This window comes from Haliotis asinina, chromosome 5, assembly GCF_037392515.1.
Source record: "Haliotis asinina isolate JCU_RB_2024 chromosome 5, JCU_Hal_asi_v2, whole genome shotgun sequence".
NCBI lineage: Eukaryota > Metazoa > Mollusca > Gastropoda > Lepetellida > Haliotidae > Haliotis > Haliotis asinina.
The window spans coordinates 67,410,867-67,482,955 of record NC_090284.1 but is presented as its reverse complement, the minus strand read 5'-3'; the positions used below and the strand labels follow the sequence as shown (position 1 = coordinate 67,482,955).

General features: G+C 39.6%; 1 protein-coding gene across 1 annotated transcript; it reads left to right on the top strand.

Moving 5' to 3' along the window:
- Positions 1–15,387: 15,387 nt before the first annotated feature.
- LOC137284085 (solute carrier organic anion transporter family member 3A1-like) lies at positions 15,388–31,445 on the top strand. Its single transcript, XM_067815765.1, has 9 exons — positions 15,388–15,998; positions 16,368–16,454; positions 16,762–16,941; positions 17,656–17,820; positions 18,130–18,319; positions 19,208–19,331; positions 19,876–20,030; positions 20,468–20,532; positions 29,835–31,445. Exons 1-9 carry the CDS (start codon positions 15,404–15,406, stop codon positions 30,116–30,118), a joined length of 1,845 nt encoding a protein of 614 aa, XP_067671866.1. The 5' UTR covers positions 15,388–15,403; the 3' UTR covers positions 30,119–31,445.
- Positions 31,446–72,089: the final 40,644 nt, after the last annotated feature.

Genomic DNA, 72,089 nt, shown 5'->3' with positions numbered 1-72,089 from the left:
GGAGGTACCGCATCGGCGGTAAGTCTGGAACGCAGTGTAGAGTGTCATCCGTATGCAGTGATCGAGATAGCTGTGTCAGTTGACCTTCACCTGAAATTGGACCATTAAAACCGAGATCGAAAAGCCCAGAGTAATAAAGATCACCTGGGTGAATCAAAATCGCATGCTTTGCTAGTTGCTTGGAATGAAAGAATAGCCGAGAGGAACATGTTTACAGGTCCTGCTGTCTCGAGCAGGAGCATGTCAATGATGAATATGAATGCCCGGATGTACGTTTCCTGTGCAGAACATGACAGCTGAAGTAACGGGTTCAGGAATCTAGGGTAAGTGTTTTGAATTGTTTTTAGCGCATGCACGTTAGCTTTAATGACTAATACATATACCAGAGAGTTTGTAATCTGCAATGTTATTGCCCTGTCATGTACGAGCACCTGTGACATGTTTTGTGCGTTTCAAGCGATATGTTCCGTACATCATAGAGGGCAGCAGTATGGGCGAAACCTTGCTACGATTATAATTGTTTCGATACTGAATTTTGTACCGTTGTCAAGCATTAAAAATGAAAGAAGTTGTTGTGCTTAAAGTTAGTTCAATATTCTACGCCCCAACTTCTGAATCAAAACATAAGACCAACTCTGTGAGGTTTTTTTTAATAAGAATGTGTGTCCTAAAAGTACAAAACGTTGTTCAAGATACTCTCATAAAATATTGACACAGTTCACTGTTTGAACTACGAGGGAGAAGTTACTAAGAGAGAAACCGATAGTTTTTTAAGAAAGGGTGGAGACCGTCGGAATCGTTTGGGAAGTTTGGCTGGAACAAGCTGTTTTTTGTTGCCATTCTAAGAATGACTCACCATTCATCTCGGTACCGGTGTGATAGTCACATTCTCCATGTAACACATCAACCGCTCACCTTTGCCAAGTGGAAGTTTTCGTGTGCATATTTAGGCAACTCAGTAGGTAACTACGCTATGACTGGCATTCCCTCACGTTTCATCCAGAAAAAAACAAGTTCGAACCCTTCATTACGAACCTAAGTGCTCGCAAATAGCTATTTGTAAGCGAATAATGTCGTATATTTCTCAGTGAACACATCTATTCTCCCCACGAATCTTCTCATAAAAAACTGAAGCCAAGTTTGTGTAGCAATAGCCATTGTCTTATTAGCTTCCCAATAGCTCTCTGTCATTCCTCCAAAGGACTTCTGCCAATGACGACAAATGATGCTATCGCCATATAGATGAAGAGATACGTTGCTGCTAGTGTGCTACCCGTGAAAATCCAGAGTAAAATAGGTCTTCAGCAAGGGTCTTCCCTTGCTTGTCGTAAGAGGCGATTAACGGAGGCCAGGTTCGCCGACTTGGATGACACGTCATTGGTTCCCAGTTGCGCAGATCGATGCCCTTGCTGTTGATCACTGGATTGTCTAGTGCAAACTCGATTATTTACAGATAGCCGTAATATTGCTGAATTGGGCGTAAAACTAAACTCGCTCGCTCAAATACTGTGTGTTTAAATGTAACTGATTGTTGTTACTGAAAACTATTTTTCAAATACGCCTAAGACCTGCAGAATAATGTAACATAAGCTTCTGCTTTGCAATCTTGAAAAACACATTTTCTTAGTGCTTTCATCTGCAATAGTAACGCATCAAACCAAGATGAGGTTCTCGTCACTGGAGCTTTGGTGGAAAAAGAAAAGTAAATGAGAATCTTTCAGCTTATAGAACCATCACTAGATGTTCTCAATTCCAAGACCACCTGTAAAGTCATTCATTACTGCAGTGCGTGATCACTGGTAGTTCGCTGAAGAATGAGTTCTAGAAGTTTTCTTCTGAAGGCTGAAACTAAATTTAAGTTAAATTGTTAATTCTAAAATTGTCATGCTTGCTCCTTGTAGCAATTTTAGTTAATCATGGTTTGCCATTCATGACAGAAACCTTGACTGTTTTCGGAACAGGCACAATGCTGCTCATATGTCCTGAGCGAAATGATTCACAGGATAATTGATTTGTGACAATAAAAAAACATTATTCGTTCAGTTACTTGTCATCACCATTTAGTGTTTCAGTGGTTGCTTTTCTGTCAAAGAAGCAAACTAGCAACATATACATATCACTGTAAGCTGAATTTATTAAGCGAAAATATCCCTCCATTTGTCTGAAAACATTGATTGCAATGTTAAGAGAAGACCCATTGCCATATTAACTGAGAACATTTCTTGACACATTGTGGAAAATACAACGTTTCTGTTCCTAAGTGCGTTGATACTCAAATTTTGAAGTGAGTACATTCAAGATTGCAGGAAAAATGTAATTCCTATAAAATCTTGATCCCAAACTGGCATTCCCGAGCTGACGTATCTCTCACGTGACAAATCTTTGGTCTATCTTTGAGTGTCTGTAACAAGGTATATACGACAGCTGAGGCAAGCCGTTTAAGCATATCTAGGCACTAATCAATTTTAATTTAATACATAGTATGAAAGGAAAATATTAACTTCTTTTTTAAAGATAACAAATGTGGTGTAAGTATTACAGTTGGCTGAAAAGCCCTTTCTTCTGCTCACTACGTGTTTTGATTTCCGCTCAGACAACCCAACAGTACATGCTGTGCGTTCATCATATTTTGAAATTTGATATATTTGATCCAGCCATCTGTGATTCTGATTTCAATGCATCAAAGACTTTGTAAATAACAGACTTAACAACTTGCGAGTATTTTATCGTGTTTATCTCACACCAAAGATAAATGAATCAATAACTTGACACTTGCGCACGTGCTTCGCGTACTTCTGACTATTCCTCGCTTTGGTCTAAAGTTTTGATTATGATCAGCTTTTTATGGCGCATAATATGTTTATTAGTTTTCAAGTTGAGATTATGCTTTTGAGCCAACGGACTGTAATCTCTCCGGCATATTGCCAGCAACACCGCAGCAACATACTGGTCCACAGGAGTCTGGTGTGGTGAAACCGCAACCGAGTATAGAGAAGCTCCTCGTTGATCTGCCCGAAAAGCTCTCGGCTGACTGTGACGCAGAAATCGTTTGAGCCTAGGTGTAATAAGGTATGACTTATCCTCCACGTTTCATAAAAATATCAATCAAGGCAAAGTTTGTGAAGTGATTGGGCCCGCACGTGTAGCACATGACTCAGATAAATGAACAGCATGACTCGCGACGTAGGATATAGAGAATGTGAAAAGACGTATATTCAACTCATTCAAGGAATGAAGTAGTTATCTTTGGAAATAGCCCTGCGAAATCTTCAAAAAAATATTTTACTTATGAAACTAACAGTCATTATCGTAGATACATGCTTGAAATTGAGTCCAAGCAATTAAAGCGCTTACGGAAAGCAAAGCGTTAGCAAAACAATGTATGTGTTTTAAAGAAATCCAGGAACATAAATTTAATTTTAGATTGCTTTTTAGGTGCATTTGATATATGGGCACTTAAAAATAAAGGAAAGAATTCACTTAAAAGTCATGAAATTAGCTTCCGGACTAAGAGATCCAAATTATAAGCTTTACAGTGAATTTGGAGGAGATCCTCTGAGTATCAAAATCTACAAGCGATTTGTTTTACATTGGCATAAATTAGCCTGATTAACATATTAGATCGTTCTGGCAATATCAAGGCGACGCAGGGATAATCAAATTGTGTCTTAATATCCTTAGTAAATAGACATGATGTTGTTACATTACATGGTTACATATCTAGGTAAATACCATAGAAATAAAATCAAATTGGATTCGTCATCATCCCATCTGCAATCTGCAAATCTGCCAAGCTGGACAGTTGTCCAGTCCCCGTATCCGTCACTTGGCACCTGGACATCGTTATTAAGATTGTCGGTGAGAAACAGGAATCGCTCTGGATCTACTCCCTTTTCAAATACCCCACGTCTAGATGACTTATGGCTGTCTGCAGTACTGACACTGAAATCTGGTTAGTTGTTTGCCATCAAACGTGATGGAATAGATGAGTCTAGGTCAAAAGATCCCCGACCAAGAGCCCACCTTAGCAAAAAAAAACCTCGAAAAATGACCAAAAGTCCCTCATTTTATGAATTAATGAGAAAATATGATTGAACATAGGAAATGATAAATGACATAAAACATTTTACTGGTTCATAATATAATGAAAATAAATAATACATGAAAGAAAAGTGTAATAAGTAAATACTTTTCGGATTGGACAGGTGTCTGTTTTGACAGCTTCCACTGTAATTAGTTCTTTACAGTAGAGTTTCGCAACATACATTGCTCCCTGTGAATTAGTTATGGTGTGTTTGCTTTGTAATATACCCATTTCCTCCTCGAGAAATGTTTCGCTGGCATCGGCGCGTCACTTTTGAAAAAACTATGCGAGATGCATTTAATTTTTTATGCAGGCTTAGTAGACCCATTTCACGTAGTGCCCGCAGGCTACTGTTCTCATCCAGCTGCTGTCTGAGTGTCATCTGGCCATGTGGTCAGCTATACCATGTGTTGACGTTACAGGGGAAAAACCGTACATACTGAGCAAAAATTGTTACGCGTAATTAAATAAAGTATAACGTTCATCTGTAGTCGGTCACGTTTCCAACAGCATCTTCTTTCACCAAAACGTATATGCAATTACACCTCTCCTGGAATATGCCGGCCTTCTGCGTTTTGGTACGTAATTCAGTACATGCATATGCCCCCACTTCAACGTTATTTTCATGTCGAAAGGATATCCATATAAAGATAAGAACTAAGATAAATGCATTTCGCAGTTGCGAATTCTTTTTTATTTTTCTATGATATCATCCGCTCATTGTAAGGCATATCTCCTGAAAATTATATTCATCGTAAATCTTGTCACTTTTGACTCGTTACTAAGTCACCATTCACAGCGTTTTGCTTAATTTATAGTGTGTCATATTTTAATATAACACCGGTACTAGTTGTTAATAGGAAAATTGTGATCAGAGCGGTATTTTCGTTGCTGCTTCATCGAATCACCAATGCTCTGTCGAAAACGCAGACTCAACGTCAAGGTGAATTTTTAGCCACGTTGCAGTGATTATAAAATCACGTCCCATGTATGTCGGCTATGTTTAGCCCATAAAATCAATTATATAATTCATCTTCCTTACACGAATCCCTGAATTCCTCATACAGTTCAAAATATTATGACAAATGGTCACCATTACCAAGTGATTCAGTGAAATCTAACGAAATACGTTAAATGACGCGCTGGGAAAGAAACACTTATTTGAAATGTAAACAAAGCCAGTCTCAGATTTCACACTGTGTATCCGTTCGCCTACTTTTGTTGCATGCGCTTGCTCATTAGTTTTAGACCATGCGTGGGAAAAGGTATCATATGTGTATTCTCATGATGTCATCACAACATGTTATGGTTTCTCAAAGCACACCGACGATGGTATTTCTCCTCATTTCTGACTATTTCTCTTGGTCACAATGAAACAAACAGAAAATAACAACACCCAGATTGTCAGAATGTTGCGGACTACGTATATGTCACATTTATGCATATGCGTTGCATGAAACAACGAAAGTTTCCTTACAAACATCCGGTGTATTCGTGTCACTGAACACGCCATATTGAGAATATCTCTTCCCCATAGTAAAGGCATACGTGCGTCAGTATTGTTGTACATATTTGGTATTGTCATTGACATGTGGCTATGAATGAAAATAGAAACGATCTATCTGTCCTGCTGTTTACATCTTCAGTCCTCATGCGTCTTTTCACAGACGTTTTTGCGTGATTACTTTCATTATTATTATCTTTTACCTTGGTCCTACATACTAGATACTACTTGGTACTGGTGACCAATCTAAAATCAAGTGGCACCAATTACATCATAACCTAAGGGCGATAACTCTTGCGTGTTTAGCTCGGTAAACATAGGCGTCATAATGGCATAACATTTCATTACTGCTTTTGAGGGCTATACTTTCATTCTCAGATAAATGAATGTATATTTTCAAACATTGATATTAACAAATTAAAATATTTCACGTTAATGTTTTCGTGTACTCTTCCCCTCTAATGTAATGTCCTTGAGGGAAAGTAGACCTACCTTCTGGGTATAATAAGTGATGAATCCTCTTATAGTGATCGTCCAAACCCATCGGTGATAGGATCTATACGTGATACGACACGCGTTTGTTAAAGGGTATTCATTGTATTTGTTGTTAATAAATTATGTTACTTCGCACATAAATGTCGTTTTCTGACTGGCTGAGCGCTTTTCCGTTATTTTCAATGTACCCCGCTTACAAGTTGGTACATTGCAACCCCGCTGCCAATAGCAACTCAATCGGTACTTCGTGGTAAATACTTTTTTACCTCGAATAACATTAAATGACGCATGATGCATGGAAATTACCGATGTTTTGCGAAGGGAAATCGATGGAAGGGAGAAAACTCTAAATCTGTTTTCTTGTGTCGTCCGCAGAATCTAGCGATGGATTCGAAAACATTTTACTCTTTTTCCACTAAATACATTTTGACAAAACGTTCAAATTTAGTCTCTGTGAATATTAAGAATGGGAATTATGTCGCGGCGACTTAATGGGTACGTCGCGGCGTACCCATTGTTCAAACAGGGGGCCAGTGAAGAACTTATTTATCTTACCGAAATGTTAATTTTGAACTGTTTGAAAAATGGTTTAAATATATACTCGATAAAAATAGCCTGAGCCAAAACTGTATTGACTGTGGACATATGTGGGGCACCACATACACAGTCTCATAGCCTGGTTTAACGATAGGAAGTGAAAGTTCAGCGGGGCAACCTAGTTTAGATAGATGACGGTTTTCAATGCACAGTAGTCCATCTCATGTCGCCAGTGACAGTCAGACACTGCACCATATTACAGAATGCACTGTATCAGTGCCCCGTGTTCATCTTGTTTACTCAAATTGCATGTTTGGTCGCTGCCATGTACAGGAAATTGGAACATGCATATGTCCTACTTTAACAGCAAATTTTACATGTACATATATCTGTGCTTTGAAAGGAATGGCTAATAAACAGGTTCGAAATTGAAATGTTGTTTGATGAAAACAAGATCGTTAGAATCTTATCTTACACCCACAGCATCGTAAAAGTCACATGTTAACTCACTTTGATAATTTCATGTCTTCATTTGAACACAACAGCATTCAGCTATCTGTTTCCTTAGTTAGTCAGTATTTGTGAAACATTTTAAATAAAAGTGTTGCACTTTTACGCAAGACAGAATAAGAAACTATCTTCAGAATCTCTTGAAAGTTCAGCATGGAGGAAGATAACATGCAAGTGAATAATCGTGCAAACCTCAAGGAAACGTAAATCACTCAACAAAAACAATGAATTACACAGACGAAGTAGTTACCATCTTTGAGGATCATTTAGAAACTGTGCGATGAACAGCGGGAAAAGTTCTGTGGATATCCATATAGATGCGCATATTAATAAAGAATCAAAGTTTTATCTGTAGAACTTCCCCAGTGTTAACTAACTATCCGACGTACGAAAACATTGCTGTACGTGTTAGCAGTTGTAACAACGTGATTGGTGTGCCTTCCCCTAGGCAGTAAATACGGTAAGTAACTGAGTTCTAATTTTGACCCTAAACGCTTTTCCTACAATACGAGGAACACCATAGGCTCCCATTTGTATGCAGTAAGTGCAATATAAACGATTCTCTTCTCGCTAATTTATTGCCTTATACTGCAGACTTGGTGTGCATAGATAGAAAGATGTGCGGGGGAGTATTAGAGTGAGGTGTCTAGAACTGACCACGTCAATTTCATCTGCGAACACTATAACACGACCTAATATCATAACTTGTTCTGTAACCAGTTGACGAAACCCCAGATGCTCCGACCAACCTCATTTATCAACGTATAGCTTGCTTGTCCAGAACCATCATTTCGTAAGTTACTTCTACATTACAATAGACCACGTTTCACTGTGACAAAAATAGACACTTATGACCATTTTCGGCGAACACACAACGAGCAAACACTGTATTAAAGGTTCAAATCACAGACGTTTAAATCGCTGTTTGGACAATGATCTTTATAAATGAAAATGTAGACTTTTGCAGACGTATATTGTTTGTTTATATGCTATAATTAACATGGGTTTCAATTTGAACGAAATTGGTGGAAAAATTAATGTCTTAGAAAATTTTACCTGTACACTCATTACTCAAATTACACAATGCGTGACACTCGCCATCCTACAAACCTAATCGGAAACACCCCGCCTATTTATTATGCTGTTTAATCGAAACTTACGTTTTTCACAAATATTGGTCATTGTTATATTTTTCTGCTCATCGTGTTCAATTTGTCTACTGGTTTACGTACTTGGTCATTAAGCACTCTTATCCGCTTTGAACAAAGGTCTGGCCTCCAGTGTTGGCAATAGTTAATTTACCAGCCGGCTGTCAGGGCCTGCTGCTATATGAACACTTAAAATCTACAGGCCCTGAATGAAATATGCAGGCCCATTTGGTTATAGACAAACCAAAAATTCTAAAAACATAACATTGAACGCAGTTTTACGCACGTGTTTGAAACTGCCGGCCCGATACAATAACAACTGGCGCTGGGGCTCGGGCCAGCGGTTATTTCAAACGCTGCTGGCCTCTCTTCGGTAAACATCGACTGTTTCTGAAAATCTTTTTGTGTACGGAAATGTTGTTTAAGCAGGGTAGAGACACGGGCGTAATATTAACAATAACACAGACCGCATTTTCAACACCGACATGTTCGTTGATATTTCGTGTCAGCTTGTTGTCTCGAAATCGTGGAGTGAACCGCCGCATTGACTGAATATAGATAGCATCTTTATTTAGCAAATTTGATGGTTTATAATTCGAAGGTTTGGTCCCATTGTCTCCTGCTGTATGCTGGAAATAAACGACAAGTAATAGTAACTAGAATATTGTTGTTACTATATTATATAATTGATAATATACCTATAGATAAAACATTTGAAGCACATTATCATTTAACTCAACCATGTATTTTTCACAATGTATGTGCATTCAAAAATGGAATAATAATAAGGAAGAATTATGTTATTTCTGTTCATTTTAAATCTGTCATTTCAATATAACATCGATAACTATTCTCCTATTTTGCATGGGACTGATCACGATGATGCAATCGGCATTGATCTTAAATAGTTGAACAATAGTCATGGTATGGCAACATCTGGGTGATGCTACCGAGAAGGTTATTACACATCGGACCACTGGCGTGTTATTTACTGGATGTGGAAAATCAGATGACTATGATATTTATACAACTGAATGTATCCCATTCCCCACCCCACCCCACCCCACCCCACCCCACTCCACCCGAGGTACAGCTGCAGTTGTTTATTTATTAGGAAAACGGATACATTATGAAATATTAATAGAAGGAATCAGATAAAATGCTGACAGAACTGCGTCATGATTGTTGTTGGTTAGCAAATAATTATGGTTTAGGAGTGAGTGAGTGATTGTAGTTTTACGCCGCACTCAGCAATATTCCAGCTACGTGGCGGCGGTCTGTAAATAATCGAGTCTGGACCAGACAATCTAGTGATCAACAACATGAGCATCGATCTGCGCAACTGGGAACCGATGACATGTGTCAACCAAGTCAGCGAGCCTGACCACCCGATCCCGTTAGTCGCCTCTGACGACAAACATAGTCGCCTTTTATGGCAAGCATGGGTTGCCGAAAGCCTATTCTACCCTGGGACCTTCACGGGTCTCATGGTTTAAAAAGGTGAAGAAACGTCTTCACATTTCCCACATTAACCATACATATACAAACTCAGTTGTAAACAGAAGACCTTTAGTTTGAGTAACCCATGTGGTACGACCAGAGTCCTCCGTTTGGTAGCATTGGCGAGGATGTTGGTGGTCATTCAAATACAGAGGCCTGCACCAATACTCAATGACCATTTGTGTATAAACGTTGGAGAGGGGTTCTGCACCACTCTCCCCAAAGCTCTGTTGTTTCACACATTATGAGAAACCATAAACTACGATCTTACGATCTAGTCTTACGATATGAGATCCCTATCACCAAGAGTAGTTAGTGCTTTAGTCCAAATAAGTTCAGGTGTCAACACAACATCCAAACATCTATGAAAAGACACATTTTCGAGAAACACACCATGTAATTTTATTAGTGTTGATTATGTGTTGAACTATGTATGTATTCACTGTTGAAACGTAAAATATAGTAAGGCAAAAAGAGTCCATAGCAGCACTTAATCAAACCTGTTTACTGCTATGTGCCTGATTAATTACTGCCATCAGATAATACGATTATTGACATTATGATATCACTTGGGTTATCATGCGCAACATTATCAGTTTATAGTAAATGGACACTCTGATAGTGGATATAAGCCATAAACTCTACCGTACTCAGGAATGTACATCTTATTATAAGATGTGCGTTTTAGTTCATCTTATAATAAATTTATTTTTATGACAATGAATGTATTCTTGTGATACTTATTAAGTGACCTTCCGTAATAGTCTGACCGTGCCTGAACCAAGGGTTTTTTTTCTCCATCTGCCCAGTCTTTGCTGTAATAACGCTATATATAAGCTTTAACGTTGTCCACATATGTTTTACTAACGCAAAAGTAAACAATAACAGACAATGCCACATCAAATTATATATTCTGTGAGACATGAAATGAAAAATACTTTTTATCGTTTAGCGATAATGGCCGGGTAGCACACGCAGGTGCATTCTCAGAGTATAGCATAGGTATGTGGGTTCTCAGTGCCTTTGTGAAATTCGTCTTGGTTGTCCGTTTTAAATTGACGATCCATAAACTCAGACTGGGAACAAATATCACACAAGTAAATGTGATGTCACACTGAAAATTCTCCTGTCGGAAAAAATCATTGTCACAAGATATATAGTCCCTTCTTAGGTGCAGGCCCATGACTATTACGCCCCAGTGTTGCTAAACTTCCTTTAGCCGGACACAGACGCTGATCTCGCATGTTCAAGTTCAGATCTGACACGTAAGTCAATGAGAAAGGTAGCTGCAAGTTCGCCTCCATCACACAAATATTTGTAGTTGCCCTACCTGACATCGCATTTATTACTCTCTTACATAAGGTGAAATATCACAGCAATGTCATGGTAACTACAATTTGGCACACTAGGTATTGCCTTACTCTTTCATTCTGCAATTAGAATATATATCAGTTTTGACCTGAGCATGTTAAAAGCAAAGAAGCTGTAAAAGAAAATGTATTGTGATCGAACGTGTAGCCTTTGTAAAAGCGAGCTTCAAGCCTCCTGCATGAAAAACTGTTTGTATTCATGACAAATGCCTGCTGATTGCCACCATACCCTGAGCATGTGTTTGTGAATCATAACCAAATAGATATGTTACAGGACGTCCATGCTGTGTCATCAACACATGCAGACGCACAGGGATTGCAGTACTGATTCACCGTGACCTTGAGACACGTGCCTGGGTGTATGTCGGGATGTATAGAAGACAAAATGCATACGCGTGCTGTCATACTTTTAAAATATGCGTAAATATTCGATCTTGTCTCGGGATAAATGTATTTCCACAAGTTTCAACCAAATCTACATTCGGAGGATATCGAAATCTAGGTTAATTTATTTGAATCATATTTAGATTTAATAGACCCAAACAATGGTCCGGTGTTTATATTTTGTCCACCATCTTGTACCAGTCTTTGTCACAGTCACAAAACGATATTACTTTCCCTTCCGCCTAGACCTCACTGTAATGTTTTTGTAGGGATATTTCCAGTTTCTGTGTCCGTTATAATCTGCAGGAAAACTCAGTTATAGAATAAACATATCGAACACCATGGCATTTATATCTGCCAAGTGGAGAGGCAATACGCTAATGAGGCTAAGGGTCGTCTACCATGCTTGTGAAATATCTTTGATGCCTTATATGGTGTCATGATGTAACCAAGCCTTGCAATGTATGCCTTTAAGTCACTGCTTGAAAAAAGGCTTTAGAATTGTAGTTGGTAAATATTAATATTTCACAGATTTAGAAGCATAATGTTTAATATATTATGATTAACATGTACTTCAGTTTGAACGAAGTCGGTAGTTGTTATCTCAAACCCCAAAGGACAGTGTTCAATGTAAAGCAACATACTGAACACATTAGACTCTGCAATGGGCTCTGAATTGAAAAAATGGATGTGCAAGAGTTTGCCAGATGTCTGTACAAACCAAAAAACCATGTCCAGTACCTATGATGGAGACCGACGTTGACACTGGCAGTGGACAAGACAATGATGAGTCAATTAAGAACATCAAAGAATAACTGATGAATGGGGCTGAAGACACGGGTGCTGGGTAGATTCCGTTTGATGAACATACTGTACTTCATCATTAATGTTGAAAACGAACCCAAATCCCAGGTTATACATACCCGAATATATCCATACACTATCACATTGAAGGTGGACACATGGGCATAGACAGATGCATTGAATCCGTCCAAAAAGTACCACTGGTCAACCTATACAAATGTGAGCTGTCTGAATATATTTCCTGTTGTGGAAATTGTCAAAAACAGTGTATGAAAAGTAAATAAAACCCCGCAAGACTGATATAACACACACACACACACACACACACACACACACACACACACACACACACACACACACACACACACACACACACACACACACACACCACACCACACCACACACACACACCACACCACACACACACACACACACACACACACACACACACACACACACACACACACACACCACCCCCATATCCATTTGGTAGGATCAGTATGGATCTATCAGTTCCTTATCGGGTACTCGGGTAACAAGTATATAATTGACTTCACAGATCACTACTCCGGGTGGCCAGAGGCATTTGCTGTTTGGTTAAAGCTTGCGCATTTGATCTTAGAGGAGATTTTTCCCGCTGTTTGGCTGTACCCAGGAAATTGTACCTGATAACGGGACACTGTAAATTACAAAGTAAATGAGCCTGTAGAACAACTGAACATACACCATGCCACGAACTCATTTTATCACCCACAAGTGAATGCTCGAGTAGAACAAAGTCCAGTCACGACAAAGCAGATTACGATATGAGTGACGCTGTATCATGAATTATCATTGAAGACGATCATACACTTCTTGCTGATTTTGCTCAAAGATTGAAACATTTTCACACCGACAGAGGAAGTGTTTGTGACAGTTCGGACAAGAATCCGGGTGCAATTGAAACTGACCATACATAAATGGACATTGATGCTTTATCCCACTTAAATAGGTGTAACGACTCGGTAAGAGCTCTGTAAGAAGTAGTGGTGAAATTACTTAAGGGCTTTGCAGCAGTGCATACACTACTGATATAAAAACGTTTATAGTTTGTTTTCCAGTGTGAACAGTAGTCTAGGTTATTAGAAACGTTTGCTAACTTTATCACTGAATTACCTTTATGTGTGTAATTTATGTTCATATCATTACAGGTATTTAAAAAGTGTCATAATAGCTTTGTTATTTTTGGTATAACCAGTAACACAATAGTTTCTCAAACTGTTGTAACCCAGAAGGTTAATGAGACCTGTACCAAAAGGCAAAATGATATTTGTGAGTCTGTCAACACGCTCTGTTCCATTCATAGACAAGTGTTGACAAGATATCAAGCATGTGACAGGGCAGTCTAGGCATTATGTAGTCATAAGTACCATGTAGGTATTAACAGCATGCTCATACGTTTGTATAAGGAAGTAAAAGACTTAACGCAAACTTTAGAAACAACTCTTCAAAATTGATAAAAATTATAATTTCCCAATACCAAATGCTTCAGACAAAATGCCTCAAAAGATAATAGGAAATATGATGGCCCAGTATCAGTTAGAATCAACCATGATTGACATCAGTGTTGCGAAGTTTGAACATTCGTTAACTGAGACATTTAAAAACGGGCATGTAGCGCACGGATGGCAGGTTATTGTAATATTAAAAGTCCATCAAGATATCTCCCTGGGTTTGAGGACAAACATTTTGTTCTGCTGTTACGACAATGCCATCCTCGATATCTCCAGGACATACGTTCCGACGTCTCCACTATACCCTGGACACATCTACGGCTCAGTCCGATAAATGTAATACCTCCCTTGGCTGGCTTTTTATCCAATCAGGTGTCTTCGCTGGGAAGTTTCGCTTTTTAAATTATCTAACCGATTAAACTTGGCAAAACAAACCATGCAGAGGTGTTCTGAAAGAGGTAGAAGGAGTTTTTGCATACATTTTTTTAAATGTTTCGGACATTTAAATTTGTCTGTATGATTTCCCCCAGATCTGACTCGCACTGCGAGCAACCCTTCTCATTTGCGACCGCTACCTTTGTTGACACTGGCAAGCACGGTTATAACGGCGGCCTAGCTGATTGGCTGCTGTGAGAGTACGGAGCCAGCAAAGTGAGGTTATAAAATTATCAGGTCGACCTGTAGATGCGTCCAGGGTATAGTTGAGACTTATCGAAACGTATACCCTGGAGATATCGAGGATGCGACTGTGCCAGCACGTTGATAAATTTTGGAACAAATTGCTGTGATGATAATGTGGTAAACTCAAGCCAATCGCGAAGCTTCAATACTTCGCTGGAATGCTCACGAATCTGACTGTGTATATACACGGTTGGTTGTTGTGTTGATGACACACACCAACTTACACTCAGAGTCATACAGAGGTTGTCATCATTCGGCCTACCTACATCTGTCTGCCTCTTTGCCAACGTTGACCTACATAATAAGTACATTCAAGACCGCTTGCTGCTCTAGATTTAGTGTAACTATTTCTCGCTGAAAATCAAGACTTTGGTGAGTTGATAATATATTTGTGACCCAATACTTTAAATTTGACTCAGCTGCATTGTACTAGAAACCTGTGTGGTGAATCATTGTATCTTGCTCTTTGGTCAATACATATTGCTGAATATTTCAGACCTCTGAGGGGATTTCTTATATCTTTTGTCACGGTAATTTATTAACCGTAGCAATAGTATACATATAGCCGTATCCTATGTAGTTAATCCCTAGGAGAACCGAGCAGTTTGGTTTTCTGTTGAGAACTGACTGATCACTGGCCACTCTGTTACATGAACGGACGGGTTTCTTATGATAAGCAAATATTTACAGGCCATTATAGCCAAGTGAGGTTAAACTGCTTTCAAAGTGATTTGTTCGTGTATCACAAAACTTGCCAGATAGTCATTCAGTGGCATTGCTGAATGTTTTTTCCAATACGTAACGACATTGTACCGTTGATTTGTCTGTTTACCAGCAAGATCTCGCACAGTCCATATCGTTTCATCTGTTAATCCAGGCAGTAGATAATCAAGATGGTGTGCAGCACCATGGCTGAGGCTGGAGGATGTCGACGATGGTGTTTCAACAACATCCTCTGGTTCACTGCTGTCTTCAGCATTTCGTCACTGTTGCTGGAGTCAGTCAAGTCTTACACAACGTCACAGATCACAGCACTAGAGAAACAGTTTGGACTCAGCAGTACAAAAAGTGGCCTCCTTCTGAGTTGCAACGAAATTGGTTATCTTTCAGCTATTTTCTTCTTCAGCCATTTCGGGGGAAAACGCTTTATACCTCGGGTCCTGTCCGGAGCAATGACTCTGTATAGTATTGCTAGTTTAATGTGCGGAATGTTACACTTCATGGATCCAGTATCGCTCCCTACTTTAGAAGATCTTGCTTCAAATTATTCCTCTTCACAAACAGCTAGGCTGTGTAAGGATTCTGTGCAGGAGCATGATCGATGCCCGTCCATGGAGGGCCAAGAGACCGACAACGGACGTTGGGTGTACAGTGTGCTTGCAGTGCTTATGGTGTTACTAGGAGTGGGTAAATCACCACGATTTTCCCTGGGTTTTCCGTATCTTGACAATAACTCCCGTGACAAACAACAGTCAAGTTTACTGGCAGGTATGTTTTTCATGTTGCAGACAATACCAAGAATGAAGGACAATCTCACTCACTTTCATTTTTTTATCAACCACGATCTTATTCATAGTGAAGAATGTCAACGAAACAGAATACTCCATCCTCCCACTGGCACTTTCACTTTCCACTACTCTACCGTTAACCGTTATCTACTAGTTATACAATGAATATAATGGCCGCAACACCCATCCCAAACACGGTGGCGATGGGTATAGTAATGACCAATGGCCAGATACAGTAATGGTCAAGGTGGTGTGATTTCTGAAACTGTAAACGTCATGACAAACACGTAGGCAAAGCACTGCGGTTTGAAACTTCAGACAACATGTTTTGTCGTTTATGGTCTTGCAGGAATCATAATGACAGTGACGTTCTTCGGCCCAGCTATTGCACTTAACTTAGGAGCGGTTTTCAGCGCCATGCCTGTTGATCTTAGTGGTGAGTACTTTGTGTAGTCCTGCACTTCCGTCACAAGCATCAGCAATTGATGTTTGTTGTTGTTTACCGAAGCACTCAATATTCCAGCTGCATGACGGCCATACATAATCGAGTCTGCACAATACATCCCTAGACAACTCGGTTTTGATATCATAAGCATGTGGGATGTAATGGAATGTGTCCCAAATGTCACCATCCGATCACATTAGTCGCCTCTAGCGTAAAGCATGGGGCACTAAAGACCAAATCTAACCCGTATCTTCACGGGTATCAGCGGTCAATATATATTATACTGTTTGTTTTGAAGACACCCGGATGGATCCTCTTCACCCACAGTGGATCGGGGCATGGTGGATTGGATATCTGGTCTTTGGATGCGTATCTCTCCTTTTCGCTGTCCTCTTAGGTTCCTTTCCAAAGCACATTAAGAAACGCACCAAAAGACCCATGAAGACAGAAAGTCACACCCTTAAGGAGGAGCTGTCGGGTACGCAAAACATCATATTACTTGTTTTACATCTAAACCATAATCAATTTAGCCTTATGGAACTAACTATTGATGATTCAAAATATTGCAGGTCGATTACAGAAAGTTCATGATTGAAATGCATCTGAAGCTAACTGTGTGAGGGTCTGATGTTTTGTGTTTCTATAATGCGGTTTTCCAATTTTTATACCATTATTGTCACTAAGGATAAAACCAAACGTGATTCATGTCTACATGCGTCAGACACGGGCTTCACATAGTCCACCCATGTGGGACGTAGAACCGGATCTTCAGCAAAAGCTTTAACCACTATATACCCTTCGGCCCCATATCAACACGAAATGTTTGAATTTTCAAAAAAGTATTTTTTTACTTTAATCTACGAATGTTGATGTAGAGGATGTCAGAAGACACGAGGATGATATTTTATTCATCATCCAAAATCATCAGTTATTAATCAAAGACTGAAATTATCTGAACATTTAACTGCCATTAGGTTTCTTGACTCTACTTTGAGAGTCAGTTTAGGATGATAAATGTAGGGCATAAGGGCCCTGTGTAGAGTTCCCAGATGAAATCACCTTCGAGGTCTTGATCCTATCTGAAGACGTGGTGAGGATGAGGTAACAATGGCTGACACAAAGCTATACATATCGATCACAGGATGGTCAAAGAAGGTTGTACAACCAAGAGAATCGTCTTCTATACTTGTAGATTTACCCATATCGATGGTGCGAATATGTCGGAACCCAGTGGTAGCTTGTCTGTTGCTGGCAAACTGCAGCGTGATCTTCTTCGTGGGGGGAAACATGGCATTCGCCCCCAAATACTTTGAGAACCAATTTATGGTACAGGCTTCGCAAGCCAACTTTATAGCCGGTAAGAAAAAGTTGAAATTTCAAACCATTCTGGTTCATTAAGACTAAAAAAGAGCCAAAAGGATCCAAAATCACTTCCATGTCCTAATCAAAATATAGTATATCCACACGTTCTTAATGTTCTTTATATTTTTTGGAGGTGGATGCAATTATAACATTACATTGTTTTTTGGTATAAAGACATGAGATGACCGAATACAGTGACCAAGTCAAGGGGGTTTGAATGTTATCGAGTGTGTTTCATGATGTGCTGCCAAAATTGTTTGTCATTCATTTCGACTGTTTCAGTATGTGTACACCAATGTTGCAGGTTTGGAAGAATTTCTCTGGGCAACTGTTGGCATTTTACTCGGTGGTATTCTTACCAGTAAACTCAAGCTGACCAACAGAGGTTGTATGAAACTGACCATGATGGTAGCACTGTTCACGTCTTCCTTCTTTTCTCTCACTCTGATATTTGGATGTCCTAATGCCAGCATCAAGGGAATGGGTGACAGCAGGTGAGTCAACCATTGTGTCTCCTAGGCACCATGGACATCGGAAGACTTTTTTTAGATGAGGCATTCAGTGGGTCTGTGTTTGGTAAGGGGTGACATGTCCATAATGTACGAGACTGATAAGAGTAGGTCAGTTGTACAAAAAGTCTATACATCAAAAGACTGATGAGTGAAGGTGAGTTGTTTGTGTCTACATCAAGCGGCTGATGGCTGATGGGTTACACGGTGCACCCGTGCACCGATGGGCAGGTGCTTGTAGGTGAGTTGTGCAACACATCTATGCATCCGTGCATTTGCAGGTGTGAAGGTGAGCTGTGCAATACATCTATGCATCAGTGGGCAGGTGAGTGTAGGTAAGTTGTGCACTGCATCTAGGTATGGGAAGGTGAGTGTAGGTGAATTGTACAATGCATGTATGCATCAATGGGCAGGTGTTTGTAGGTGAATTGTACAATGCATCTGTGCATGGGCAGGTGAGTGAAGGTGAGTTGTGCAACACATCTATGCATCAACTGACAGGTGTGTGTAGGTGAGTTGTACAATGCATCTATGAGTCCAGGGGCAGGTGATTGTAGGTGAATTGTACAATGCATCTGTGCATAGGCAGGTGAGTTGCAGGTGAGTTGTGCAATGCATTTATGTATTTGTGGGCATGTGAATGTAGGTGAGTCGCATGTGTATGAATAACACAACCACTGCTACAATGTCAAGATGAAGACGCAGATTTATACATCACTGTAGCATATTCAGGAATCAGCCATGCCGCTAAACCTAGTACGTTAACCACTGACTATAAAATAATGAATCGGTCGAGGTCGTCATGTATTACCTTCTTTTTCCATGCAGCGAATATAACGTTGTGTTCATGTATGACAAAATTATGTTCTCCAGGCACAATATGACGAGTACTACGGACTGTGGTTGTGATACCGATGAATTCATGCCACTGTGTGGAGCTGACGGCGAGACCTACATCAGTCCGTGTATGGCTGGATGCCTGTCTCAGAATGGAACGGTATGTATTCTAATCTCATAGTCACATAATGTCACTTGTTTGGGAAGCTATTCCTAAGTGATAATTTGAATCTTTGTGGAAGCTGTGGAAGCGAAATTCTCTGTCGTTGACTATATGTCGTGGCACGACTAAATGGAATATTATCTACATATTACATAGACTTAACATTGTAAGAATAACATAGAAATGTTCTTGTTCTGAACAAACGTTATTGGTTTTTATCACTTGTGTGATAGACACATGAGGATCCGGATTAGAATTGGTCTTAAGCAACAAATGCTTGTTTTGAAAGGCTACTAACTGGATCGGGTGGTCAGGTTTTCGGGCTTGATTGACACATGTTATCGTATGCCAGTTGCGTAGATCGACGTTCATGGTGCTGGTCATGGTGCTGGTCGATTATTTAGCTGGAATATTACTCAGTGATGTGTTAAACAGCAAACCAGCCAGCCAAATTATGTACTGTTAGGGATATATTTGCAGATTCACTTGTCGCATTCCCCATAGAACGTTTAAAGATCTGTAGTTGTATACACCATTTCAGACATACACTGGATGCAGCGAGATTCCAGGTGGCGAGGGCACAGCGGGCAAGTGTCCGACAGATTGTCCCTACCTTTACCCCTACATCACCGTGGACCTGATTGCTGGAATGGCGGGCAGCGTCTCTCTCATTCCCGTACTCATGACAATGCTCAAGTAGGTGTTCCTCAGATTACAAATAATTTAATAGTCATAATATAATATTTGAGGTAATCTCACGCTATCATACACACCCGTGAAAATTAGAGTTGGAAACTCATACTCGTTAAATTACAAGATCAAGTGGTTAGATTTTAATATTGTCAATGTATATAGTCGTACGCGGAAAACTATCCTTATAACTGATATCTATGCCTGTTTTGTCGGGCCCAGATACGATCATTTACCATACACCAGAATACTGCAACTGTCAAACCAACAAGCAAACACTGTGCTTGAGAGAACTGAAATGTTACAGGCTAAGGATGGGTCATTTATAACGTTGAAACAGATTTTATTGTTTTTCGGCAAATATTTAACTATATTCAACAGAAATTTTTCAAGGCATTTTAACTGAGTTTTATAGTTTCACATATTCGTTACATCATTTTCAGGATGGTTGAACCGCGTGATAAACCCATGGTCGTCGCCTTGACATCATTCCTCAACGGGTTGTTGGGTATGTGAACTGTAACATATCCCTAGTTAAAACATGAATGAGTACGACAGTATACTGTTTTTATCTAGCTTGAAAAATATTTCAATAAAATATTGAAACTGGATTGAATTCTATGAGATGTGTCTTGTCAGTAACATGATTATTTGATTTATTACGAAAGTGACGAGGCACGGGAACTCCTTTGTCCTGACATGTTATCCAAATTGTTCAGTAAACGCCGACCCACTTTAATCAAATATAGGACGTCTCAATGACCGCAATATGGCGACTGTTCAGTGATGGAGGTTACCACCACATTATTTTATGCTTTATTACAAACGTGACGAGGTTTGCCCTCACGCCCTATTTAAAGGCACACTTTCACACATGTTCGACAATATTTTGGCCAGTATTGTATACTTGGGCGTGTACACTCACTTTAGCTTACTATTGATGCGAAAAGATTTACCATTCCGTGCGACTTTCCATGAAATCCACGTTTGAAACATCTAGACGAACGTATGTGAAATGTTAAGAATTGCTCTCTACATCGAAATCTATCGCAAGCGGTTTGGTGGTGTTTGCCGAACTGGTCTCAATCAGTAGGATATTTGTAAAGAGCTAGAAGATGGGGTTCGCTAGAAATAATGTCCGTCCGGTAGAGGGCGCACGAGTCGATTTAATACGTTTCATTAAAGGGACACTGATCCAGAGCTTTTTGTCTTGAATTAAAAGGGATCTCTTGCTTGTTTTCGCTGTAACTAATAAATTAGGGATGGTGCCACACCATTGTTTTAAACACCATTCGATACACAAATCCAGCACATTCTTATTACAGTATGGTTCAAAATTATTGAGAATAGCTAAAGCATTTCATATTATTAAACGAGAACAAATCAGATAAAATTGAATGTATTGTGAAAGTGAACTGACCTTTTCATGTTGTGTAGGTAACAATTTAATATTTTATCAAGTCTCCTTGAGCTTCACGGCACAGTCTAAGACGGGTAGGCATACTTCCTATCAGAGAGGTTAGTGTCTCGTGAGTTATGCTGTCCCAGTATCGGACCACTTCTCTCTTCATGTCTTCAATTTTTGTCATCCCCTTTTGATTCACACATTCCTTCATCATCCCCTAAATGTTCTCAATGGGATTTAAGTCAGGACTATATGCAGGAAATGGTAATGCAGTCACATTTTTCTCCTGAAACCACTGCTTGGCATGTTTTGCGGTGTGTTTAGGATCATTATCTTGCTGCAAAATCCAGTCATTTCCATAAAACACGTGCACTTGGAAGGAGAAAATTATCGAATATGTTAGTGTAGCGTTGACTTGTCAGATTTCCCTCAAACACACACAGTGGGGTCGTTCCTAATAAGGATATCCCTCCCCATACATGAAACTTTGGGCTGTATTTAGGTCGTCGATACAACGGTGCTGACGCAGACTTTGTCCATATTTTCACATTTTTGGGATATACCCATATTGAGCTTTCATCAGTCAAAAACACATTTTCCCAGTCAAAGTTTTCATGTGCCAAACACCACTCAACACGCCTGTCTTTATGTTCTTGTTTCATGAGAGGAGAAGGAATTCCAGTCTTTTTCTCCCATCCAAGATCAATCAAATTTCTTCTAACTGTAGATTTTGATACAACTGTTGATCCCCTTTCTATCATTTCATACCTGATGTTGGAGATGCTTGCCCTTTGCTTTTTAGACGCTAAAATTCCCAGCCGGACGCGATCTGAGAAGTCCAATTTTCTGGGTCTCCCTGCTAATTTCTGGAGCCCCAAATCCTTTCCCTCTTTAAAATTCTTCCTAATCCTATACACAGTAGAAAGAGGAGTTCCTGTTCTCTCTGCCAATGTATTTACATCATCAGTTCCTTGATTACACAACTCGAAAATCAACCTTCTTTTATCTTCAGCAGACATTGTTGACAGTGCTGAGGAAAATGACGTCTGCTACAAATTCAGGGGAGGTAACTCTAATTGTACTATACTCAGTAGGCCAAGATGAGTTACCTCCCTTATACCATTACTTAGTTTTAAGTACCAGTGAATCAGTTGAGGTGTTAGGATAGCTCAAAGTAAGAAGAAAAATTCTCAATAATTATGAACCAGACTATAATTGTTCAGAAATTTTGGGTACATTAGATTAGACGTTATAGAAAAGGTACTCTTACCAACTTGTAAGAGGATTTTTACACCAAATGCCATGGTATATAGAGAATGTGGACGCTACACTCAATACGCGAATACCAACTTTAAAGGTACTCGATTCTGGATTAGAATTTAAAAGCTCGTCGCCTATCCAAACACATATACTATTGCGTTATGATAACCTTGGTAAAGTCACATAGGCGTATGGTATTCCTTTTCTCTCTTGGTTTTGGATATCTATTGTAATTATGATTTGTATCATAAGGTAAGTGACCTTTCATGCAAGAACCACTTTGACTTTGACTTTCTTTTGACTCCAGACACGAGAAATGCTAAATGGGAAGCTTTGTCTAATGGTTATATTATACCCACTATAAATTCATTAGGCACCCGTGGCGAGCCACCTCCTCGTGGTGGGTGCTGGGTAACGCTAAGTGCTCGCCAACCCCCCGTGTGGATCCGGGGGTATATTTGGTCCACCAACCCGTTTGCCGTGGGTTGCGGCCCTGTGTCGGTGGAGGACGGGAGTCTGGGGGTTGAGGGCACTGGGGGCCTGTGACCGCGTTCCCTTTGCTCAACACACCCCTTCGACCCTTACTTCACCTAGACGGGAGGTTGAATGGGCCCGGTTCAACCAATCGGCTGGTCATGCCAAGCCCTGTGCATAGATAATAAATTTATTTATCATTGCACAAGTATGATTTGGAACTGATTTTGATTGATTTTGGTCTTGGCTCTAATGTCTAAAACATGTTTGATGTTGAATTATGTTGCTTTGAACTTTGCCTAGAGTCTTATGCCTGAAGGCGATGGCTCATGGGCCAATCTGGTAGACTAATTATTTCTAATTCTTCTACTGGAGTATATCATCCGGGTATCCTTGGTGCTGCAAGCTGGAGGCCCGCTTGCTTTAGCATCGTCCTTGTGATACTCCGTGGTGGGTGGGGAGCTCGGATGATGAAATCTACATAACTAACCATGGCTTACGAAACCCCCACTAAGAAGAGCAAACGTCCTCTCGAAAATGATCCCGTTGACGACCTCAGACCGTCCAAACAAATTGATTATTGGCCACGTTTCCTTGTCATTGAGACCAAAGATAACACACCTTTGAAGCTGAACCCGTTTGCTGTGTCTAAAGGTATCCAAGGCATTGCTGGCGAAGTAAAGAACATTCGACGATTACGTTCTGGTGCGCTGTTGATTGAGTGTGCCAGAAAGCAACAATCAACCAACCTTTTGAATATTGACACTTTTGTTGGTACTCCGGTTACTGTCACGGCCCACAAAACACTCAACACCAGTAAGGGAATAGTGCGAGATCGTGATCGATTGCTGGCAGACATGTCTGACCTAGATATAGTTTCCGAGATGAGAGATCAGGGTGTACTATATGTCAAACGTTTCTCAACCCGTAAAAACAACACAACCATAAAAACCAACACATATCTGTTTTCCTTCTCATCGCCTACTGCTCCAAAGTCACTTAAGGCAGGGTACTGTAATCTCAATGTTGATACATACATTCCGAATCCGCTGAGGTGCTTCAAGTGCCAAAAATTCGGCCATGGTGTAAATACGTGCACATTGTCTGTTGTGTGTGCTCATTGTAGTGAAAAAACACACACAACAGAAGATTGTGACAGCCATGTTAAAAAGTGCACAAACTGCGCAGGGGATCACCCATCTTTCTCTAAAGAATGTCCTGTGTGGAAACAACAAATGGCCATTAACAGAATAAAGTTTACACAAAACATCAGTTTTGCAGATGCAAAGAAATTGGTCCAGAGCTCAGTACAAACGGAAAGCTATGCTTCCGTTGCCAGACCAAACCCAGACGCAACATCCACAATTATGAAATTATCTGCAAACTGTCAGACAAACTTGACTTGGGTGAACACGGATTCCCCTCAACCTTTGTCACCTGCCATATCTACTCAAACTGCAGAATCACTTCCTGGTACATCTCAGATTCAATCAGCAACATCCCCTGATCACAACATATCTTCTCAGTCATCAACAAGGTCTCAACCCAGTAAAACAAAAACTAAGAAGCCTGATTCTTTGAAAAAGCTAAGTGGCAGAACCCCAAAAGGTTCAGAGAATAAAATCCAAATTTACAACAAATATGGATCACTCGAAGACATGGACGTGTCTGAAAACGTCCGCTCTAGGGCACACAGCCTGTCGCCGACCAAAAAGGTGCGGGGTAGATCCCCAATAAATCCCCCCAAAAGATAGGTTATCAGAATAATATTATTCAGTGGAATTGCAGAGGACTAAGGACTAATTTTAATGAATTGCAGCTTTTAATCCAGGATTTTACACCGTCAGCAATGTGTCTACAGGAAACATATTTAAAACACACTGATACTCTCGACCTCCGTCATTTCAATGCATACCATTATTTTTCACCTCCAGGTGATAGGGCAAGTGGAGGATCATCAATCTTGGTACGGTAAAATGTTATACATAGTTCAATAGCGCTTAAAACAAATCTCCAAGCTGTAGCTGTGCGACTTACATTACAAGTTGCATTTACGCTTTGTTCATTGTATATTCCACCTTCATCCACTGTCCAGTTAACTGATCTACAAGCTCTTTACAATGAACTTCCTAAACCCTGTATAATCATGGGCGATTTCAATGGCCATAACCCACTCTGGGGTGGTCCTACTACGAACACCAAAGGTAAATTACTTGAGGATTTTCTTTCAAATAATGATCTCTGTATGTACAATGACGGATCACATACATATTTACACCCTGGCACAGGGACATATTCAGCTCTTGATTTATCAGTTACTGACTCTAATCTCTTAAATGAATTTGAATGGTCGGTTCACGATGACTTGTGTGGGAGCGACCATTTCCCTACAATACTAAAACCTGTGAGCCCCTCTGATGTACCTCCATCATCACGATGGAATTTTAAAACGGCCAACTGGGCTCTATATGAATCTCTCTGTACTGGCAAACTTAATCCCGAACGTTTTATTACTGCTCCTGATGCTATTAAATGTTTTTCAGATGTACTCATTGACATTGCTGATGAGTGTATCCCAAAGTCTTCTGCAGTTCCACATATTCGAAAACCATGGTTCAACGATGAATGCAAACAGGCTAGAAAGGCAAGGAAAAAAGCAGAACATTATTTCCGTCGCCACCCTATGGTGCATAATTTAAATAGATTTAAAATTTTAAATGCTAAAGCACGGCGTACCTTTAAACAGAATAAACGCTAATCTTGGCAAAATTATGTATCTAAAATAAATTCTCGGACACCAATGTCCAAGGTATGGAACATGGTCCAGAAAATTAAAGGTAAAGGTACTAAATCTACTGTCCATCATCTTAAACATGGAGATCAATTGCTTACTGATAAATCAGATATTGCTAATAAACTAGGTGAAACCCTTGCTAAACACTCTTCCTCTTCCAATTATGTACCAAAATTCCAGCAATATCAAAAACAAGAAGAAAAGAAAACTATTAATTTCAATTCTGATAATGGGGAAGATTATAATGAAACTTTGTCTATTCATGAACTCCATACTGCTCTTGATCAAGCTCATGACACTGCTACTGGAGCTGATAACATACATTATCAACTCCTGAAGCACTTACCAGAATCCTGCCTAGAAACTCTTCTCAATATTTTTGATGATATTTGGACATCGGGTAACTTTCCTCCGTCATGGCGTGACGCCATAGTAGTACCAATACCTAAACCTGGACGTGATCATACGGATCCATCCAATTATCGACCTATTTCACTAACTAGCTGTGTTTGCAAGACCATGGAACGCATGATAAATAATCGACTTGTTTGGTACTTGGAAACTAATAACCTTATAACTGATATACAGTGTGGTTTCCGCAAAAACAGAAGTACTGTCGATCACTTAGTGCGTTTAGAATCATTTGTTAAAAACGCACTAATTAATAAACAACATGCTGTGTCTATCTTTTTTGATCTCGAAAAAGCATATGACACAACCTGGAAATATGGTATTTTACGAGACTTACATGACTTCGGCTTGCGAGGTCGTTTACCTCAATTTATAGCCAACTTTTTAAATGACAGACAGTTTCAAGTTCGAGTGGGTTCTACCCTGTCTGATCATTACAATCAGGATCAGGGTGTTCCACAAGGCAGTATTCTGTCTGTCACACTTTTTAGCATCAAGATAAATAGTTTATCAAAAGTTTTAAACGATTCAATTGATGGATTGTTATTTGTGGATGATTTTAATATTTCTTGTCGTGGTAAAAATATGCATACCATTGAACGGCAACTGCAGCTTTGTTTAAACAAAATAAATAAATGGTGTCTTGAAAACGGCTTCAAATTTTCTAAATCCAAAACTAATTGTATACATTTTTGCAGAAAATATAAGCCACATAAGGACCCTGAACTATCTCTAGATGGCACTCCCATCAAAGTTGTAAAGGAGGCCAAGTTCTTGGGCCTAATCTTTGACTCCCACTTAACATTTCTGCCTCATATTAAATCTCTTAAAACTAAATGCCTGAAGGCTCTTGACTTGTTGAAAGTTGTTTCCAACTCAAAGTGGGGAGGGGATCAGGCTACCCTCTTACACCTATATCGATCACTGGTCCGTTCGAAACTCGATTATGGCTCCATCGTATATGGTGGAGCCTGCAAAAGCAACCTTAAACTTCTTGATTCTGTCCACCATCAAGGTCTAAGACTTTGTCTTGGGTCTTTCAGAACGTCACCTATTGATAGTCTTTACGTTGAGGCCGATGAACCATCTCTTACTCAACGTCGTATAAAATTGTCTTTACAATACATTACTTAATTATATTCTAACGAATCTAACCCTGCCTATAACTGTGTGTACAATCCGCTTTATGAGGATTTGTATAACAAAACGTCGTCTCTTGTCCCCCTTCTTGGGCACAGAATTAAACCATTTATTTCTTCTGCTGGCATTGAGCTGGAAAGTATATCGCCTTCCAGTCTTCTTTCTTCTCCTCCTTGGCAATTGGTTAGGCCACAAGTTGACCTAACCTTAACATCATTTAAAAAATCAGAAACAAATGACTTACAATATAAACAAGAATATCATCAATTAAAACATCAATATAGCAATTACAAACCCTTATTTACAGATGGATCCAAGGACGGTGGCGCAGTGGCTTGTGCCACTGTCATTGGATCCAGAACAATATCTTCTAGATTAACAGATAATAGTTCTATTTTTACAGCAGAAGCTAACGCCATATTAACAGCTCTTAAATATATTCAAAGACACCCGAAACGTAAACAGTATATAATCTATTCAGACTCTCTTTCTTGCCTTCAGGCTATTAAAAATCTTTCTTGTAAACATCCACTTTTAATAGAAATTATTGAACTGTATAATAATCTTGCTACTGGCCAATGCGACATCGTCTTTTGTTGGTTACCCAGTCACGTAGGTATTTCTGGAAATGTGATGGCCGATCTTGCTGCCAAGGCGGCACTCAACAAATCTGTGACACCACTTTTTCTTCCATATTCAGATTACAAAGCTTGCATTAGAACGTATATCCGTGATCTGATGCAGAAGAAGTGGGACACTCAAGTAGGTATCAATAAATTACATGAAATAAAACCTTATATCGGTTATACTTACTTGGGTTGTCAGTCAAGATTTGAGGAGGTCATTATGCGACGATGTCGCATTGGCCATACGAGGTATACTCACGGTTATCTATTAAAAGGTGAAGATCCTCCGTTTTGTATCCCTTGTGATGAAAGAATCACAGTCAAGCATGTCCTGCTTGACTGTGTTGAATATTCCATCACAAGGGATAAATATTTTAATTCACAAACTTTGAAGGATCTTTTTAATAATGTTAGCTCCCATTTAATTCTTGCATTTTTAAAAGACTTAGATTTGCTAAATGAATTGTAAATAGATAAATATTTTATTCTTGGAAGTTTGAATTAGTAACTTAAAGTGTTAGTGGCTGTATCCTCGAGGGGGGTTAAAGCACTGTAAAATTATTGTCCTCCTGAGAGGGTACGTAAGTCCAAAAACATTTAAAGTACATCAAAATATTCCACTGTTTCTAATCGTAGAATACGTGTCCTTTTAATTTATGGCTAGATTTTCTGAATTGCTAACGGCTGAAGGGATGATGTAAATCCAACTAGGGTCCATGCTGGAAGCAAATGTACTGTAAGTCCCCATGGTCCCTAGCATGGTGATCTACCTTCTGTCGTTGGTGATATATAGCCCGTGTTTTATATTGTGTTGTCCTAATAGTGATCTTAGTTTTAACTTTCAAGACTAGTTTTAAATTGTAACTGTGATATTCTGGTTGTTTTACTGTCCTTTGCTGACAGGTTTATTTAAGAAATATATATCATCCATTTCAGTGTTACATGTTCTCGTCACGATATGGCTGAAATATTGCCGATGTGACGTTAAATATTAACTCACTCACTCACTATAAATTCATTAACTGAGCATCAAGTTAATGATGACAGATGAAGGTGTATACCACCAAACATTTGTTTCAAGGGAGTAGTAACGCTGGCATGCAATTCTTGTTGCCTAAAAACTGTCAGTTGACTCTTTTTCGAACTGAAGTTTATTGTTGCATAAGAAATACATATAAGCATATGCTGTGTACTGACGTTAAACACTCTATATATACCAAAGTAATTTTTTAGATTTTTCCGACAACGGCAAAGCTTTTGTTTAATTTAGCGAACGGAGCAAATTGCATCATTCATCGTACCATCCACCCATCATAAAATTTGGAAAAACTTACATTGCTGAAATACTAATTACAATCAGACCAAAACATCTGACGGGCATCCAATGTTCTTTTTGGCCAAGTGTGTAAATTGCAGAAATTCTGGAAATGTGTCCTTCAAGGTCTAGGGAGCATCGGCTGCCCACCACACGCAATTAAATATAGATTGTTTGTGCGAAACAATTCATCGCTATGGATCAGAGTCCCTTTAAGTCATTCCCTTTATTTATGTTTGTAATCTAAATACATAAATTTGGGGTGGAATAAATTATATGGTAGCTTCTGGGGACCTAATAGTTAGGATTATTGAGTGAAATGCATTATTTATTTCAGAGAAATGTGGTGAGAAATATTGTCTTTAAATAGTTGTTCTCTACTCAGGTTTTCTCCCAGCACCAGTAGTGTATGGAAAGGTCATCGACAGCTGCTGCATTCAGTGGCACACCGAGTGTGGCCACGTTGGCGCATGCGTCCTGTATGATCTTCCAAAACTACGGTACCGAATGAAATCCATGGACCTTGGATTCCAAGCACTGTCAGCCATCTCCTACGTCATAGCGTTTCTTCTGTTTAAATGTGGTGTTGTTGAGGACGTCTCTGTGGCCGACTCAGAGGAAGAAGGGAAACATTTTCTTGAAAATGAGCTAACTGTTATGAAACAGTAAAAATGTTTCCGAGCTACGAGTAGGCCGACTGTATTCTTGTATTTCCCCTCTCCTGCTCGCTCTGAATTTTTATTTCAAAATTTTAAAACTAATAGTGAAAAGTTTTCTTATCTCCGTTCTGTGTAGCTGTACGTTGAAAAAATATATTCTTGCACACCATTAAAAGTAAAGGTTCTTATTGTATGTGTATTTATCAGGAAAAGGTTTCCGAAGCAAAGCGACATGACCGACATAACTGAATTACTTTTTCTTGATCAAACTTTTTCATTTTCATAAAATCAGTTACACAGTTACGTTTTCAAGTATGTTTTATATTTTTCATCTGTTGATTATTTTCACTCGCTCGCTCTCCTGGTGTTAATTGGAGATGTGAAACAGAAGAATATGTTGAATATATGCATCCTTCACTGAATATATGTATGATATACTGAATCTATGAACCCCATACTGAATATATGTACCCTATACTGAATGTATGTATCCTATCCTGAATATATGTATCCTATACTGAATATATGTACGCAGTGCTGATCGTATGTATACACAAACTGCACTTCTACAAGCTATAATGTATTGATAAAATATTATAATACATTAAATCATTTAAATGTTTTTGAATACTTTAATTCCTTCAGGGGTGTTCGCCAAGGTTGCATTTATGTCTATTATTGTTTGCCATGTTAATTAACCAAATTTATGCAGAAACGATTAATGCATGAAAAAGATATATTTCTTAGCCCTGAATTTATGGAATTGTATCTGTTGCTGTATGTAGCTAATAATGCCATGTGTTTTGTTTATCTCATGCTTTTTGTTATCCGATCGCCAATTGTTTTGTTCAAAATATTTGATGTACATATTTAACCTATTATTTTATATGGCTCATAAAATAAGGGGATTCCATAAATGGGATGTCATTGAGCAATTCCATACAAGGTTTTGAAAATACGTTTCAGGTATCAGTTATAACAGTACAAATGCTGCAGTATCAGCAGAAATGTGGGCGAAATTATGTTAATGTTGACTCTTTATTCAGAGTAATCACATACTGGGTTAAGCAATATTGAATATGCGTAATGGTACCCTAAGCAATGACATGTCATGCTGTGCAATATTCACAGAGCTGGTAAGGGGACATGGGTGTATCATGTTTAGCATATTCTTTTCAATTATGGATCAGGTTATATGTGCGAGGTAGAAGGAGTGTGAGATAGGGCATCACTTTCACCAGAATTTCAACAGATTTGCCGTATTTAACCTCATCTTTCTTTTATTAAATCTAAAGATGCAAAAAACACGTTCATTATAGTAAAAACTTAATACTGAAGTATTATTATCTTGACTTTTTTAAGGGGGACTAAGGTCTATTCACGAGATAAACTGACTGATACAGAAATACACACATTACACTTCATTCATCTATAACTTATCGCTCCATTTATTTTCGGTGATGGGGGAACTTACAGACGAAACGTGGAGGCCGGTCAACTTTGAGCCACGTTTGTGCCCACGGAAGTTAAGCACCATCAAACTCGGACAGTCCTTGGATGGGTGACCGTGTCTGGCAGCTTGACTTCTGAGAGTTTCTAGGACTTCAGCCCTGCCCCACAAAAGACAGATAACACATTTTGGTTTAAATTGGATTAAGAACAGCTAGGCTGGGAGTTGCAGATATTCTAACACCTTTAATGACGGGGTTGTGTAAAAATACAGAAATATCACAGATGTATACTGGAAACTGACTGACATTAACCTGTTGCAGAATATGAATATACAACCGCCAACTATCCTTGCCCTCAAACACGGTTCCTCTTTTCAAGGGAAGTAACTCTTGTGGGCCCTATGTTTATCGACTAAAACACCAAAGGAGTGACGCGCTCGTAATATATCCCGCATACAAAGACCTGACAGCTTCTGAAAATCCTTACCTCTCAAAGGAATGTCCAAATTACAAAATATGATAATTAGTTACACAAAACATTCCTCGAGTGAAGGAAAAGTGCATCTACTTGAAAAGATGGCGCAGCTTGAAACTCATGGACTTGTCCACTTTACTAAAGGGATGAAAATTGTCTCATATTGAAAACAATATAAAATTCTCTGTGCCAATACAAATTCAGACCTGACACATAAATCTAGAAGAAAGAAATGTGCCTAAATTAATCTTACTTAATGAAATTAAATCCTACAATTACATTACGCAAACAACAGTGTTACCCTAAATGATAATAGACTCACCCAAGCAGGAACTTGCCAGGGACACTTTGAAAATACTGAAAATATTACTATTTACAAAACCTACCAAGTGAATTTACACATACAATATAAAATTATACGCAGCCTGAACTATGAAACAAAAGTTACCTCCCAACACTAGCATATTACTTCGTTCTTTTTCTGATGCACAAAGCAAGCACATAGACTGACTGTTTAAATCGGAAATACACGCTTTTACGTTTACGTCATTAAGTAGCAAAATTATAGGTGTGTGCAGCGCAAAATGGGCTCAGAACATTAATAGTACACTACCTGACCATAATTTCCCATAGCTAATCCTATTGACAGATCCTAACGTAATTACGGTGAGAGACATTTTCTCACTAACAAATGAACACTTAAAGCAGTTAAAAATGTCATTCGATTCAAATCACATGTGCTCTCACCTTAGGCAAGTGAGTTTGTTCAAGATTGCCTCTGTTCACCCAGCAGAAAATGAGTACCCGAGGGAATATGTCATGTAACCACTAACCTTCTCACGCCTAACAGGCAGCTTGGGTTAATCGGAGTAATAATAATCAGATTGTTTGGTCTCTTCGAGTATGCATTGTGCGTGAAGTTATGCGCATGATAAATGGACTCTTATTACTATTATTATGTTTTACAGATTAAGATTGAAATGCAGTAGAGAGGGTTCCCGTTGTGACTTGAGTCACTTAACTGTACATACACTTTATATCCATGTTAGCTGGGCTGGAGGCTTTTGAGACTGAATAAAGAATCCTGAATCTTGAGTCTTGAAATTTGAACATAGTTTTAGCCTGTCTTGTATGAGGATCGACAAGTACACTCTCAGGTGCATACACACGTGTAGCATAGACACCCTTATATATCTCTGGTTTGCTATATGAGGTCACCCGTGAAGGTCCCGGGGTAGAATAGGCCTTCAACAACCCATGCTTGCCATAAAAGGCGACTGTGCTTGTCGTAGGAGGCGACTAACGGGATCGGGTGATCATCCTCGCTGACTTGGTTGACACATGTCATCGGTTCCCAATAGCGCAGATCGATGCTCATGTTGTTGGTCACTGGATTGTCTGGCCCAGACTCGATTATGTACAGACCGCCGACACATGGCTGGAATATTGCTAAGTGTAAAACAAAACTCATTCACTCACTCACGCTATATGAGGTACTTCTTCTTCTCCTCCCTAAGCGACAAACGATCCAATCGGATCTCGCATAGGCCTCTCACGATAGCTTGGTTCCTGGCAGTGTAGTGGTCTGTATACAAACACCTGCATATATTTAATTGGAGTCCACTTCCGCAACAATTATTCGAGGTAATCTCAGTGATATATGAGACATGTGGCTTTGTCACTATAAACCGCGTATTCGACTTGCCTCAAATGCCTTTAACTTGGCAACTAGTACGATGTAAATCTAACAAAACATACAGAGCGGTTTTTCCGCAAAAATTAGAATTGCCCATAAACAACGTGTGGAAGGCTGCTAGAGGCTAGCATAGATGCTGCTTGGAAGAAAAGCATTGTGAAAATTTAGAGAAAATTCAAAATCCTTCGACGGGGGTCCTACAGTGGATACGATTCTGTAATTGTACGGTCATTTTCTTGGCAGAAATTAGGCTTGTTTATCTAGGGTTGGGGCATCTGCAAAAATAGCAAATAGTATAAAGTACATCCTACCTTTAATAGCACATGGGGACTAAAGGGGATTGGTAGCTGGTAGATATACATTTTGGGAAGTAACCAGAATGAACTGTGATGTGATGGATTACAGTGACACTGTTATTACTTATCGACGTTGAGAAAGTCTATGTAATTAATGCATAGCGTCCTATTTTGTTCAGTTTTTGACCTGATTTTGAAGAATGGGTAAAGATACTTTTCGAAGATACTGTATCGAGTGTTTTAGTAAATGGACATGTCAGTTCCTTTTCAAAGAAGGGGGCATATATATTCAGACTGTGCGCAGAGATACTAGCAAATGTGATCAGAAGTAATGCAAATATACATGGTACACAAACTGGAAAATTCTACCTCTTTTGCCCTAGATTGTATATGATACTATACTATGTCTAGGTGGGACAGAAAAAAACTCTACGCAAAACTATTATTTGGACTGGGTCAAAAATAGAGAGTATTGTGTAAGAAGTGGAATATGGAGTAGTCACAGACTCAGTTTCAACTACTTGGAATAGAATTTGATGTTGATCTAGTAAGATGATATGACAGAACTAAACAATAACAAAATGTTTGAGAAAATTGAAAAGGTAACGGCAGTTTCGATGAAAACAACCCTGACACACGTGGAAAAAGTATTGTATTATAATCGCTTCTCTACTGCTTCGAAAAGTTAACAATTTGTTTAGTAATATTTCTAGACCCATGAAGACATTGGAATATTTTCAAAAGAAGAGTTTGGAAGTGTAAACTGATAAAATAGAAATATTATGCAGTTACAATTAAAACAGTTATTGCAGAACGAAACAATAGTTGGATTAATGGATTAATGTATAATAGCAATTCCATCTGGTTAATGCTGGTATCAGTGTATATCACTGATTTGAAAGTAATTTATTTAGCAGATTCCATCTATATTATAGAGAAAATATAATACATGTATTACCGTGATGATGGTGGAAAAAGAGATTAGGCCACAATGGTACTTAGGTCACTTGTTACAACAATGCTATTGGAATTGGGGCTGAAACTATTTACATACAGCGCTGTTATAAAATGGCGTAACCTGTTATAGAGACATGATCTGTGATGATGGAACAAATGACTCTAAAATATTCTAAAAACTTTGTGGAAAGATATGACATCAAAAAAGCCTTTCTTACCTTTGAGGTAGTCAAGAAATCAGTTTCATCTCTTATATACAACATCAACTCTTGTGCTGAACCCAATGCTAGGCTCATTCTGCCTTATAACATGTCAAAAATATACAATGAACAATTTACATCAAGAAATACACTCTTCAAAAAAAAGAAACGCAAAATGAAATTCAAAAATGATACTTACAATTTTGTGCACATGTGTAAACTCTAACATTTTTTTAAGGGTTGCACATTGTTTCTGGAATGTTTCAGAAGATCATGCTTGACCAAACGAAAATGGGACGTCTCAAAGCTGCCGATCGAAATCAGGCAATTGGACGATTGCAAGCTTGAGAATCAAAGAGTGAGGTGGCCAGGATGTTCAAATAAGTTCGACAAATGACCGTCCAAGATCAAGAAGTCCTAGAGTCACCACACCTGCCCAAGGTAACACACCCGGTAGCCCACCTATGTGACTGCCACCGTACCACTCGGGCCAACAGGACAACGCCGGGTCCCTCACAGCACGTGCACGTGCCACCATGGACTACCTGCCCAATAACAACATCAGTACCCTCCCCTGGCCCTCCAGATCAACGGATCTAAACCCAATCGAACACCTTTGGTATCAGATCGATAGACGGGTACGTCCACGTCGTAATCCACCACAGAATCTTCGACAGTTGTTCCACATGCTGCAGGAGGAATGGAGAAGGATTCCACAACAAAACATCCAACGACTGATTCTATCTGTACCCATGAGGTGTCGGGCAGTGGTAGCAGCTGCAGGTGGTCATAACAGGTACTAACTTCAACACCACCTGGTGGACAGCAGTAATAACCGTGATGACTGTTATTCTCAGTCTGAAATATGGACGAGATAGCAATGCATTGCTCCACAAAATTTCATTTATGTATCTATGTTTTCCACTGATCTACACGTCCTTGAATGACACCAAATTTTCATTTAAGTCTTTGAAGGGCATTTAGAAGTGAAATACATAAGAATGAAGATTTTATGGATACCAGCTTCTTTATATGAGAACACAACGTTTCGGAGTTAATGTGGAGTATCTTGTTGATGGCTGGTGAGCGAGGGACAGGAGATGAGAGTTGAAATCCTCTGGGAACGAGGTTGTTGTCTCGGCATCGTAACAGGAAAGTTAGATGATTACTGGTTTTCACAATTTTGCTAATAGAACTGTTGTACCTGTTGATGGAGTGAGCATTAACTCCGAAACGATGTGTTCTCATATAAAGAAGTTGATATCCATACAATCTTCATTCTTAAATTTCTTATATTGGGGTTTTCAGTTTTTGTTTAGTTTTGTTTTATTTTTGTAGAACAAAATCTACAGTATTCTCAAACTGCAAACAAACAAACTTTCATGCCTTTTGGTCGCCTGTACATACTCTTTTCAGCAGTCCTGTGACTAATATCTAAATGATATGACAAAATTCCATTCTGTGTACAAATATGCACCAACATCTATTAATGTTTTGAAATGAATGGAAATGTAACCCAAAAGTAGAAATAAAAAAACATGTAATCAGAAAAATACCATAATTTGTATTGTGAAATATCCTTCACACATCACGACACATGTCAAACCTATACACGGACTATACACGGGGATCAGGGCTGTCATGTGAAAGGGGCTTCAGGAACATTCTTTCGTCATTTAGTGAACTGAAAGATTTACATTCAATATTAACAAATGCATGGGACAGATAGCGCTACAGTAAGCAGGGCCTGTCAGGTTGCACAGTTACCCTTAATGTTGATACTTAACCGCACACACCCCTTTATGGTGTTCGTGCATGTCGAAATGACGATCAGGGTGTACTGAACACACAGTACAGTATGCGGATTCCGCTACTCTCAATTAAGATCGCAAAATTGCGACTGAAAATCGCCAGTAGCCATCAGGTACCAACGCATCATGGATCGGAGTCCTGATGCGAACGCTTGAGCAGCAGTACCTACAGCGACTGGCGACGGCAGTCACCTCCATACCACTACTTGGAAGTTGTGAAACGTACATAATAACTATTGGTCACTACCTGAAGGTGTTCTAAGATTCTAAGCTCGCATTCAACGTACAGGTATTATTCTAATACGTCACTAATGTTTTTCAGCTATTTATATATGTAGAATATTTATGGCTGCATCAACAAGGTTTATTGGTTTGTACTCAAGGATAAATCACCTGTACCACCAGGCTTTTTGCTGGCCGTAACCAAAGTTACCTCCCCTATTTACCCGGGAGGAAAATGGTGGCAAATCTGTTCTTCTCTCGCCCCTTTCCGTCCACTGCAAGTATATCAGCAACCAAATCGTGTTTTTCCGTGACAAGGCAGTTAATAAATATTTTTTGTTACTATTTGTGGAAAGAGGTGCGTGGTGACAAATGCAACAAGTCATAACATCTGTGGCCAACTCGTGTTATTTCGCAATATTCCGAATAGCGGATATTCTTATTGCGGGTTACTGAAACATCACCAGAATTGTAATGTTATAGTGTTTTAAAGTTTCAATTTTTCTTCTGTTCTCGCTGACCTGGTGAATGGTTTGGACTTTAGGTTATATAGTATAGTGATATGTCTCTCGTAATCCGTCTTCTCCTGTTTTCAGAAATCATCTTTGTTGACTTGGCCAGTATCTGTTCGCATGTGCGATAAAGGCTGCAGCGGCACTTGTGCACATGTTTCTCGACCACCTGGCTGTCCCTTTCACTGCACTCCTCCATCGTAACAAATAGTGAACTGTGTTAATGATTATGATCGGTGTTAGATTGAGTATTATATATTTACTAGCTTTTCACGGTTTCCTCTCTGGACTACAGCGTTTATGTCCAGGTTCATGGGTTAAGCCATACATATAAACAACAGTAGGGCGCAATGACATATGAGTAATCTTCGCTCTGGATGACTGACAGTGTGTAATACAACTGGCTAACGCTGGGATAAAAATTTTACAAACAATAACCGTTGGGGGATTATTAAGATATACGTGACTATTTGGTAATCAAAGTACATGTTCATTAACACACAACTGATAGCTCTGTCGGTCACGATGACATAAGCATGACGTCCGTTTGCCATATCAATGCACATCGTCTGCGTGGCCTGGTTTCTGAACTGAAGCTATTGTCACGCAGACTCATTGTCAGTCTAAGTAAACTAAGTCTTAGTACTCTTCGTTACACTCCACTACCGAGTCTAACAAAACCTATTAGGAGGTCGCGTCAGGTAACCTTTGAATCACCTATGATCGTCCAATCAAACGTGAGAAGGCCGAACGGATTTCACCAGTCGGACAACGGCTACTGTCAATGGTTTGGCGGGAATGAAAAACTTAGCTAGTCACTTACACTGACCCCGCAATAAAAGAAAATCCACACCAAACACAGGTATTTGGCCTGCAGCAGATATGCTTAGAACTTTTCAGTGACATGGTTACCATTAGATAATGCTTCCATAAGCTGACACCGTTGAATATTGACAGAAAACGCAAATATCAGCGACTATTTACTCACTGTTGACAGTATTGTAGTGTGCTTCGTGTATGCATTACCCGGTAGCGATCGTATGGAAAAAGCATTCGGAATCGTTCTAGTACAAACATTTCCGAGGTAAAAGTCCTAACGGTATATGCGAATGTCCACTTTCGCGAGTTGGTAAACTGTTCTCTGATTGGTCAATCTCAAAGGTTACCTGACGCGACCTCCTACTAAGTTTTGTTAGACTCAGTAATGGAGTATGACAGAAAGTACTGACACTAAGTTTACTTAGACTGGCTCATTGTAGGATGTCTTTAAAAGTGATTGACTGACTGAGTGAGTTTGATTTTAACGCCGCCTTTAGCAATACTTCAGCAATATCATTGTGGCGGACACTACAAATAGGCTTCACACATTGTACCCAATGGGTCAGGATACGCTCACCTTTTGGGGAAATCCATGTACATCCCCGACCCGTGAAGGTCCCGGGGTAGAGTAGGCCTTCAGCAACCCATGCTTGCCATAAAAGGTGACTACACTTGTCGTAAGAGGCGACTAACGGGATGGTCAGGGTGATTTGGTTGACAATCGATATATAAAGTTTGCCTGATTACGTGATATAGACAAAAAAATCACTGTGCCATATCACAACATAGTGATGTACAATTATGATAGCATAGGTCCCCATGGAGCCAGTCCATTGGTTTAAGCGCTTGGTTTAAAGGTAAGACTTTACGTTTCCCTCTCTCGACTTCAGTGTATATATCCAGGTTTATGGATTAAGTCATAGTAGTGCATAGTGACACACGTGCTGTTTTCGCTCTGGATGACTGACGCTCCATGTTTGGGTAATACTGGTATAACAATTTTACAAGTAATAGCAAAAGAATAGTGTGATTCTTGACATATATATTGACACTTTGCAAACAGATGTTGATTCGAGCAACGGATATCTCTATCGGTCACTATGCATGCAGCCCGTTTGCCTTATGAGTGTTCATCGACTGTGTGGTCAGGTTTCTGGACTGAACCTAATGTCACGCTGACTCATTGTCGAGTGAGTTTGGTGTTAACGTCACTTTTAGGAATATTCATCAATACCACTGCGGGGAACACCAGAAATGGGCTTCACACAATATACCCATGTAGGGAATCGCACACGGGTCAATTACGGAATGAAAACCGGTGTGTGCATGGCAACCCATGGCTTTTTGCATAATGTATGCTGCACTTTCGTTATATGTGCATTCTGGTATGCTTGGAACAAACTTGTAAAAATTGCACTTAGATACAGACGGTGCTAAAGTACTGTCGGAAATAGAAAAAAAGTGTTTTTCCGCTGTTACTCTGTGTCCCTCAAATTTACAAAGGATGTGTCGAAGTAACCCACCTTATGTTGGGTTAGCTAGGCTGGGAGTTGTAGATCATCTAACACCTTTATCGACGGAGTTGTGTAAAAATACAGAAATATCACAGATGTATACAGGAAATTGACTGACATAGAATGTTGTAGAATATGAACATACAACCGCCAACTATTTGTACTTTCAAACACTGTTCCTCTTTTCAAGGGAAGTAACTCTTGTAGGCCCTATGTTTACCGACTAAAACACCAAAGGAGTCAAGCGCCCGTAATATATCCCGTATACAAAGACCTGACAACTTCTGAAAATCCTTGACCCTCAAAAGAATGTCCAAATTGTAAAACATGATAATTAGTTATACAACACAATCCTCGAGTGAAAGAAAAGTGCATCTACTTGAAAAGACTGTGAAGAGAGAAATATCCCTAAATTAAACTTACTTCATGAAACGAAATCCTACAATACGCAATTACATTAAGCAAATAACAGCGTTACCCTCAATGATAATAGACTCACCCAAGCAGGAACTTGCCAGGGACACTTTGAAAATACTGAAAATATTACTATGTACAAAGCCTACAGGGAGAATTTACACATACAATATAAAGATTATATGCAACCTCAACTATGAAACAAAAGTTACCTCCCAACTTTAGTATATGACTTCGTTCTTTCTCTGCGGCACAATGCGAGCTCATTGGATGGCTGGCTGTCTAAACCGGAAATGCACGTTTTTACGTTTACATCATTAAGTAGCAAAATAATAGGCGTGCGCCACGGAAACTGGGCTCTGAGTATTAGTAGCACACTAGCTGACCATAACTGCCCATAGCTAACCTAAAATAACCCTAATAAGAAACCTAACCGAATTACTGGGAGAAATATTTTCTCACTAACAAATGAACACTCAAAGCAGTTGAAAATGTCATTCGATTCAAATCACATGTGGTCTCACTTTAAACAAAGGAGTTTGTTCAAGACTGCCTCTGTTCACCCAGCAGCGATGACCATTACAAATGTTAATGACTTGAATGTTGTGACTTGAGTCACGTGACTGTACATACACTATATATCCATGTACGCTGGGCTGGAGGCCTTTGAGACTGAATAAAGAATCCTTACTCTTAAGTCTTGAGTTTAAACAAACTTGTAGCCAGACATCGTCTTTGTATAAGGCAGACAGCTACACTCACGGGTGCATACACACGTGTTTGGCTTACTATATAAGGTCGCCTCCCGAAGCGACATACGATCCAACCGGATCTCAGAATAGGTTTCTCACGAAAGCTCGGTTCCCGGCATTGTAGTCTTCTGTATACAACACCTGCATATCTTTGACTGAAGTGCACTTCCACCAGTGGAACACTTTTTGTCTTCCTGTACAACATTTGTGTAGACGAAAGTATGCCAGAAGCTTCTTCCCCATAGATTTAATGTAGGCTGCACCTCCTTGCCCACGACAGAAGGGGAATATTTAATAGAATAAGATTAAAATAATATATTTACATCAAAATACAACAATTATTCGAGGTAATCTCAGTGATATATGGGACTTGTGGCTTTGTCACTATGAGCCACGTATTCGACTTGGCACAAATGTCTTTAACTTGTCAACTAGTACGATGTAAATCTAACAAAACACACAGAGCGGTTTTTCTGCTAAAATTAGAATTGCCCATAAACAACGAGTGGAAGGTTGTTAGGAACTAGCATAAGTGCTGCTTGGAAGAAAAGCATTGTGAAAATTTAGGGAAAGTTCAAAATCCATCGACGGAGGTCCTACAATGGATATGATTCTGTAACTGTAGGGTTATTTTCTTGGCAGAAATTAGGCTTGTTTATCTAGGGTTGGGACATCTGCAACAATAGCAAATAGCACGTGCTACCTTTAATAGTACATAAGGGCTAAAGGGTATTTGTAGCCGGTAGACATACATTCGGGAAGTAACCAGAATAAACTGTGATGTGATGGATTACACTAACACTTATAAACAAACAGGCCATTTACTGCTCATAGACATTGAGAAAGCATATTTAATTAATGCATAATGTCCTAATTTTTTCAGTTTTTCACCTGATTTTGGAGAATGGGTAAAGATACTTTTCGAAGATATTGTATCGAGTGTTTTAGTAAATGGACATGTCAGTTCCTTTTCAACATATCGCTAGTTAAAACACGAATGAGTACGACAATATACTGTTTTTATCTGGCTTGAAAAATATTTCAATAAAATATTGAAACTGGATTGAATATGTGTCTTGTCAGTAACATGATTATTTGATTTATTACAAAAGTGACGAGGCATGGGAACTCCTTTGTCCTGACATGTTATCCAAATTGTTCAGTAAACGCCGACCCACTTTAATCAAATATAGAACGTCTCAATGACCGCAATGTGGCGACTCTTCAGTGATGAGGTAACCATGGAGGTTACCACCACATTAGTTTATGCTTTATTACAAACGTGACGAGGTTTGCCCTCACGCCCTATTTAAAGGCACACTTTCACACATGTTCGACAATATTTTGGCCAGTATTGTATACTTGGGCGTGTACACTCACTTTAGCTTACTATTGATGCGAAAAGATTTACCTTTCCATGCGACTTTCCTGAAATCGACGTTTGAAACATCTAGACGAACGTATGTGAAATGTAAAGAATTGCTCTCTACATCGAAATCTATCGCAAGCGGTGTTGGTGGTGATTGCCGAACTGGTCTCAATCAGTGGGATATTCGTAAAAAGCTAGAAGATGGGGTTCGCTAGAAATAATGTCCGTCCGGCACGAGTCGATTTAATACGTTTCATTAAAGGGACACTGATCCAGAGCTTTTTGTCTTGAATTAAAACGGATCTCTTGCTTGTTTTCGCTGTAACTAATAAATTAGGGATGGTGCCACACCATTGTTTTAAACACCATATGATACACAAATGCAGCACATTTTTATTAATTGTTCAGAAATTTTAGGTACATTAGTTTAGACGTTATAGAAAGGTACACTTACCAACTTGTAATTGGATTTTTACAACAAATGCCATGGTATATAGAGAATGTGGACGCTACACTCAATACGCGAATACCAACTTTAAAGGTACTCGATTCTGGATTAGAGTTTAAAGAATGCCAGCTCGTCGCCTATCCAAACACATATACTATTGCGTTATGATAACCTTGGTAAACTCACATAGGCGTATGGTATTCCTTTTCTCTCTTGGTTTTGGATATCTATTGTAATTATGATTTGTATCATAAGGCAAGTGACCTTTCATGCAAGAACTACTTTGACTTTGACTTTCTTTTGACTCCAGACACGAGAAATGCTAAATGGGAAGCTTTGTCTAATGGTTATATTATACCTACTATAAATTCATTAACTGAGCATCAAGTTAATGATGACAGATGAAGGTGTATACCACCAAACATTTGTTTCAAGGGAGTAGTAACGCTGGCATGCAATTCTTGTTGCCTAAAAACTGTCAGTTGACTCTTTTTCGAACTGAAGTTTATTGTTACATAAGAAATACATATAAGCATATGCTGTGTACTGACGTTAAACACTCTATATATACCAAAGTACATTTTTAGATTTTTCCGACAACGGCAAAGTTTTTGTTTAATTTAGCGAACGGAGTAAATTGCATCATTCATCGTACCATCCACCCATCATAAAATTTGGAAAAACTTACATTGCTGAAATACTAATTACAATCAGACCAAAACATCTGACGGGCATCCAATGTTCTTTTTGGCCAAGTGTGTAAATTGCAGAAATTCTGCAAATGTGTCCTTCAAGGTCTAGGGAGCATCGGCTGCCCACCACACGCAATTAAATGTAGATTGTTTGTGCGAAACATTCATCGCTATGGATCAGAGCCCCGTTAAGTCATTCTCTTTATTTATGTTTGTAATCTAAATACATAAATTTGGGGTAGAATAAATTATATGGTAGCTTCTGGGGACCTAATAGTTAGTATTATTGAGTGAAATGCATTATTTCTTTCAGAGAAGTGTAGTGAGAAATATTGTCTTTAAATAGTTGTTCTCTACTCAGGTTTTCTCCCAGCACCAGTAGTGTATGGAAAGGTCATCGACAGCTGCTGCATTCAGTGGCACACCGAGTGTGGCCACGTTGGCGCATGCGTCCTGTATGATCTTCCAAAACTACGGTACCGAATGAAATCCATGGACCTTGGATTCCAAGCACTGTCAGCCATCTCCTACGTCATAGCGTTTCTTCTGTTCAAATGTGGTGTTGTTGAGGACGTCTCTGTGGCCGACTCAGAGGAAGAAGGGAAACAATTTCTTGAAAATGAGCTAACTGTTATGAAACAGTAACAATTTTTCCGAGCTACGAGTAGGCCGACTGTATTCTTGTATTTCCCCTCTCCTGCTCGCTCTGAATTTTTATTTCAAAATTTTAAAACTAATAGTGAAAAGTTTTCTTATACTCCGTTCTGTGTTGCTGTGAGTTGAAAAAATATATTCTTGCACACCATTAAAAGTAAAGGTTCTTATTGTATGTGTATTTATCAGGAAAAGGTTTCCGAAGCAAAGCGACATGACCGACATAACTGAATTACTTTTTCTTGGTGATCAACATTTTTCATTTTCATAAAATCAGTTACACAGTTACGTTTTCAAGTATGTTTTATATTTTTCATCTGTTGATTATTTTCACTCGCCACTCTCCTGGTGTTAACTGGAGATGTGAAACAGAAGAATATGTTGAATATATGCATCCTTCACTGAATATATGTATGCTATACTGAATCTATGAACCCCATACTGAATATATGTACCCTATACTGAATATATGTACCCTATACTGAACATATGTATCCTTCACTGAATATATGTATGATATACTGAATCTATGTACCCCATACTGAATATATGTACCCTATACTGAATGTATGTATCCTATCCTGAATACATGTATCCTAGACTGAATATATGTATCCTAGACTGAATATATATATATGTACGCAATGCTGATCGTATGTATCCACAAACTGCACTTCTACAAGCTATAATGTATAGATAAAATATTATAATACATTAAATCATTTAAATGTTTTTGAATACTTTAATTCCTTCAGGGGTGTTCGCCAAGGTTGCATTTATGTCTATTATTGTTTGCCATGTTAATTAACCATATTTATGCAGAAACGATTAATGCATGAAAAAGATATATTTCTTAGCCCTGAATTTATGGAATTGTATCTGTTGCTGTATGTAGCTAATCATGCCATATGTTTTGTTTATCTCATGCTTTTTGTTATCCGATCGCCAATTGTTTTGTTCAAAATATTTGATGTACATATTTAACCTATTATTTTATATGGCTCATATATAAAATAAGGGGATTCCATAAATGGGATGTCATTGAGCAATTCCATACAAGGTTTTGAAAATACGTTTCAGGTATCAGTTATAACAGTACAAATGCTGCAGTATCAGCAGAAATGTGGGCGAAATTATGTTAATGTTGACTCTTTATTCAGAGTAATCACATACTGGGTTAAGCAATATTGAATACGCGTAATGGTACCCTAAGCAATGACATGTCATGCTGTGCAATATTCACAGAGCTGGTACGGGGACATGGGTGTATCATGTTTAGCATATTCTATTCAATTATGGATCAGGTTATATGTGCGAGGTAGAAGGAGTGTGAGATAGGGCATCACTTTCACCAGAATTTCAACAGATTTGCCGTATTTAACCTCATCTTTCTTTCATTAAATCTAAAGATGCAAAAAAACCAAGTTCATGATAGTAAAAACTTAATACTGAAGTATTATTATCTTGACTTTTTTAAGGGGGACTAAGGTCTATTCACGAGATAAACTGACTGATACAGAAATACACACATTACACTTCATTCATCTATAACTTATCGCTCCATTTATTTTCGGTGATGGGGGAACTTACAGACGAAACGTGGAGGCCGGTCAACTTTGAGCCACGTTTGTGCCCACGGAAGTTAAGCACCATCAAACTCGGACAGTCCTTGGATGGGTGACCGTGTCTGGCAGCTTGACTTCTGAGAGTTTCTAGGACTTCAGCCCTGCCCCACGAAAGACAGATAACACATGTTGGTTTAAATTGGATTAAGAACAGCTAGGCTGGGAGTTGTAGATATTCTAACACCTTTAATGACGGGGTTGTGTGAAAATACAGAAATATCACAGATGTATACTGGAAACTGACTGACCTTAACCTGTTGCAGAATATGAATATACAACCGCCAACTATTCTTGCCCTCAAACACGGTTCCTCTTTTCAACTCTTGCAGGCCCTATGTTTATCGACTAAAACACCAAAGGAGTGACGCGCTCGTAATATATCCCGCATACAAAGACCTGACAGCTTCTGAAAATCCTTACCTCTCAAAGGAATGTCCAAATTACAAAATATGATAATTAGTTACACAAAACATTCCTCGAGTGAAGGAAAAGTACATCTACTTGAAAAGATGGCGCAGCTTGAAACTCATGGACTTGTCCACTTTACTAAAGGGATGAAAATTGTCTCATATTGAAAACAATATAAAATTCTCTGTGCCAATACAAATTCAGACCTGACACATAAATCTAGAAGAAAGAAATGTCCCTAAATTAATCTTACTTAATGAAATTAAATCCTACAATTACATTACGCAAACAACAGTGTTACCCTAAATGATAATAGACTCACCCAAGCAGGAACTTGCCAGGGACACTTTGAAAATACTGAAAATATTACTATTTACAAAACCTACCAAGTGAATTTACACATACAATATAAAATTATACGCAGCCTGAACTATGAAACAAAAGTTACCTCCCAACACTAGCATATTACTTCGTTCTTTTTCTGATGCACAAAGCAAGCACATAGACTGACTGTTTAAATCGGAAATACACGCTTTTACGTTTACGTCATTAAGTAGCAAAATTATAGGTGTGTGCAGCGCAAAATGGGCTCAGAACATTAATAGTACACTACCTGACCATAATTTCCCATAGCTAATCCTATTGACAGATCCTAACGTAATTACGGTGAGAGACATTTTCTCACTAACAAATGAACACTTAAAGCAGTTAAAAATGTCATTCGATTCAAATCACATGTGCTCTCACCTTAGGCAAGTGAGTTTGTTCAAGATTGCCTCTGTTCACCCAACTGAAAATGAGTACCCGAGGGAATATGTCATGTAACCACTAACCTTCTCACGCCTAACAGGCAGCTTGGGTTAATCGGAGTAATAATAATCAGATTGTTTGGTCTCTTCGAGTATGCATTGTGCGTGAAGTTATGCGCATGATAAATGGACTCTTATTACTATTATTATGTTTTACAGATTAAGATTGAAATGCAGTAGAGAGGGTTCCCGTTGTGACTTGAGTCACTTAACTGTACATACACTTTATATCCATGTTAGCTGGGCTGGAGGCTTTTGAGACTGAATAAAGAATCCTGAATCTTGAGTCTTGAAATTTGAACATAGTTTTAGCCTGTCTTGTATGAGGTAGACAAGTACACTCTCAGGTGCATACACACGTGCATAGACACCCTTATATATCTCTGGTTTGCTATATGAGGTCACCCGTGAAGGTCCCGGGGTAGAATAGGCCTTCAACAACCCATGCTTGCCATAAAAGGCGACTGTGCTTGTCGTAGGAGGCGACTAACGGGATCGGGTGATCATCCTCGCTGACTTGGTTGACACATGTCATCGGTTCCCAATAGCGCAGATCGATGCTCATGTTGTTGGTCACTGGATTGTCTGGCCCAGACTCGATTATGTACAGACCGCCGACACATGGCTGGAATATTGCTAAGTGTAAAACAAAACTCATTCACTCACTCACGCTATATGAGGTACTTCTTCTTCTCCTCCCTAAGCGACAAACGATCCAATCGGATCTCGCATAGGCTTCTCACGATAGCTTGGTTCCTGGCAGTGTAGTGGTCTGTATACAAACAAATGCATATATTTAATTGGAGTGCACTTCCACCAGTGGACCACTTTTTGCCTTCCTGTACAGCTTTTGTGTGGACGAAAGTATGCCAGAAGCTTCTTCCCCATTGATTTAATGTAGGCTGCACCTCCTCGCCTACGACAAAAGGGGAACATTTAATAGAATAACTAATCTAACAAAACATACAGAGCGGGTTTTCCGCAAAAATTAGAATTGCTTATAAACAACGTGTGGAAGGCTGCTAGAGGCTAGCATAGATGCTGCTTGGAAGAAAAGCATTGTGAAAATTTAGAGAAAATTCAAAATCCATCGACGGGGGTCCTACAATGGATACGATTCTGTAATTGTACGGTCATTTTCTTGGCAGAAATTAGGCTTGTTTATCTAGGGTTGGGGCATCTGCAACAATAGCAAATAGTATAAAGTACATCCTACCTTTAATAGCACATGGGGACTAAAGGGGATTTGTAGCTGGTAGATATACATTTTGGGAAGTAACCAGAATGAACTGTGATGTGATGGATTACAGTGACACTGTTATTACTTATCGACGTTGAGAAAGTCTATGTAATTAATGCATAACGTCCTATTTTGTTCAGTTTTTGACCTGATTTTGAAGAATGGGTAAAGATACTTTTCGAAGATACTGTATCGAGTGTTTTAGTAAATGGACATGTCAGTTCCTTTTCAAAGAAGGGGTTGTTGACCCAAATACAGCATATATATTCAGACTGTGCGCAGAGATACTAGCAAATATAACCAGAAGTAATGCAAATATACATGGTACACAAACTGGAAAATCCCACCTGTTTTGCCCTAGATTGTATATGATACTATGCTATGTCTAGGTGGGACAGAAAAAAAACTCTACGTAAAACTATTATTTGGATTGGGTCAAAAATAGAGAGTATTGTGTAAGAAGTGGAATATGGAGTAGTCACAGACTCAGTTTCAACTACTTGGAATAGAATTTGATGTTGATATAGTAAGATGATATGACAGAACTAAACAATTACAAAATGTTTGAGAAAATTGAAAAGGTAACGGCAGTTTCGATGAAAAACAACCCTTCGAAAAGTTAACAATTTGTTTAGTAATATTTCTAGACCCATGAAGACATTGGAATATCTTCAAAAGAAGAGTTTGGAAGTGTAAACTGATAAAATCCACAGAAATATTATGCAGTTACAATTAAAACAGTTATTGCAGAACGAAACAATAGTTGGATTAATAGATTAATCTATAGCAATTCCATCTGGTTAATGCTGGTATCAGTGTATATCACTGATTTGAATGTACTTTATTTAGCAGATTCCATCTCTATTATAGAGAAAATATAATACATGTATTACCGTGATGATGGTGGAAAAAGAGATTAGGCCACAATGTTACTTAGGTCACTTGTTACAACAATGCTATTGGAATTGGGGCTGAAACTATTTACATACAGCGCTGTTATAAAATGGCGTAACCTGTTATAGAGACATGATCTGTGATGATGGAACAAATGACTCTAAAATATTCTAAAAACTTTGTGAAAAGATATGACATCAAAACAGCCTTTTTTACCTTTGAGGGAGTCAAGAAATCAGTTTCATCTTTTATATACAACATCAACTCTTGTGTTGAACCCAATGCTAGGCTCATTCTGCCTTATAACATGTCAAAAATATACAATGAACAATTTACATCAAGAAATACACTCTTCAAAAAATGAAACGCAAAATGAAATTCAAAAATGATACTTACAATTTTGTGCACATGTGTAAACTCTAACACTTTTTTAAAGGTTGCACATTGTTTCTGGAATGTTTCAGAAGATCATGCTTGACCAAACGAAAATGGGACGTCTCAAAGCTGTCGATCGAAATCAGGCAATCGGACGATTGCAAGCTTGAGAATCAAAGAGTGAGGTGGCCAGGATGTTCAAATAAGTTCGACAAATGACCGTCCAAGATCAAGAAGTCCTAGAGTCACCACACCTGCCCAAGGTAACACACCCGGTAGCCCACCTATGTGACTGCCACCGTACCACTCGGGCCAACAGGACAACGCCGGGTCCCTCACAGCACGTGCACGTGCCACCATGGACTACCTGCCCAATAACATTATCAGTACCCTCCCCTGACCCTCCAGATCAACGGATCTAAACCCAATCGAACACCTTTGGTATCAGATCGATAGACGGGTACGTCCACGTCGTAATCCACCACAGAATCTTCGACAGTTGTTCCACATGCTGCAGGAGGAATGGAGAAGGATTCTACAACAAAACATCCAACGATTGATTTTATCTGTACCCATGAGGTGTCGGGCAGTGATAGCAGCTGCAGGTGGTCATAACAGGTACTAACTTCAACACCACCTGGTGGACAGCAGTAATAACCGTGATGACTGTTATTCTCAGTCTGAAATATGGACGAGATAGCAATGCATTGCTCCACAAAATTTCATTTATGTATCTATGTTTTCCACTGATCTACACGTCCTTGAATGACACCAAATTTTCATTTAAGTCCTTGAAGGGCATTTAGAAGTGAAATACATAAGAATAAAGATTTTATGGATATAAGCTTCTTTATATGAGAACACAACGTTTCGGAGTTAATGTGGAGTATCTTGTTGATGGCTGGTGAGCGAGGGACAGGAGATGAGAGTTGAAATCCTCTGGGAACGAGGTTGTTGTCTCGGCATCGTAACAGGAAAGTTAGATGGTTACTGGTTTTCACCATTTTGCTAATAGAACTGTTGTACCTGTTGATGGAGTGAGCATTAACTCCGAAACGATGTGTTCTCATATAAAGAAGTTGATATCCATAAAATCTTCATTCTTAAATTTCTTATATTGGGGTTTTCAGTTTTTGTTTAGTTTTGTTTTATTTTTGTAGAACAAAATCTACAGTATTCTCAAACTGCAAACAAACTTTCATGCCTTTTGGTCGCCTGTACATACTCTTTTCAGCAGTCCTGTGACTAATATCTAAATGATATGACAAAATTCCATTCTGTGTACAAATATGCACCAACATCTATTAATGTTTTGAAATGAATGGAAATGTAACCCAAAAGTAGAAATAAAAAAACATGTAATCAGAAATATACCATAATTTGTATTGTGAAATATCCTTCACACATCACGACACATGTCAAACCTATACACGGACTATACACGGGGATCAGGGCTGTCATGTGAAAGGGGCTTCAGGAACATTCTTTCGTTATTTAGTGAACTGAAAGATTTACATTCAATATTAACAAATGCATGGGACAGATAGCGCTACAGTAAGCAGGGCCTGTCAGGTTGCACAGTTACCCTTAATGTTGATACTTAACCGCACACCCTCCATTATGGTGTTTGTGCATGTCGGAATGACGATCAGGGTGTACTGAGCGCTCAGCACACTGAGGTCCAGTATGCAGATTCCGCTACGTCGGCTCTTATTTTCGTATTTGTATTGGCGCCTGAAGGTCGCCAGTAGCAAAAAGGCTCCAAGCGAAACCAGTTGCGAGCGCTTGGACAGAACCTCCAGCGACTGGCAACTTCGATCGCCAATATGCCGACTTTTGGATGTTGTGATACGTAAATAATAACTATTGGTGACTACCTGAAGGTGTTCTAAGATACTAAGCTCGCATTCAACGTACAGGTGTTATTCTAATACATCACTAATGCTATTCAGCTATTTATATATGTAGAATATTTATGGCTGCATCAACAAGGTTTATTGGTTTGTACTCAAGGATAAATCACCTGTACCACCAGGCTTTTTGCTGGCCGTAACCAAAGTTACCTCCCCTATTTACCCGGAAGGAAAATGGTGGCAAATCTGTTCTTCTCTCGCCCCTTTCCGTCCACTGCAAGTATATCAGCAACCAAATCGTGTTTTTCCGTGACAAGGCAGTTAATAAATATTTTTGTTACTATTTGTGGAAAGAGGTGCGTGGTGACAAATGCAACAAGTCATAACATCTGTGGCCAACTCGTGTTATTTCGCAATATTCCGAATAGCGGATATTCGTATTGCGGATTACTGAAACATCACCAGAATTGTAATGTTATAGTGTTTTAAAGTTTCAATTTTTCTTCTGTTCTCGCTGACCTGGTGAATGGTTTGGACTTTAGGCTATATAGTATAGTGATATGTCTCTCGTAATCCGTCTTCTCCTGTTTTCAGAAATCATCTTTGTTGACTTGGCCAGTATCTGTTCGCATGTGCGATAAAGGCTGGAGTGGCACTTGTGCACGTGTTTCTCGACCACCTGGCTGTCCCTTTCACTGCACTACTCCCTCGTAACAAATAGTGAACTCTGTTAATGATTATGATCGGTGTTAGATTGAGTATTATATATTTACTAGCTTTTCACGGTTTCCTCTCTGGACTACAGCGTTTATGTCCAGGTTCATGGGTTAAGCCATACATATAAACAACAGTAGGGCGTAATGACATAGGTGTAATCTTCGCTCTGGATGACTGACGCCCCGTGTGTAATACAACTGGCTAACGCTGGGATAAAAATTTTACAAACAATAACCGTTGGGGGATTATTAAGATATACATGACTATTTGGTAATCAAAGTACATGTTCATTAACACACAACTGATAGCTCTGTCGGTCACGATGACATAAGCATGACGTCCGTTTGCCATATCAATGCACATCGTCTGCGTGGCCTAGTTTCTGAACTGAAGCTATTGTCACGCAGACTCATTGTCAGTCTAAGTAAACTAAGTCTTAGTACTCTTCGTTACACTCCACTACCGAGTCTAACAAAACCTATTAGGAGGTCGCGTCAGGTAACCTTTGAATCACCTATGATCGTCCAATCAAACGTGAGAAGGCCGAACGGATTTCACCAGTCGGACAACGGCTACTGTCAATGGTTTGGCGGGAATGAAAAACTTAGCTAGTCACTTACACTGACCCCGCAATAAAAGAAAATCCACACCAAACACAGGTATTTGGCCTGCAGCAGATATGCTTAGAACTTTTCAGTGACATGGTTACCATTAGATAATGCTTCCATAAGCTGACACCGTTGAATATTGACAGAAAACGCAAATATCAGCGACTATTTACTCACTTTTGACAGTATTGTAGTGTGCTTCGTGTATGCATTACCCGGTAGCGATCGTATGGAAAAGGCATTCGGAATCGTTCTAGTACAAACATTTCCGAGGTAAAAGTCCTAACGGTATATGCGAATGTCCACTTTCGCGAGTTGGTAAACTGTTCTCTGATTGGTCAATCTCAAAGGGTACCTGACGCGACCTCCTACTAAGTTTTGTTAGACTCAGTAGTGGAGTATGACAGAAAGTACTGACACTAAGTTTACTTAGACTGGCTCATTGTAGGATGTCTTTAAAAGTGATTGACTGACTGAGTGAGTTTGGTTTTAACGCCGCCTTTAGCAATACTTCAGCAATATCATTGTGGCGGACACTACAAATAGGCTTCACACATTGTACCCAATGGGTCAGGATACGCTCACCTTTTTGGGAAATCCATGTACATCCCCGACCCGTGAAGGTCCCGGGGTAGAGTAGGCCTTCAGCAACCCATGCTTGCCATAAAAGGTGACTACACTTGTCGTAAGAGGCGACTAACGGGATGGTCAGGATGATTTGGTTGACAATCGATATATAAAGTTTGCCTGATTACGTGATATAGACAAAAAAATCACTGTGCCATATCACAACATAGTGATGTACAATTATTATAGCATAGGTCCCCATGGAGCCAGTCCATTGGTTTAAGCGCTTGGTTTAAAGGTAAGACTTTACGTTTCCCTCTCTCGACTTCAGTGTATATATCCAGGTTTATGGATTAAGTCATAGTAGTGCATAGTGACACACGTGCTGTTTTCGCTCTGGATGACTGACGCTCCATGTTTGGGTAATACTGGTATAACAATTTTACAAGTAATAGCAAAAGAATAGTGTGATTCTTGACATATATATTGACACTTTGCAAACAGATGTTGATTCGAGCAACGGATATCTCTACCGGTCACTATGCATGCAGCCCGTTTGCCTTATGAGTGTTCATCGACTGTGTGGTCAGGTTTCTGGACTGAACCTAATGTCACGCTGACGCTGATTGTCGAGTGAGTTTGGTGTTAACGTCACTTTTAGGAATATTCATCAATACCACTGCGGGGAACACCAGAAATGGGCTTCACACAATATACCCATGTAGGGAATCGCACACGGGTCAATCACGGAATGAAAACCGGTGTGTGCATGGCAACCCATGGCTTTTTGCATAATGTATGCTGCACTTTCGTTATATGTGCATTCTGGTATGCTTGGAACAAACTTGTAAAAATTGCACTTAGATACAGACGGTGCTAAAGTACTGTTGGAAATAGAAAAAAGTGTTTTTCCGCTGTTACTCTGTGTCCCTCAAATTTACAAAGGATGTGTCGAAGTAACCCACCTTATGTTGGGTTAGCTAGGCTGGGAGTTGTAGATCATCTAACACCTTTATCGACGGAGTTGTGTAAAAATACAGAAATATCACAGATGTATACAGGAAACTGACTGACATAGAATGTTGTAGAATATGAATATACAACCGCCAACTATTTGTACTTTCAAACACTGTTCCTCTTTTCAAGGGAAGTAACTCTTGTAGGCCCTATGTTTACCGACTAAAACACCAAAGGAGTCAAGCGCCCGTAATATATCCCGTATACAAAGACCTGACAACTTCTGAAAATCCTTGACCCTCAAAAGAATGTCCAAATTGTGAAACATGATAATTAGTTATACAACACAATCCTCGAGTGAAAGAAAAGTGCATCTACTTGAAAAGACTGTGAAGAGAGAAATATCCCTAAATTAAACTTACTTCATGAAACCAGGGAGCCTATATAGAGTGTTATAGAGTATCCCTGATGAAACGAAATCCTACAATACGCAATTACATTAAGCAAATAACAGCGTTACCCTCAATGATAATAGACTCACCCAAGCAGGAACTTGCCAGGGACACTTTGAAAATACTGAAAATATTACTATGTACAAAGCCTACAGGGAGAATTTACACATACAATATAAAGATTATATGCAACCTCAACTATGAAACAAAAGTTACCTCCCAACTTTAGTATATGACTTCGTTCTTTCTCTGCGGCACAATGCGAGCTCATTGGATGGCTGGCTGTCTAAACCGGAAATGCACGTTTTTACGTTTACATCATTAAGTAGCAAAATAATAGGCGTGCGCCACGGAAACTGGGCTCTGAGTATTAGTAGCACACTAGCTGACCATAACTGCCCATAGCTAACCTAAAATAACCCTAATAAGAAACCTAACCGAATTACTGGGAGAAATATTTTCTCACTAACAAATGAACACTCAAAGCAGTTGAAAATGTCATTCGATTCAAATCACATGTGGTCTCACTTTAAACAAAGGAGTTTGTTCAAGACTGCCTCTGTTCACCCAGCAGCGATGACCATTACAAATGTTAATGACTTGAATGTTGTGACTTGAGTCACGTGACTGTACATACACTATATATCCATGTACGCTGGGCTGGAGGCCTTTGAGACTGAATAAAGAATCCTTACTCTTAAGTCTTGAGTTTAAACAAACTTGTAGCCAGACATCGTCTTTGTATAAGGCAGACAGCTACACTCACGGGTGCATACACACGTGTTTGGCTTACTATATAAGGTCGCCTCCCGAAGCGACATACGATCCAACCGGATCTCAGAATAGGTTTCTCACGATAGCTCGGTTCCCGGCATTGTAGTCTTCTGTATACAACACCTGCATATCTTTGACTGAAGTGCACTTCCACCAGTGGAACACTTTTTGTCTTCCTGTACAACATTTGTGTAGACGAAAGTATGCCAGAAGCTTCTTCCCCATAGATTTAATGTAGGCTGCACCTCCTTGCCCACGACAGAAGGGGAATATTTATTAGAATAAGATTAAAATAATATATTTACATTAAAATACAACAATTATTCGAGGTAATCTCAGTGATATATGGGACTTGTGGCTTTGTCACTATGAGCCACGTATTCGACTTGGCACAAATGTCTTTAACTTGTCAACTAGTACGATGTAAATCTAACAAAACACACAGAGCGGTTTTTCTGCTAAAATTAAAATTGCTTATAAACAACGAGTGGAAGGCTGTTAGAGACTAGCATAAGTGCTGCTTGGAAGAAAAGTATAGTGAAAATATAGAGAAAGTTCTTGGCAGAAATTAGGCTTGTTAACGTTTATCTAGGGTTGGGACACTTGCAACAATAGCAAATAGCACGTGCTACCTTTAATAGTACATAAGGGCTAAAGTGTATTTGTAGCTGGTAGACATACATTCCGGAAATAACCAGAATAAACTGTGATGTGATGGATTACACTAACACTTATACACAAACAGGGCATTTACTACTCATAGACAACGAGAAAGCATATTTAATTAATGCATAATGTCCTAATTTTTTCAGTTTTTGACCTTATTTTTGAAAAATGGGTAAAGATACTTTTCGAAGATATTGTATTGTTTTAGTAAATGGACATGTCAGTTCCTTTTCAAAGAAGGGGTTGTTGACCCAAATACAGCATATATATTCAGACTGTGCGCAGAGATACTAGCAAATGTGATCAGAAGTAATGCAAATATACATGGTACACAAACTGGAAAATTCTACCTCTTTTGCCCTAGATTGTATATGATACTATACTATGTCTAGGTGGGACAGAAAAAAACTCTACGCAAAACTATTATTTGGATTGGTGGAAGTGGAAATGGATTAGTCACAGACTCAGTTTCAACTACTTGGAATAGAATTTGTTGTTGATCTAGATACTATGACATAACTAAACTATAACATTTTTTTTAGAAAATTTATAAGATAAAGTTTCGTTGAAAAGAGCTCTAACACACTTGGATAGAGTGTTGAATTAAAATCACTGCTGCTTCAAAAATTTAACTATTTGTTTAGTAATATATCTAGCCCTAGCCCCTATCAGTTTCATCATTTATATACAACACCAACTCTTGTGTTGAACCCAATGCTAGGCTCATTCTACCTTATAACATGTCAAAAATAAACAATGAACAATTTACATCAAGAAATGCACTCTTCAAGAAAGAAAGGGAAAATGAAATTCAAAAATGATACTTACAATTTTGTACACATATGTAAACTCTAACATTTGTTAGGGTTGCACATTGTTTCTGGAATGTTTTAGAAGATCATGCCTGACCAAACGCAACCAAAAATGATTTTGAACGATTTTATCAATCAGGATTGTCATGATGTGCGTGGATGTCATGCAGCACGAATATCAGGCACAATGATTGTTTCTCACGTGCAAAGCAGCATGTGACTATATAAGACCCAAATGATTTCATCCACAATCTTTGCAAGTTCTGTACCCAAAAATGGGACGTCTCAACGTTGCCGATCAAAACTAAGCAATTAGACGATTGTAAGGTAGCGAATCAAAGAGTGAGGTGGCAGGGATCTTCAACGTTCATCCCGTCACAATAATAGACGATTGTAAGGTAGCGAATCAAAGAGTGAGGTGGCAGGGATCTTCAACGTTCATCCCGTCACAATAATAGACGATTGTAAGGTAGCGAATCAAAGAGTGAGGAGGCAAGGATCTTCAACGTTCATCCCGTCACAATAATAGACGATTGTAAGGTAGCGAATCAAAGAGTGAGGTGGCAGGGATCTTCAACGTTCATCCCGTCACAATAATAGACGATTGTAAGGTAGCGAATCAAAGAGTGAGGTGGCAGGGATCTTCAACGTTCATCCCGTCACAATAATAGACGATTGTAAGGTAGCGAATCAAAGAGTGAGGTGGCAGGGATCTTCAACGTTCATCCCGTCACAATAATAGACGATTGTAAGGTAGCGAATCAAAGAGTGGGGTGGCAGGGATCTTCAACGTTCATCCCGTCACAATAATAGACGATTGTAAGGTAGCGAATCAAAGAGTGAGGTGGCAGGGATCTTCAACGTTCATCCCGTCACAATAATAGACGATTGTAAGGTAGCGAATCAAAGAGTGGGGTGGCAGGGATCTTCAACGTTCATCCCGTCACAATAATAGACGATTGTAAGGTAGCGAATCAAAGAGTGAGGTGGCAGGGATCTTCAACGTTCATCCCGTCACAATAATAGACGATTGTAAGGTAGCGAATCAAAGAGTGAGGTGGCAGGGATCTTCAACGTTCATCCCGTCACAATAATAGACGATTGTAAGGTAGCGAATCAAAGAGTGAGGTGGCAAGGATCTTCAACGTTCATCCCGTCACAATAATAGACGATTGTAAGGTAGCGAATCAAAGAGTGAGGTGGCAGGGATCTTCAACGTTCATCCCGTCACAATAATAGACGATTGTAAGGTAGCGAATCAAAGAGTGGGGTGGCAGGGATCTTCAACGTTCATCCCGTCACAATAATAGACGATTGTAAGGTAGCGAATCAAAGAGTGAGGTGGCAGGGATCTTCAACGTTCATCCCGTCACAATAATAGACGATTGTAAGGTAGCGAATCAAAGAGTGGGGTGGCAGGGATCTTCAACGTTCATCCCGTCACAATAATAGACGATTGTAAGGTAGCGAATCAAAGAGTGAGGTGGCAGGGATCTTCAACGTTCATCCCGTCACAATAATAGACGATTGTAAGGTAGCGAATCAAAGAGTGAGGTGGCAGGGATCTTCAACGTTCATCCCGTCACAATAATAGACGATTGTAAGGTAGCGAATCAAAGAGTGAGGTGGCAAGGATCTTCAACGTTCATCCCGTCACAATAATAGACGATTGTAAGGTAGCGAATCAAAGAGTGAGGTGGCAAGGATCTTCAACGTTCATCCCGTCACAATAATAGACGATTGTAAGGTAGCGAATCAAAGAGTGAGGTGGCAAGGATCTTCAACGTTCATCCCGTCACAATAATAGACGATTGTAAGGTAGCGAATCAAAGAGTGAGGTGGCAAGGATCTTCAACGTTCATCCCGTCACAATAATAGACGATTGTAAGGTAGCGAATCAAAGAGTGAGGTGGCAAGGATCTTCAACGTTCATCCCGTCACAATAACTCGATTGTGGCATCGATTACGTCAGACAAATTCGACAAATGACCGTCCAAGATCAGGAAGAAGTAGAGTCACCATACCTGCCCAAGATCGGTACATCCAGCTAACACACCTATGTGACCGTCATCGTACCGCCCAGGACACAGCACAAGAACAGTTTGGACCCCGAAAAGTGTCCTTTCAGACAATCAGGAACCGCCTCCGAGAAGTAGGAATATCTGCCGAACGCCCAAAAGTTATCCCCTCGACGAGTGAGATGGTGTAACATGGTTCTGCCATGGAATCTGGCAAACCGGCGGCGCATACGGAGGCGCGATGAATCCCGTTGTCTCCTCAGGCGACGTGATGGTGGTGACCATGTCTACAGACGTCATGAACGGACGCATTTCGCTCCTAAATGCATCAGACAAGTGGACAGACGTCCACAGGTGGTGTCATGGTTTGGGGAGAGACCTTATATACACGCAGATCGGAACTTGTGCTTGTCCAAGGCAATCTGGCGGCCAGTCGATACATCGACCAGATGCTCCGTCCGCACGTCCTTCACCTTGTTGACCGTCAACGGCAGTTCTTCCAACATAACAACGCCAGGCCCCACACAGCACGTGCAACCGTGGACTACCTGTCCAGTAACAACATCCGTACCCTCCCCTGGCCCTCCAGATCCCCAGGATCTACACCCAGTCGAACACCTTTGGGATCAGATCGATAGACGGGTACGTTGATCCCAACAGTCGTTCCACATGCTGCAGGAGGAATGGAGTAGGATTCCACAACAAAATATCCCACAACTGATTCGATCTGCACCCAGGAATTGTCGAGCAGTGGCAGCAGCTGGAGGTGGTCATAAGAGTTACTGACTTCAACACCACCTGGAGCACAGCAGTAATAACTGTGATGGCTGTTGTTCTCATGATATATGGACAAGATAGCAATGCATTGCTCCACAACATTTTATTCATGTATCTTTGTTTTCCGCTGATCCACACGTCCTTGAATAACACCAAATTTTCATTAATATTTCGGTTTTGAAGAGTATATATAGATACTACACCAGAATAAAATTTATTGGTTGTGGAAAGAGGTGAGTGGTGACAATTGCAACAAGTCATAACATTTGTGGCCAACTCGTGTTATTCGCAGTATTCCGAATACCGGATATTCTTATTGCGGGTTACTGAAATATCACCTGAATTATTATGCTACAGTGTTTTAAAGTTTCAATTTCATTTCAATTCATGTATCTTTGTTACCCGATGATCTACGCGTCCTTGAATAACACCAAATTCTCAATAACATTTCGGTTTTGAACAGTGTATATAGACACTACAAGCAAAACAAGATTTACAGCATTCTCAAACTGTAAAGCAAATTTTCATGCCTTTTGGTCGTCTGTACATATTCTTTTCAGCAATCCCGTGTAATGCTTTAGACATGATATTTAAATGATATGACAAAATTTCATTTTGTGCACAAAATGCACCAATATCTATTAATGTTTTGAAATGTGTGAATGAGTGCGTGAGTTTAGTTTTAGGCCGCACTCGTCAATATTCCAGCTATATGGCGGCGGTCTGTAAAGAATCAAGTCTGGACCAGACAATCCAGTGATCAACAACATGAGCATCGATCTGCGCAATTGGGAACAGATGACATAACTCAACCAAGTCAGCGAGCCTGACCACGCGATCCCGTTAGTAGACTCTTACGACATGCATGTTATGTCGCCTGTTATGGCAAGCATGGGTTGCTGAAGGCCTATTCTACCCCGGGACCTGCACGGCTCGATTTTGAAATGAATGGAAATGTAACCCTAAAGTAGAAATAAAAAAGAACGAGTTGCTCTTTAAGAGAAACGTGTAATCAGAAATACATTTGTAATGTAATTTGTATTGTGAAATATTCTTCACACATCACGACACATGTCAAACCTATACACGGACTATACAAGGGGATCACAGCTGTCTTGTGAAAGGGGCTTCAGGAACATTCTTTCGTTATTTAGTGAACTGGGTGAGTGAGTTAATGTTTAACGTCACATCGGCAATATCTCAGCCATATCGTGACGAGAACATTTAAATTAAATATATGCATATGGAAAAATCTGTCAACGGAGGACAGTAAAACAACTAGCATATCACAGTTTTAAGTAAAACTAGTATGGAAAGTTAAAACTAATAGCACTATTTAGACAATACATAATAAAAACAGACTATAGATCGCCAACAACTGAAGGTAGATCACCACACTAGGGACCATGGGGACTTACAGTACCTTTGCTACCTGCATGGACCCTAGTTGGATTTACATCATCCCCTCAGCTGCTGGCGATTGTACGAAAGGTTAGCCAAAATTAAAACAACATGAATACTACGATTAAAAACCTGGCAGACTTAAATTTACTGTGAATGTTTGTGGACTTACGTACCCTCTCAGGAGGACAATAATTTTACAATACTTCAACCCCCTTTGAGGGTACAGCCACCAACAATTCAAGTTACTAATTCAAACTACCAATCATTAAAATACATCTATTTACAGAAACATACTATTCAAAATTCACCCAAAAAATCAATTTCTTTTAAAAAACCTATAATAAAATGAGAATTAACGTTGGTAAAAAGATCCTTCATTGTTTTAACTGTAAAATATTTATCCCTTGTGATGGAGAATTCAACACAGTCAAGCAGAATATGCTTGACCGTGACTCTCTCATCACAAGGGATGCAAAATCGAGGATCCTCACCTTTCAACAGGTATGCATGAGTATATCTAGTGTGGCCAATACGACATCGTCGTAGTATGACCTCTTCAAATCTGGATTGACAACCCAAGTGGGTATAACCAATGTAAGGTTTTATCTCATGTAATTTATTTATACCCACTTGGGTGTCCCACTTCTTTTGCATCAGATCACGGATATAAGATCTAATGGTGGCTTTGTAATCACTGTAGGGAATAAGAAGCGGTGTCACAGATTTGTTGAGTGCTGCCTTGGCAGCAAGATCGGCCATTGTGTTCACTGAAATGCCTACATGGCTGGGTAACCAACAGAAGACGATGTCGTATTGGCCAGTAGCAAGATTATTATACAATTCAATAATGTCAATTAAAAGTGGATGTTTACATGATAAATTTTTAATCGCCTGGAGACAAGAAAGAGAGTCTGAATAGATTATATATTGTTTACGTTTAGGGTGTCTTTGAATATATACTGAACATCATTGAAAACGCACCACCCCTAAAATTGTGGATTTCTAAGAGCAGAAGTGAGCAATCTATGTAAATTTTACATATTTGTGTAGACCAATGTTTGATAAAGAAAAGAAGCAAAAAACAATCAAGCAAAACAGTGAAGATTTAATACAGCTGACAATGAAATAAAGATGGGGTCAAAATGGAAAGTCAGTAGCGTGCATTACCCCCGTTAGCAGCAACACAAGCTGTGCAACGTCTCCTCATTGAACGGATAAGTCTCTGAATAAAGTCCTGAGGCACTGCATTCCACTCTTGCTGCAAGGCATTGTCGAGTTCCCCAAGGTTGTTGATCTGCGGACGACGTGCGAGGCGTTGGCCGATGTAATCCCGATGTGTTCGATGGGTGACAATGCAGGCCAATGAAGTAGAGGAATGTTGTTGTTAGCCAGATACTGTATCGAAACACGTGCAGTGTGGGCTCGTGCATTGTCATGTTGAAATGTGTGCAGATCTTGATGCTGGTGAAAGAAGGGAACGACGTTGTTCTGAAGAATGTTGTCACGGTAGTAAACGGCATTCACTCTGCCACGACAAACAATCAGAGCGGTTCTGTGGTGATAACTTATCCCTCCCCACACCATAATGCTGCCTCCAACCCACCGATCGGTTTGCACAACACAATCCTGATGATAACGTTCACCCCGTCGACGCCATACCCGTAGACGCCCGTCAGCATTTCGCAAGTGAAAACGCGACTCGTCGGAGAACACCACACCATGCCAACGTCGTAACAACCACACACGATGCTGTTCAGCCCATTGTCGGCGTTCACGGCGATGCCTGTCAGTCAGGATGGGTCCAACGTAAGGGCGTCGACAACGTAACCCTGCCGCACGGAGACGGCGTCGGACGGTGGAAGCGCTGATCAAACCACGTCGACCCTGGACAGCGTTGGTGGTTCTGGCAGCGGGCAAGGTTCGATCCCGAATATGGCGCCGTACAATGTCTCGATCTTGACGAGGGGTGGTAACACGTGCCTAACCTGGACGTTGCCGGTCCCTGCTGGTTCCGGTTTGTTGGTATCTGTTAGCAAGCCTCAGAATGGTCGCATGATGACACCCAAATCGTCGTGCAATGTTTCTGCTTGAAGCGCCGACCTGCAACATACCCAAGGCCTGTTCTCGTTCCTCTGGTGACAATCTTGGCATGGCAAAAAAACTTTACTTACGAAAGTACTGCGAAAATGAGAACGGTTTTGTGCCGAAGGTCATTTATACCCCTGAACAGCATGCTTTCTGCATGCAATTTGTGCCCTTCGTGTGTGATGTGCACGAATTTTGTTGTTTTCATGTGATGTGTTCGATGATGTGTTCGAACGATCCGTTTTTTACTGTAGAGCGTTATTTACGATCTAGTGTGTTATTATCAATATTCCCACCATTAATGTTCCATTTCCAAAAGATTCTATTGCCTTATTTCAAAATTTACAGGTGGTGCGTTTTCAATGATGTTCAGTATATTTGAGAGCTGTTAATATGGCGTTAGCTTCAGCTGTAAAAATAGAACTACTAACTGGTAATCTAGAAGATATTGTTCTGGATCCAATGACAGCGGCACAAGCCACAGCGCCACCATCCTTGGACCCATCTGTAAATAAGGATTTATAATTGCTATATTTATGTTTTAATTGATTATATTTTTGCTTATGTTGTAATTCATTAGTCTCTGATTTTTTAAATGTGGTCAATGTTAGGTCTACTTGAGGCCTGACCAACTGCCAGGGAGTAGAAGAAAGAAGACGGGAGGGATCTATGTTTTCCAGCTGAATCCCAGCAGCAGAAAGAAAAGGTGTAATTCTATGTCCCAGAGGCGGGACAAGAGAAGACTTTTTGTTGTATAAATCCTCATAAAGGGGATTGAAAACACAGTTATATGCAGGGTTAGAATGATTAGAGTATAATTTAGTAATGTATTGTAAAGCTAACTTTATACGGCGCTGCTCAAGAGAAGGTTCATCAGCCTCAACATAGAGACTGTCAATAGGTGAAGTTCTAAAAGATCCAAGACAAAGTCTCAGACCTTGATGATGGACAGCATCAAGAAGTTTAAGATTGCTTTTGCAGGCTCCCCCGTAAACGATTGAGCCATAATCAAGTTTAGAACGAACTAGTGATCGATAGAGATGGAGAAGGGTAGCTTGATCCCCTCCCCATTTTGAATTTGAAACAACTTTCAACAAGTCAAGTGCTTTCAGGCATTTAGTTTTAAGTGATTTAATATGTGGTAAAAAAGTTAAATGTGAATCAAAGATTAGACCCAAGAACTTGGCTTCCTTCACAACTTTAATGGGCGTCCCATCTAGAGACAATTCAGGGTCTTTATGTGGTTTGTATTTACGACAAAAATGTATGCAGTTAGTTTTCGATTTAGAAAATTTGAAGCCGTTTTCAAGACACCATTTATTTATTTTGTTTAAACAAAGCTGCAGTTGCCGTTCAATGGTATGCATATTTTTCCCACGACAAGAAATATTAAAATCATCCACAAATAACGATCCATCAATTGAATCGTTTAAAACTTTTGATAAACTATTTATCTTGATGCTAAAAAGTGTGACAGACAGAATACTGCCTTGTGGAACACCCTGATCCTGATTGTAATGATCAGACAGGGTAGAACCCACTCGAACTTGAAACTGTCTGTTATTTAAAAAGTTGGCAATAAATTGAGGCAAACGACCTCGCAAGCCGAAGTCATGTAAATCTCTTAAAATACCATATTTCCAGGTTGTGTCATATGCCTTCTCAAGATCAAAAAAGATAGACACAGCATGTTGATTATTAATCAGTGCATTTTTAACAAATGATTCCAGTCGCACTAAGTGATCGACAGTACTTCTGTTTTTGCGGAAACCACACTGTATATCAGTTATAAGGTTATTTGTTTCCAAGTACCAAACAAGTCGATTATTTATCATGCGTTCCATGGTCTTGCAAACACAGCTAGTTAACGAAAACGGACGATAATTGGATGGATCGGTATGATCACGTCCAGGTTTAGGTATGGGTACTACTATGGCGTCACGCCATGATGAAGGAAAGTTACCCGATGTCCAAATATCATCAAAAATATTTAGGAGAGTTTCTAGGCAGGATTCTGGTAAGTGCTTCAGGAGCTGATAATGTATGTTATCAGCTCCTGTAGCAGTATCATGAGCTTGATCAAGAGCAGTATGGAGCTCATGAATAGAAAAAGTTTCATTATAATCTTCCCCATTATCTGAGTTGAAATTAATAGTTTTCTTTTCTTCTTGTTTTTGATACTGCTGGAATTTAGGTAAATAATTAGAAGAGGAAGAGTGTTTAGCAAGGGTTTCACCCAGTTTATTTGCGATATCTGATTTATCGGTAAGTACTTGATCTCCATGTTTAAGATGATTGACAGCAGATTTAGTACCTTTACCTTTAATTTTCTGGACCATATTCCATACCTTGGACATGGGTGTCCGAGAATTTATTTTAGATACATAATTTTGCCAAGATTGGCGTTTGTTCTGTTTAAAAGTACGCCGTGCTTTAGCATTTAAAATTTTAAATTTATTCAAATTATGCACCATAGGATGGCGACGGAAATAATGTTCTGCTTTTTTCCTTGCCTTCCTAGCTTGTTTGCATTCATCGTTGAACCATGGTTTTCTTATGTGTGGAACTGCAGAGGACTTTGGTATACACTCATCAGCTATGGAGTTCAATTCATCAGAAAAACATTTAATAGCATCAGGAACGTCAGTAAAACGTTCAGGTTTAAGCTTTTCAGCACACAGTGTTTCATATAAAGTCCAGTTAGCCTCTTTAAAATTCCGTCTTGATGATGGAGGAACATCGGATGGAGTTACAGCTTTTAAAATAGTAGGAAAATGGTCACTTCCACAGAGGTCATCATGGACTGACCATTCGAATTCATTAAGTAGTTCTGAATTTGTGAGTGAAAGGTCAAGAGCAGAATAGGTCCCTGTCCCAGGGTGTAAATACGTATTGGAGCCATCATTATAAATACATAAATCGTTGTCAGAACAGAAGTCCTCCAACAACTTACCTTTAGCGTTTATATTTACACTACCCCAGAGAGGGTTGTGCCCATTTAAATCTCCCATTATAATACAGGGCTTCGGGAGTTGGTCATAGAGAGCTTGCAGATCAGTTTTGGCAAACGTCGAAGACGGCGAAATATACAGCGAGCATAGCGTAAACGCTACATGTAAAGTAATTCTCACAGCAACAGCCTGCATATTAGTATTAAGTGATACAGGGCTTTGAATAACGTTTTGTCTGACTAGAACGGATGACCCGCCAGTGGCTCTATCACCCGGAGGTGAAAAAGAATGATATGCATTAAAATGGCGAAGGTCAAATGCATCTGTTTGTTTTAAATATGTCTCTTGGAGACATAACGCTGAAGGTGTGAAATCTTGGACTAATAGCTGTAATTCATGTAAATTAGTCCTCAAACCTCTGCAGTTCCATTGTACAATATTATTGGAATAAACTATCTTTTGGGGGGATTTTGGGGGGATCTACCCCGCACTCTTTTGAGGGCGACAAGCTATGTGCCCTAGAATGGACGTTTTCAGAAACGTCCATATCTTCAAGAGACCCATATTTATTAAACAATTGAATTTTATTTTGTGACCCCTTAGGAGCTCTGCCACTTTGTTGCTTTGAAGCATCAGACTTAGGTTTGGGTTTAGTTTTAACAATTTGTTGTCTATCAGCTGTTGAATGAGACTCAGAGCGTGACTGTGAAGATGACTTATGATCAGAGGACTTTGATGTAGTAGGAAGTGATTCCTCAGTCTGGGATGATATAGCAGGGTATAAAACCTGTGGGGAGTCGGAACTGACCCAAGTCAAGGTAGTTTGGCATCCTGTGGATGATTTTGTTATTTTAGAGTTGGATTCAGATGATGATTTTGCTACTGTAGCATAACTTTCTAGAAGGTCAGATCTCTTCACCAGTTTCTTTGCCTCAGAAAAAGAGATATTTTGGGTGAACTTTATTTTGTTAATCGCCATTTGCTCTTTCCATATTGGACACTGTTTTGACGAAGATGAATGGTCGCCAGAGCAGTTAGTGCATTTTTTAAAGTCACTGTCACAATCTTCTGTTGTGTGTGTCTTCTCACCACAGTGAGCACACACAACAGACAATGTGCAGGTAGATACACCGTGTCCATATTTCTGACATTTAAAACACCTGAGCGGGTTGGGGATGTAGGTTTCAACTTGGATATTGCAGTAACCCGCCTTTACTGATTTGGGAGCATTTGGCAATGAAAAAGAAAACAGATAGGTATTTGTTTGGATTGTTTCATTGTTTTTTCGGGTGGAAAAGCGCTTCACATACAGCACACCTTGATCCTTCATTTCGCATGCTATATCAAGCTCGGACATGTCAGCAAACAACCGATCACGATCTCTCACGATACCTTTACTTGTGTTCAAGGTCTTGTGAGCAGAGACCGTGACCGGAATGCCCACAAAAGATTCAATGTTCATCAGATTGGTTGTCTGCTGTTTCTTGCCACACTCTATTAATAATGCACCCGAACGCAAGCGTCTAATGTTCTTGACATCCCCAGCAATACCTTGAATGCCCTTAGATACTGCGAAAGGGTTCAACTTCAATGGTGTCTTGTCCGGAGTCTCAATAACGAGAAAACGTGGCCAATACTCAATCGATAGAGACGGTCTATGAGAAGTATCAACGGGATCAATTTCAAGTGGACGTTTGGTTTTTTGGGGGGGGTATTTCATAAGCCATGATTGGTGTCATATGATTCATCATCCGAGCTCCCCACCCACCATGGAGTATCACAAGGACAATGCTAAAGCAAGCGGGCCTCCAGCTTGCAGCACCAAGGATACCCGGATGATATACTCCAGCAGAAGAATTAAGAGATTAATAATTCTACCAGATTGGCCCATGAGCCACCGCCTTCTGGCATAGGACTCTAGGCAAATTACAGAACAACATACTTCAAATTCAAAATGTTTTAGATTATATAGTCAAGTCCAAATTTACAACGATTCCAAATGATATATGTGCATTGATAAATATAATAATGCCCCATGCACAGGGCTTGGCATGACCAGCCGATTGGTCGAACCGGGCCTATTCGACCACCCGTCTAGGCGAAGTCAGGGCCGAAGTGGTGTATTGAGCAACAGGAACACGGTTGCAAGCTCCTATTGCTCTCAACCACCAGGATCCCCTCCTCCGCCGACACAGGGCTGCAACCCACGGCAAACGGGTTGGTGGACCAAATATCCTCCCGGGTCCACTACGGGGATGTCGGCGAGCTCTTGGCGTTACCCAGCACCCACCACGAGGAGGTGGTTCGCCACGGGTGCCTTTAGTGAACTGAAAGATTTACATTCACTATCAACAAATGCATGGGACAGATAGCGCTACAGGTTGCACTGTTACCCTTATAGTTGATACTTAACCGTACACCCTCCATTATGGTGTTTGTGCATGTTGGAATCACGATCAGGGTGCACAGGCGAGAGACGCACAATAAGCTATAGTTAACACACCTCTCACAAGGTGTCCTCTCATTCTTCCTACATCTCATTCAGCCTACAGCTAAAAACAACACAAGTTATGATCTGTTGGTCACAACTGTGTCGGCAGAATGAGAAAGTGATAGAAACTGCTTGACCCTACCTCCCCACAAGAAAAAGTGGAACAGTCTGACTTTTTGGTGTCTTTACTTTCTTACTGTTTTCTTATTGTTACCTATCAGTTAAAATCATTGAATAGACTGGTTTCTCTCTCATCCACCTTTAATCCCTTCATTCTTCTGGTTAATTAGTTATCTCTATTAAGTATCTTTAGAAAAGCAATGACGGAACTGGCTTCTCTCTAATCCACCTTTAATCCCTTTCTTCTGATTAATTAGTTTTTTCTATAAAATGTCTTTATAATATTATGACCAGACTGGTTTCTCTCTAAATCATTTTGTGCATTCAAATTACCCACAAAGTGGACATGATATATAAACTGAGTGTGGCTATCTGTACCATTGCTGTTATGGCTGATTTACAGAGTTGAGTTCATCACTTCCCAGGCAGGAGGCCAGCAAGTCCTGTATGAAGGGTTCAGGTGTCGCCTGAACAACCGCAGACAGGCTGTGACTCACTGGAAATGTGTCTTTTCCAGCTACCGTGGAAAGGTAAGCACCGTTGGCGAGTTTCTTCGAAACTCATCGCCACATAACCACGGTGTCATAGCAGATCCTACTTCTCTGGGACTGATGAGTACCTTGAGGACACTTGCCAGGACAGAAGTCACACCTATTCAACAGATCTTTGAAGATGAAATGAAAACCTTGACCGCTGATGAAGCTGCAACAACACCCTCCTTTGGTAGCATCGATGCTGGTTTCTACCGACACCGACGAGACTCTTCCTCCACTCCCAAAGACCCTGGCTGATAACAGTGATAATAGTGACAGGCAAACATGAGATATATGTGCTTTATCTGTTATACAAATGTCTCTATATCATATTTATCATGTTATATACTATAATTATAAACATGAATACAATCAGTATTGTGTTGTTATGCCTTTTCTATCGTAGGGATGACCTGATATACTGTGATAAGTATGAAGACAGAAGGTGAGAAAGAATACACCTATGGTTATTTCGAATCTGTTCTTTCGTTTGAATGCTATAGGCGCCAGCCGTTCCTGAAGGCAGAGACGTTATATTATGTTACCATAAATATACTATGTCTGCCGTAGGTACCCACGCAGCAAAGAGCTCCTGCCGAAGCCTTGCTGCATGCGCCAGGACAGTACCCGGAACGGCTGTGGTCTGTGCGCCGCCACAGCTTTAAAAGTCAGATTTTTATATATATACCCTGACATTAGTCACTACACGAAAGGTACTATGCTCGCATTTAACGTAAAGGTATTATTTTAATATATCACATTGCCGTTAGACTGTGATGTTGTTGGGCTATTTATGTATATAGAATGTTTATGGTTGCATCAACAAGGTTTATTACTTTGTACTCAATGACAAAACACTTGTACCACTAGGCTTCTTGCTGGCCGTAACCAAAGTTACCTCCCCTATTTACCCGGAAGGAAAATGGTGGCAAATCTGTTCTCCTCTCATACCTTTCCGTCCACTGCATGTATATCAGCGACCAAATCGTGGTTTTTTTCGTGACAAGGCAGTTAATAAATAATTTTGTTACTCGTTGTGGAAAGAGGTGAGTGGTGACAAATGCAACAAGTCATACAATTTGTGGCCAACTCGTTATTTCGCAATATTCCGAATAGGGGATAATCTCATTGCTGGTTACTGAAATATAACCAGAATTGTAATGTTATACTGGTAAACACATATAAGATGATCCATGACCTGACAAATGACCCCAATTTGCATACTTGGGAACGCCACACAGAACGCTCCACTTGAAACAAGAGGGAGACAGGTTGTCTGATAAATATCGAGAAGTTCATTTTCCCCGTGCGTTTCACGCATGAATTGTTATAGCACACTCGATTTGGGAACAGGTACAATCCCAACGAATTGAATCAACACAATAAACTGAGTAAATATACGACCACCGATCCATTTCACGAAGCAAATGGAATTTTCCTGTTGTTTTTTTTTTCAACAAAATTTTTGAATATCTAAAATGCTTGTAAATGCCCCAATCATCTATTTGTCTTCGTCTTAACTAAAGGTTAGCGCGGAATATCAGTGTCTTATGCCTGAAATTGCAGTCTTATCATTCGAAGGAATATGCGGTGTTGTTTTAATGGGTAAAGTTGACATTTCGTCTGCTAAATATTAAATAGATAATAACTACATATAGTTAATTGTGTTTCATATAACTATTTAATATGTTAAAAGTCATCTGTTACTGAATGGTGGTGGCTAAATCAGAGTGTATAATGGTAGTTTGTTATTGTTAGGACATAAAATCTGCAAAACCCCTCACAGAGTTAGTCTGATCTTTTGATTATGATCAGTGTTTCATTGAGTATTATATATTTCCTAGCTCCTTTTTTTCTTCTGTTCTCGCTGACCTGGTGAATGGTTTGGACTTTAGGTTATATAGTATAGTGATGTGTCTCTCGTAATCCGTCTTCTCCTGTTTTCAGAAATCATCTTTGTTGACTTGGCCAGTATCTGTTCGCATGTGCGATAAAGGCTGGAGTGGCACTTATGCACGTGTTTCTCGACCACCTGGCTGTCCCTTTCACTGCACTACTCCCTCGTAACAAATAGTGAACTCTGTTAATGATTATGATCGGTGTTAGATTGAGTATTATATATTTACTAGCTTTTCACGGTTTCCTCTCTGGACTACAGCGTTTATGTCCAGGTTTATGGATCAAGTCATAGATATAAACAACAGTAGGGCGCAATGACATAGGTGTAATCTCCGCTCGAGATGACTGACGCTCCATGTATAATACATCTGGTTAACACTGGGATAAGCATTTTACAAGCAATAACAGCTGGTGGATTATTAAGATATATGTGACTATTTGGTATCAAAGTACATGTTCATTAACACACAACTGATAGCTCTGTCGGTCACGATGACATAAGCATGACGTCCGTTTGCCATATCAATGCACATCGTCTGCGTGGCCTGGTTTCTGAACTGAAGCTATTGTCACGCAGACTCATTGTCAGTCTAAGTAAACTAAGTCTTAGTACTCTTCGTTACACTCCACTACCGAGTCTAACAAAACCTATTGAGCCAAAAAA

Excerpts from the sequence above, each read along its gene's own strand:
- LOC137284085 (XM_067815765.1), top strand. The coding sequence starts at position 15,404 with ATGGTGTGCAGCACCATGGCTGAGGCTGGAGGATGTCGACGATGGTGT. Across the intron at positions 16,455-16,761 it reads CATGCCTGTTGATCTTAGTG|ACACCCGGATGGATCCTCTT; the intron begins GTGAGTACTTTG and ends TTTGTTTTGAAG. Across the intron at positions 19,332-19,875 it reads GCCTGTCTCAGAATGGAACG|ACATACACTGGATGCAGCGA; the intron begins GTATGTATTCTA and ends ACACCATTTCAG.